Source organism: Salmo salar, chromosome ssa13 (assembly GCF_905237065.1).
Source record: "Salmo salar chromosome ssa13, Ssal_v3.1, whole genome shotgun sequence".
Lineage (NCBI taxonomy): Eukaryota > Metazoa > Chordata > Actinopteri > Salmoniformes > Salmonidae > Salmo > Salmo salar.
This window is the reverse complement of record NC_059454.1, coordinates 27980425-28041372: the sequence shown is the minus strand read 5'-3', so window position 1 is coordinate 28041372 and position 60948 is coordinate 27980425. Positions and strand designations below refer to the sequence as shown.

Here is a 60948-nt window from a genome sequence, read left to right as displayed (position 1 = left end):
ATCCATTATATTGACCAGGTACTCAATTGGGCGCTCTAACAATAAAAAATAAATGTATTCAAAGAAATATGGAAGACAGTTGGGAGGAGGCGATAACAGGTGGGACCATTATTGCCAATGAGGGCAGATACGAGTGCGTTATCAGGCAACTCCTATATTTTTCTCAAAGTTGCTGGGATGTCACGTGTCCTACTTATATCAGTACACTCGTAACAACCTAAATATGCATTACGAAACGTATATTTGATCAAATAAACCACACGTAGCAAATAATCCATGACATCTTTCGATAACTAAATTCGACACTCTCGTTGGACCCAGTTATCCATCTCTGCCCATATCCACCAGTGAGCTCCAGCATGCGTCTAGACTTTGCGTCTTGACTTTACGTCTAGACTTTACGTCGTGGCGTTGTTTGACTTGAGAACAAACGCACGCAGTTGCATTTAAAGAAATCACCCCGCCGGCAGATTTCTTGAATGAGCTGAGAGCAGTAAACATTGACGTCTGTTGAATTAATATATTGGCAACACCTACGCCAAAACAGGGTAAGTCATCTATACAGCAATATTTACAATTGAAAACGTGTAATTTAACGAGCTAGCATTTAGTTAGGCAATGGCATGGATGGGGCGCAGAGGCCGGGGTGAGATTGAATGTACAGCGCTATGCCCATGGAATATGGGGGTTTAGTTAGCTAGCATGACTGAGTTGGGCGGGGGGAAATGTTACCAGACCAGCTAGTTAGCCACCCAGTATAAGCCTGCTACAGATAGTTTGCGCACTATTAATATGTAACGTATTTATCTAACATTACTTTGTCTTTACTAGCGCGATAAACTAGCTGTTAGGTTGAAAATGACAACCTAGTTAACGTTAGCTAGATAACTTTCATTACAAGCAGACTTCATGATATAGCCAACGTTAGCTAACGTTGGCACATTTATTTGATAGTAATTTCAGGGCCATTCTAGCTACCTAACTTGGGTAGCTACCGCCGTTCGCTTACACATCTGCAAGACAATGCTTACTTCCATCCTCGTAATTTCCACTCACCAATACGTCTAAATTAACTACCCAACGTTGCGAAAGCTAGTCCAACTGAACTAAACTACCAAGTTATCTGATATAGTTAGCTAGCTAGCCAGTGTTCAGAAGTGATTCAGTCTGGTTAGCAGAACTGGCTGCAGCTTTCTTCAACTCATCTTCCCCTGACCATGATCATTTCCCTTCGTTTCAGGAATGGTCCCCCCCCCAACCTGTTGTATCTCTGACATGATTATATGGCATAGAAATGTCCTAATAAAAAATAATCACCTGTGTGCTTTTTCTAACGTGACATGAAGTTGAAATCAACATTTCTCCTTTGTGCTTCAACAGAAAATGGCTGTGAACGTTTACTCAACCTCAGTGTGCAGTGACAACTTGAGTCGTCATGACATGCTTGCATGGATCAACGAATCGTTACAGATCAACCTTACTAAGATAGAGCTGTTATGTTCAGGTAATTGGCAGGTTATGGATGGCACAACTGCATTTGTTCTTGCATTACTTCATAAGGTGGAGATTGCTTATATGGTTAGGGAAAATGAAATTAAATCCTTTAATTGATGTAGCCTGAAGGTTAAGCATACTTTCCTTTAGTGTCAGTATGTGATCAAAGAGGAATAGTTAATTACCATTTGTGTTGACCCCTTCTCAAGGTGCGGCCTACTGCCAGTTTATGGACATGCTCTTCCCCGGCTGTGTGCCTTTGAAGAAAGTCAAATTTGCTGCAAAACTAGAGCACGAATTCATTCACAACTTTAAGATCTTGCAAGCTGGCTTCAAAAGAATGGATGTTGACAAAGTAAGTAGGCAATTCCATTTTCCCTCTCAGCATGTCCTAGGTTCTAGTCTACATCCATAGCTCTATTTGCAAGGCTGATTATATTTTTGAGCTAGTTGCTTTTGAAGCATATTCATCTATTGATCCTTTTGCTTCCTGTTTTTACCATGTGTTGGCTTGTAACACGATAACAATTCAACAACGGCATGTTCTCTAATCCTAATCTTTGCCTTCTCATTTGGATTTACACATCTGAGTTGCCCGTAGTGTGGGTTTGTCTGTGTGTGTACCAATGATGTCAGCTGCTGTATACTTCTCTGCCACTGCTTGCTAATTGTGTTTACTGCTGAGCTAGCATGACCTCTACAGTGGCTCACTGATATTGACTTTCCTGTGCCCGCAGAGACAGGACTGTTGGCATCCTATACAGTCTCTACTCTGTTAGTCATTGGTTCTCATCCAGTAGTTAGATGGCGTATTTCTTGGATTCGGCTACTGCACAGTGAAGAGCTGTCCTGTCTGTGAGAGACAGAGAGCAAAACACTTCAGAGCGAGAGTTTTGATTTTCTCCAATCCAGTGTCATGACGAAGTCCCTTAGAAATGGGCAGTCCTAGTCTCTGTGTGTTATATCCACATCCCGACAGCGTTTGTAACGGTAGTCACTACCTCTGCGACGCATGTTTAGTCTAAATCAACTGTGTATGATGTGCACATCCACTAGTGTTTATTTAACCCTTTTTTGTGGTGTTGAATCCACTTACCTGGTGCTTTGTTCTTCCCAAGATCATCCCTGTTGACAAGTTGATAAAAAGCAAGTTCCAGGACAACTTTGAGTTTGTGCAGTGGTTCAAGAAGTTCTTTGATGCCAACTATGATGGGAAAGAATACGACCCTGTGGAGGCTCGCCAGGGCCAAGACTCCATGTCCAACCCCGCCATGTCGGCCCTCAACAAGCCCAAGAAAATCCTCAACACTGGTGAGAATAGTGGCTGAGCCTGTGCAATGGTTTTATATATATTTTCACTGTAGTATTATTTTTAGGAGTGGTTCCCCTACAGAAGGTTCTAGGTGGGGCACAAAGGCCCCAAAATCAACATCTTGAGACCTGTTGAACTAAAATTGTCAATTGAAAGCAACAAAATCAAAATTGTTTTAGTTTGGAGGGGAGAATGGAAACACTGTAGGAGAAATACTGACTAGCAGCAAGAAATGGCTTCTGTAAGCAGTCTAGAGGTGATTTGTCTTTCCATACTTAAATCTACTGAGCTTGTCAATAACAACCTCTCCCCATCTCTTTTCTGACTGGTTGCTTGTTCCCCTCAGCACCCCAGCGGTCAGCAGTTGCCAAGGTAGCACCCAAAATGGCGCGGAGACCAGGGGCTGGTGGAGGTGACGAGGAGCGGGCAGAACTCATCCAGGAGGTACTGTCATCCATCCTTCCATTCATGAATTCATGTGCCATGTCTTGTGAGAAATAATAACAATTGGTTTGACTGAAGTTCTAGCCAAAGTTCAGTGATATACAGGTTGTATCATCTGTTGCCCACCTCCCTCCTCCCAGGTGAATATACTGAAGTCCACCATCCAGGACATGGAGAAGGAGAGGGACTTTTATTTTGGCAAACTGAGGAACATTGAGCTCATCTGCCAAGAGAAGGAAGGAGAGGGTGATCCCACACTGCAGAGGATCGTGGATATACTCTACGCCACAGATGTGAGTTTAGTCAACGTTACACAGATCCTCGACGGGTCACTTCAGCTTTTTTAGGTTTGAGCCCATGTGTTTTGGTTCAAACAACTGCTGATGCCTTCTTAAAATTCAGTTTGTGGAATGGCCTGTATGTAGCTCAAACGGAATGCTAAAGTATGCTCATACAGCTTGTGCAGTTTCCTTCAAACAGGCGACGCATGATTGGTTCATTCTGTCCGAAATTCATGCGTGCTTAGATCAGACCTGCGTCGAATAAATGTCAACACTAGTGTGATTGATTTAGCGTACTTTGCACTTTTGGGACTATTCCATTGGTGCCTTCTATACCAGGTAAACCAAATCAAACGCCACTCAAGTGTTTGAAAAGTACACTACATTGCCAAAAGTATCAAAAATCATGGACATTAATATGGAGTCTGTCCCCCCCTTTTTTTTTTGCTTCTATAAGAGCCTCCACTCTTCTGGGAAGGTTTTCCTCTAGATGTTGGAATATTGCTGTGGGGACTTGCTTCCATTCAGCCGCAAGCATTAGTGAGGTCGGGCACTGATTTTGGGTGATTAGGTATGGGTCGCAGTTCCAATTCATCCCAAATGTGTTCGATGGGGTTGAGGTCATGTCTCTCTGCAGGCCAGTCAAGTTCTTCCACACTGATCTCGGCAAACCATTTCTGTATGGACCTTGCTTTGTGCACAGGGGCATTGTCATGCTGAAACAGGAAAGGGCCTTCCCCAAACTGTTGCCATAAAGTTGGAAGCACAGAATCATCTAGCATGTTATTGACTGGTGTAGCGTTAGGATTTTCCTTTACATGGAACCCCATTTAATGAAGCTCCCGACAAACAGTTCTTGTGCTGACATTGCTTCCAGAGGCAGTTTGGAACTCTGTAGTGAGGATAGGTGACTTAAAAAAAAAACGCGCTTCAGCACTTGGCGGTCCCGTTCTGTGAGCTTGTGTGGCCTACCACTTCGCGGCTGAGCCGATGTTGAATCTAGTCGTTTCCAGTTCACAAAAACAGCACTTACAGTTGACCAGCGCAGCTCTAGCAGGGCAGAAATTTGATGAACTGACTTGTTGGAAAGGTGGCATCCTATGATGGTGCCATGTTGAAAGTCACTGAGCTCTTCAGTACGGGCCATTCTACTGTTTGTCTATGATGGTTGCATGGCTGTGTGCGTGTCAGCAACGGGTGTGGCTGGAATAGCCAAATCCACTAATTTGAAGGGATGTCCACATACTTTTGGACGTGTAGTGTATTATTTGACCCAGACTTCGATCTCAATTTGAGTGTCTTTCCGCTACGTAGAGTCCTATAACCTAATATCTAACCGGATATCTTCTAGAGGTCGACCGATTATGATTTTTCAACGCCGATACCGATAATTGGAGGACCAAAAAAGCAATTTTTTTTTTGTATTTTTTGTAATGACAATTACAACAATACTGAATGAACACTTATTTTAACTTAATATAATACATCAATAAAATCAATTTAGCCTCAAATAAATAATGAAACATGTTCAATTTGGTTTAAATAATGCAAAAACAAAGTGTTGGAGAAGAAGGTGTAAGTGCAATATGTGCCATGTAAGAAAGCTAATGTTTAAGTGGCTTGCTCAGAACATGGGAACATATGAAAGCTAGTGGTTCCTTTTAACATGAGTCTTCAATATTCCCAGGTAAGAAGTTTTAGGTTGTAGTTATTATAGGACTACTTCTCTCTATACGATTTGTATTTCATATACCTTTGACTATTGGATGTTCTTATAAGCACTTTACTATTGCCAGTGTAACAGTATAGCTTCCGTCCCTCTCCTCGCTCAAACCAGGAACACATCGACAACAGCCACCCTCGAAGCAGCGTTACCCATGCAGAGGAAGGGAAACAACTACTCCAAGTCTCAGAGCGAGTGACGTTTGAAACGCTATTAGCGTGCACCCGGCTAACTAGCTAGCCATTTCACATCGGTTACACCAGCCTAATCTTGGGAGTTGATAGGCTTGAAGGGGTGGGTATAATTTGTGGAACGTTCCAACAGGAATCTGTTCCAAAAAACGTAAAGTAAAAGGTTGCCAACCAACAACGCATACAAAGTAGCAACGCATACAAACCTAGCTAACTAGCTGCCGAATAGGCTTCAACTCACCACGTAGCTTAATCTTAATGTTTGTCCATAGGCAAACAGACATTTTTCGGAATAAACGTGATGAGTGAAGAACGCAATGAAATAGACCACTCCCTACCCGGTATCTTATTCTGCCGCTATACAACTTTGTATGCGTTGTTTTTTGGAAACCTTGTTATTTACGAAGTTTTTGGAATAGATTCCTGTTGGAACGTTCCACAAATTATACCTACCCAGGTTGAAGTCATAAACAGCGCAATGCTTGAAGCACAGTGAAGGGCTGTTTGAATGAATGCTTACAAGCCTGCTGCTGCCTACCACTGCTCAGTCAGACAGCTCTATCAAATCATAGACTTAATTATAATATAATAAACACACACAAATACGAGCCTTTGGTCATTAATATGGTCGAATTCGGAAACTATCATCTCGAAAACAAAAGTTTTTTTCTTTCAGTGACATACAGAACCGTTCCGTATTTTATCTAATGGGTGGCTAAGTCTAAATATTCCTGTTAGGCATTGATGTTTATGGTTAGGTACATTGGTGCAACGACAGTACTTTTTTTGCAAATGCGCTTGTTAGATCAACACCCGTTTGTCGAAGTAGGCTGTGATTCAATGAAAATTAACAGGCACTGCATCGATTATATGCAACGCGGGACACGTTAGATAAACTAGTAATATCATCAACCATGTGTAGTTAACTAGTGATTTATGTTAAGATTGATAGTTTTTTATAAGTCTAATGCTAGCTAGCAACTTACCTTTGCTTCTTGCTGCCCTCGCGTAACAGGTAGTCAGCCTGTTAATCCTTGTGGAGTGCAATGTAAGGCAGGTGGTTAGAGCGTTGGACTGGTAACCGAAGGTTGCAAAAACGAATCCCCCTGAACAAGCAGTTAACCCCCGTTTCTAGGCCGTCATTGTAAATAAGAATGTGTTCTTAATCTGACTTGCCTAGTTAAATAAAGGTGTAAAAAAAAAAGAGAAATCGGTGCCCAAAATACCGATTGTTATGAAAACTTGAAATCGGCCCTAATTAATCAGCCATTCTGATGAATCGGTCGACCTCTAATATCTTCCTCTTCATCCGTCTCTGTGATCTCAGGAGGGCTTTGTCATACCGGACGCTGAGTCAGAGGACCAGGAGGAGTTCTAACGTTCAAGACTGGATCATGCAGCTTTTAATACAACCCCTCAACCCACCAAACCCCTTCAATCAGCTACATCTCCATCCTCACCCTACGTACAAGGACCCCCCCCCCCCCCCCAGAAATGTATCATGTTATGTGGTCTGAGTGGACTGTATATTAAAAAACATTTTTCTGTAAAATCAAGTTGAAATAAGAGGTGCGGGTGTGAAGAACCTCTTCTGAAAGCCCTTCTCTGGGTCATCCCATTGGCCCGTATCAGCTTCATGCTGGTAGAAGGCAGCCATTTTGGCTCTATTTGGGTCCAGAAGAGTGAACTGTCCATCTGTAAGATATCACTTATTTTATTTTTTTCCCCCTCAATTTCTGTGTCTGTTCCGGGAATTGGAGTTACAAGTTCATTTGAACCTGCACTCACTTTTGTACATAGTATTTTTCTTATTTTACCTGTTTCCTAAATTATCACTCTTTGCCATGTGTAGCAATTGTTTTCTGGGTCAGAGCTAAATCACTGAGTTTCTACTTGGTTAATGTAGTGATCGTGGGACATTTATTTGCTTTACTAACCAACTGTTCATATCCCTCGAACCTAATTGTGTTCACTACTTTCATTTAGTCTCCTCCTGTTTGGAGATTAACCTTTTCTTTAAATGGTGCAATCCTTTTTATTCCAGGAAAGTGGCATTTTTTTTCTCTCAAAGATTCAGGTCAACGTCTCTTAGTGTGGCTGCAATTCTCGGGACGGCTCATAACAACCTGACAATATTTATAAAGTAACATGTTAGAAACTACAAGCTTATGGTGGAATACTTTGTGATTTATCTGTTTTTTTGTCTCTTGGATGTTGGAAGGCATGTGCACTGTGGATGCCACGAACTCTCTGGTCCCAAGCTTATCCCAAATTACCCACTTTGTTTTTAAAATTGTTCACTTGGCAGGGGATGAAGTTAACTTGATTTAGCAGCTCTAGTGTCTAATGCATCTTCTTAAGGAATGCAAAATGTGACTTTTTCTATTTTCTACCTTCATTTTTTTTTTTTTTTTTTACTCCTGTCTTGCATTTGAATCTGTTTTGATTATGTAGCCACTGCACCATTGACAGGTTCTAGGCCCAAAACGCTGATACGTAAATAGAACTGCTAGCCTCTGCACTGGAATATCAGAGATTTTCAAAGTTTATGAATTGCCTTATTCTTAAATACCTTTCATAACCTACATATGTGACTTTGTACTCTCTTTTTGGCAAATGTTTGTAATTTGATTTAAAGAATTGTCATTTCAGATCTTATCGTTTTTTTTGTTGTTTTTCTGCTGCTCTGAATGGAAGTCTAGAGAATCTGGCAAATAGATTCTCAGTCTTCCAGTTAATACAATGCTCTGACAAAGGCCAATTTACATTTGTATATCATTGATGGTTCATTTGAAGTGTTCTGAACTTATTGGTGTACTTAATCTAACTGGTGCCACCCATCTGTTTGCTGAAATGACCTGTCTGATTAATTAGAAGTACATAACTGACAAGTCCAAAGTCTTGCCTCCTTGCAGGGCCTGTTAAATAATGTGTATAATAAATTGAACAATAATGCCACAATGTTATCTATAGCATACTTTGGTTGTGCTGATAGCTGGGCATTAGCTTTGCATGTAGTTTTTTATGAAGGGGATTTTCTGGTGCTGAATATGTAATGAATTGGCTTGAAGTCCACGTGGGAGCTGCACATAGATTTAACCATTGTAGTGTACTTCAGTTTTCTGGCACTAAAACGGGACCTTTCTAGGCAATGAAGGAAGTTTGAATGACGTGCAAAAACCTTCCGAAATGCATTAGGATGCCTGGCTGTAATATTATTTCTTTTTTTCAATTACGTTTTGGTCCTCGTTGTGTTCTTCAGGACCACAACCCTAATTTAATTTGTCTACTTTTTGAGATTGCCACATCCAACAGTTTTTCAAAATGTATTGGGATATGAATGTGTATGTTTGACACAGAGATGATCATTGTGACTGTTGACCTTGAGTCCAGAAACATTGTTTTGAGTGATAGTTTAAAAACATAATTGTCCTTTTATTAGATTATTTTTTTTGGCTTGTTTGATGACTAAACTATCCTGGTGGCCGATTTTTATTTTATTTTTTGTATATTTTTTTTTAGTTATTTTTAATTTGTTTTGTATTCTTTATGTATATATGTATGTGTGGGTATTTGGGTCTTAAACATGGGTCATGTTCCAGCAGTCTACAATCAATGGTTGTGTGCATCGTCATCGACTGCGCAGTCTATCAGTTTGCTATATCATGTGGTTTGCAGATATTAAACACTTACCCAGAAGTTGAGATCTGGCAGACATCTACAATGTAGTCAGTCTGGAACGTGGAAATTGTTTTGGTAAAGTGCATTTTATATGCAAGGCAGAACCCCCGCAATGGCCTGTTTCAATCTAACCTTGTGACAATCTTGACCTTTAACCATCGAACAACTCCCTGTTAGCTATTGGTTCCTGATTGTATTATTTTCTAGATATTTTGAATGATTAGTGTGGTTATTGGAAGGAGCCCTTGAAGCTCTTGTGTTTTTGGGGTGTGAAAGATCAGTGGTGCTCATCAGATCTCCCCTGTGACGACATACTCAATCTGTGCTGACATTCTGGTACACTGTGGGCCTTGTGCCACCTTCTGCTCTCTTTTTTTTGTCTATTTATTTTTTATTTTTTTAGATTAAAAAAAAGAATTGTATTTCAGCGGGAAATGTATCTTATGTTTTCTGATTTACTTAAATCATGTTTGCCGAATTAAGTTTCTTATAAACAGTATTTCAAGATTTATTTTTTTCCCACTTCTGTTGGCTGTTCATTTTTTTTCTTCTCTAACATAAAGGTGATAAATGGCAGAAAAGGTCTGTTTTATTAAGTTGACAAAACAAGCAGTCCTAGTTCAGAATTTGAAATTCACATGACCATTTCCAGGTCAACTTGCCAGATTGGAATTCCATTGCTGTGACATCATAAAGAGTGTGCATTATTCTGGAATGTCAATTATTTAGTGAAACTCAATTGTTGAAAACCCTTGAGACGACAACAACAAACCAGCCATATGGCCTAATGTTAGTCATGGGAAGTACTTCGGCCCAGGGCAGAAATACCAACATGATGGAGAAAGGATCTTCAGAGGCCTGGTATGTGCATTGAGTGATAAGATGTCTGTCTAGCCATTTACACTGAGGATCATCATTTTGTAAATGTTTATCACAATTGTCTGCATAAGTAACTTTGCTTCCAGCTCCCCTACTGATGGAGACAAGCACAAACAAAATGGACCACAGGTATTGTGTAAAGACCGCTTGTACATTACAGACCCTTCTACTGTATTTTTCTTGGTCTTATTGTCTGGTTGTAAAAGATGTCGTACTGTTATTCCTTCTATCCCGTCCCTTGTGTTGTGTAGCCGACTGCTGGCAGCGGGTGCACCAAGAGTGGCTCCCCAGAGGAGGGCGAGAAGAGGAACCAGGGACGTGTGGAGGACCAGATCAACGAGGAGCACCTTCAACGGATTGAGGCCATGTTCCATGAAGCAGACACCGACGGGGGGGGAGGTACATAGATTTCGTGCCTCTCATCTCCCGTTGATCCAGTTCTGATAGAAGTCAAGCTAGTGGATTTCTCTATCTATATGCGGTAGAAATTAACCTGGAGACAAGGTTACCGTTCTGATGTCTCACTCCTCATGAAAGCCTCCTGACTATAGCAGTGCCATCGCTGTACTCGTTTTCAACACCGTCTGAAGATGCGTTGTGGCATGATCAGAAATACAACCATGGTTCAACACTATTATCCTTTCTCCTCTCTCTTTCTCTCCCTCGCTGAAAGGATTGGATATGGAAGAGTTTCGTGAGGCAATCAAGAAGATCATGGGTGACATTGATGATGAAGATGTGGACATTATCTTCATGAAGGTGGACACCAACTGTGACGGCGGTGTGGACTGGGTGGGTGTCTGGCCAAGCTGGTAGTTTTGAGGATCGTAAAAAAACAAAGGCCTTTTATATTTCTCTGTGTATGGGTTAATGGGTACATAGTGGGGCGTAATTGGGACTAGGGGGATAAAGAGTCAAATTACGTCCTCAGGCTTTTTACATGCTCCAGTGGGTGTGTCCCAAAGAGCGCCACTCGTCTCTCAGTGAGCCCCCTCTGACTCAAACCCCCTGCTGCCACCCCGAACCATTATTTATGATGATCCCTCTGTTACTAGACAGAGGGCCAGTCTGTGTGCTGAGACACGGGGTGACTGTGGTGGGAATCTCTTATCTAAATGCCTGAAGACTGAATACCCCCCCCCCCACACCCACACACACACTGATCCAGGCCAGACTCCTACTAGACAAGACTGGAATGCAACATCCACAGGGGGCAGACCACTCCAGAGGGAGAAAGGACTTATTTGAATAACACATTATCTCATTGTTTTAGTTTCAAATGGAGTTGTGTATGATTCTAAATTCCTCACCGATGGTTTTACAACATTTACTCCCTATATGAATACATCCACAGGCAGCTTGCTCATGAAACCCATGGATCATTAGACTTTTTGGCAAACCTCTATGCTCACAAGCAGTGAGCAATATTTTTAAAACTCCACCTTTCTCCATACTTGATGGCTGCATCCAATGAAGGCACAGAAATGCTTAGAAAAGGTGCTGGCTAGCAGAGTAGAACACTTTAAAAAGAAAAGCAGAGCTGCACATTCAATGTAGAGTTTGATCTGAAGCTATTGTGTTTTTGCTATCATTATAAATGTTTGTAGGCTTATGTAGTCAAATTGTATTTATGATCACATGTTATCCATTCATGACTTATGTCTATTTACATCTGTGAATCAACCAATGAAATCAACCCACAGCTAGCTTTGATTATGGACGTGTGTGTGTGTGTGTGTGTGTGTGTGCTTTCAAACTATATTAACTAGTGATCTGCAGTGTTGATCATTATACTCTGATGAAGACAGCTTGGCTGTCGGAACATTGGTTATAAAATGATTCCGTCTGAGCTCCTAGAGTGCAATTTTCTTTTTCATGCATTCAAAATGACACACTATTCCCTACTCTAGCACACGTGGGGAGTAGGGTACCATTTCTTATTCGTCATTGGACATACAGTAGCTCATGATGTGTGCCTGTCTGCCTGTAGGATGAGTATCTAAACTACATGCTGCTGGAGTACAGGGAGAAGGACTCCCTACAGAAGCAGAACCGTCCCCTCTACTTCCCCAAACCTCTAAAGATCGTCCCTGTGTAAGTGCTCTCTCACTTGGATCCTATTCATTACGGCACCACGTAGCAAAACGTTTTGCAATGGAAAACAAAAACAAGCGTTTTATTGGAAAAGTCCAAGCAGTCCCTCTCTGTTTCAGTCCGTTAATTCGACCCTGGGTTAGGTGTGTTGTCATGGTACGGTGCCATGCCTGGGAGACCGGAGAAGGATGGGATGCTACTGCTGTATGTGAGACACGTGGTTGCTCTCCGATAGACATGGATGGTTCCCATTATCGTTGGCTAGGACAACTACTCCCCAGTTGTATGTGTGTGGAGAGGGTGAAAGAGATTATTTGCATATAACAGCGCCTTTTGTAGTTTCAAATGTGAATTATTCAAAGGGTCCAAGGATTTTGGCCATGAATCTCCCAAGTACTTTCTAACCCCCACTCTTTACACCCACGCCCTTTGCATTCTTCTGTTCTCTCAAGTGTATGCTTTCTTTCCTATTCTCTGTCTACGGGGTTGTGTGTGTCTAGTGTGGCCATGCATGCATCCCCCCTGTCTGTGTCAGTGACTCATGTCCGTAGATGACACAGCGCTGCTACTCTCCTTACTCACGGTGTGTCTATCTGAGATCACAGGCATCCAGTCCCCCTGGGGTCTATTTTCTGACTGTAGGAGACATGGAGAAAGGCAGTCTATAAATATCACCAGAGAATGGCTAAGATAATGTCATTTAATGGTATCGTTGGAGAACAGGTCTTTAGAAATATTGCAGCTTGCCACTTTTTTTCTCGTGTATATTTGACAAACAAAATACTCTGAATCCTAAATGTCCAATAATCCAGACACAGGTTTTGTTCTTTTGACTGATGTCTTGGTGGTTTGTGAGGTCTGTGTGGTTTCTTTCTGGTTCTCTGCAGTGCCCACTGTGAGCCCATCGTTCGGCTGCAGTTCTACCCCTTCCAGACCCCCCAGGCAGAGAAGAACGGGGGGCAGGGCAGGGCCGTGCCCAAAACCCGCGCCCAGCTGGGACGCTACCTGTCTGTCAGCAGAGACGGCATCCTCAACTACTGGAGCGAGAGGTTCAAACTGACACGCACTGTCAACGTGAGTGTGTCTGTGTGTGCACGCCACTGTGTGTGTACAAGTGCATCTTTGTGTGTGTGCGCACTTAAAACACCAGAGTACTTCCCTTCAGAGGTTAGACTGAGGAGAGAGGTATTCAGTGCATTGCATGGTAGGATGAAATTGAGTTGAAATTGAGTTGATGCTGCTCTTCCATAGAGAAGGATGGATGTCCTGTCACCACCATGTCTATTTTAAAATTGGCCACAATGACTCATCCATGGATATAAAGTAGACACCTGCCATGGAAATAAATCAGACCGGCATAGTTCAGCTCTACGGGGACAGGTGGTGCCACACATCACCCGTCTGATTGGGCGGGCCACTGAGGACACCGTAGGCGGATTGCCTCGTCTCTCCATGGGCTCTGTTAAAACCACTGCTTCTGTAAAGGCTGACCAAGATTACCAACATCTCAGTATATCTAAACCTTCTGAATCTTGCATGGGATGCTATCTCTGTAATGTGATCCAGAAGACCAATGCACCAAGCAGGTGTCTTACTTAAACCTTATTACATGGGATTAGTGGTCTATACACAAAATATTAAGAACAGCTGCTCTTTCCATGATAGACTGACCAGGTGAAAGCTATGATCCCTTATTGATGTCACCTGTTAAATCCACTTCAGTCAGTGTAGAGGAAGGGGAGTAGATGGGTTAAAGAAGGATTTTTATGCCTTGAGACAATTGAGACATGGATTGTGTATGTGTGCCATTCAGAGAGTGAATGGGCAAGACTTCTATTTAAGTGCCTTTGAACAGGGTATGGTAGTAGGTGCCAGGTTTGTGTCAACAGCTGCAACGCTACTGCTTTTTTCACGCTCCACAGTTTCCTGTGTGTATCAAGAATTGGTCCACCACCCAAAAGACATCTAGCCAACTTGACACAACTGTGGGAGTCAACATGGGCCATCATCCCTGTGGAATGCTTTCGACACCTTAGAGTCCATGCCCCAGCGAATTGAGGCTGTTCTGAGGTCAAAATAGGGAGGGGGGGGTGCAACTCAATATTAGGAAAGTGTTCCTAATGTTTTGTATACTCCGTGTATATCACATAATGCTTTAAGTTGAAACCTCAACATTATCGCTTTTTTATATACAGTGGGGAGAACAAGTATTTGATACACTGCCGATTTTGCAGGTTTTCCTACTTACAAAGCATGTAGAGGTCTGTAATTTTTATCATAGGTACACTTCAACTGTGAGAGACGGAATCTAAAACAAAAATCCAGAAAATCACATTGTATGATTTTTTTAAAGTAATTCATTTGCATTTTATTGCATGACATAAGTATTTGATCACCTACCAACCAGTAAGAATTCCGGCTCTCACAGACCTGTTAGTTTTTCTTTAAGAAGCCCTCCTGTTCTCCACTCATTACCTGTATTAACTGCACCTGTTTGAACTCGTTACCTGTATAAAAGACACCTGTCCACACACTCAATCAAACAGACTCCAACCTCTCCACAATGGCCAAGACCAGAGAGCTGTGTAAGGACATCAGGGATAAAATTGTAGACCTGCACAAGGCTGGGATGGGCTACAGGACAATAGGCAAGCAGCTTGGTGAGAAGGCAACAACTGTTGGCGCAATTATTAGAAAATGGAAGAAGTTCAAGATGACTGTCAATCACCCTCGGTCTGGGGCTCCATGCAAGATCTCACCTCGTGGGGCATCAATGATCATGAGAAAGGTGAGGGATAAGCCCAGAACTACACAGCAGGACCTGGTCAATGACCTGAAAAGAGCTGGGACCACAGTCTCAAAGAAAACCATTAGTAACACACTACGCCGTCATGGATTAAAATCCTGCAGCGCACGCAAGGTCCCCCTGCTCAAGCCAGCGCATGTCCAGGCCCGTCTGAAGTTTGCCAATGACCATCTGGATGATCCAGAGGAGGAATGGGAGAAGGTCATGTGGTCTGATGAGACAAAAATAGAGCTTTTTGGTCTAAACTCCACTCGCCGTGTTGAGGAAGACGAAGAATGAGTACAACCCCAAGAACACCATCCCAACCGTGAAGCATGGGGGTGGCAGCATCATGTTGTGTGGGTGCTTTGCTTCAGGAGGGACTGGTGCACTTCACAAAATAGATGGCATCATGAGGGAAAAATTATGTGGATATATTGAAACAACATCTCAAGACATCAGTTAAAGCTTGGTCGCAAATGGGTCTTCCAAATGGACAATGACCCCAAGCATACTTCCATGGTTGTGGCAAAATGGCTTCAGGACAACAAAGTCAAGGTATTGGAGTGGCCATCACAAAGTCCTGACCTCAATCCTATAGAAAATTTGTGGGCAGAACTGAAAAAGCGTGTGCGAGCAAGGAGGCCTACAAACCTGACTCAGTTACACCAGCTCTGTCAGGAGGAATGGGCCAAAATTCACCCAACTTATTGTGGGATGCTTGTGGAAGGCTACCTGAAATGTTTGACCCAAGTTAAACAATTTAAAGGCTATGCTACCAAATACTAATTGTGTGTATGCAGACTTCTGACCTACTGGGAATGTGATGAAAGAAATAAAAGCTGAAATCATTCTCTCTACTATTATTCTGACATTTCACATTCTTAAAATAAAGTGGTGATCCTAACTGACCTAAGACAGTGAATTTTAACTAGGATTACATGTCAGGATTTGTGAAAAAACGGAGTTTAAATGTATTTGGCTAAGGTGTATGTAAACTTCCGACTTCAACTAAATATATATGTGTGTATGTACACTACCGTTCAAAAGTTTGGGGTCACTTAGAAATGTCCTTATTTTTTAAAGAAAATCACTTTTTGTTATATATATTACTTTTTCTCCATATAAAATAACATTAAATTGATCAGAAATACAGACATAGACATTGTTAATGTTGTAAATGACTATTGTAGCTGGAAACTGCCCATTATCAGCAACCATCACTCCTGTGTTCCAATGGCATGTTGTGTTAGCTAAGTTTATTATTTTAAAAGGCTAATTAAACATTAGAAAACCCTTTTGCAATTATGTTAGCACAGCTGAAAATGGTTGTGCTGATTTAAAGAAGCAATAGAACTGGCCTTTAAACTAGTTGAGTGTCTGGAACATCTGCATTTTTTAAAAGTTTGATTACAGGCTAAAAACTCTGAAACTCTTCAGTCTATTCTTGTTCTGAGAAATGAAGACTATTCCATGCGAGAAACTGCCAAGAAACTGAAGATCTCGTACAACGCTGTGTACTCCCTTCACAGAACAGCGCAAACTGGCACTAACCAGAATAGAAAGAGTGGGAGGCCCCGGTGCACAACTGAGCAAGAGGACAAGTACATTAGTGTCTAGTATGAGAAACAGATGCCTCACAAGTCCTTAACTGGCAGCTTCATTAAATAGTTCCCGCAAAACACCAGTCTCAACGTCAACCGTGAGGAGACTCCTGGATGCTGGCCTTCTAGGCAGAGTTGCAAAGAAAAAGGCATATCTCAGACTGGCTCATTTTCACAAAAGTACTAAATGTTTAGGAATACAATTTGTTTCCCAAAGTGACTGTGTTCTTTCTCCATCATAGCAACTCATTCTTTCAGCTGAGGAAGGGAATCCTCTGCTTTGACTACTCTCCCGAGTTTAACATTCTGGGTAAGAGATTGATGAATCCTCTTTCACTAAAGTGAGGCAATTAGAAATGTGGGTTATGTTTGTGCAAAAATATCAGCAGTCTTTTTTCACCACCTACATTTGTTTCTCACTTTTACTGTCAAATCTTTACTATGTGTAGATAAATGAATTACAAAGTTAAAAGAAGGGTTGTGTTTCCAATGTGAATCCCTAAAATAAATTAAGATGGGCAAAATAACAGACACTGGACAGAGGACGAATCTAAGTTTGAGGTGTTTGGATCATAAAGAAGAACATTCGTGAGACACTGAAAAGATGCTGGAGGAGTGCTTGACGCCATCTGTCAAGCATGGTGGAGGCAATGTGATGGTCTGGGGGTGCTTTGGTGGTGGTAAAGTGGGAGATTTGTACAGGGTAATGGGGATCTTGAAGAAGGAAGGCTATCACTCCATTTTGCATCGACATACCCTGTGGACGGCGCTTAATTGGAGCCAATTTCCTCCATAAGGACAATGACCCAAAGCATAGCTCCAAACTATGCACGAATTGTTTAAGGAAGAAGCAGTTAGCTGGTATTCTGTCAATAATGGAGTGCCCAGCACAGTCACAGGATCTCAACCCTATTGAGCTGTTGTGGGAGCAGCTTGACCGTATGGTACGTAAGAAGTGCCCATCAAGCCAATCCAACTTGTGGGAGGTGCTTCATGAAGCATGGGGTGAAATCTCTTCAGATTACCTCAACAAATTGACAACTAGAATGCCAAAGGTCTGCAAGGCTGTAATTGCTGCAAATGGAGGATTCTTTGACAAAAGCGAAGTTTGAAGGACACATATTTCAATAAAAAATCCTTATTTATAATCTTGTCAACGTCTTGACTATATTTCCTATTCATTTTGCAACTCATTTCATGTATGTTTTCATGGAAAACAAGGACATATCTAAGTGATCCCAAACTTTTGAACGGTAGTGTATGTGTGGTTCTAGTGGTCTACTGACTTGACCTTCCTCCTCTGTCTGTCCTCTATCAGTTGGACCAGCTGAAACGAGCCCCCCCCTCCACCTCCATCCAACAGATCTGGGTAACCGACATGATCTGCTTGAGCAACCTTAACCTCCTGGCCATCGCCTCCACCGGACGAGACGTTGGTGTGTATGCATGTGTGGAGCCTGCAGCAAGTGCATGTGAGGGTGTGTGTGTCTAAGAATTGTAATTAACCCTGAACCAAATCAGACCAGATTCGGTAGTAGCAATTTAACATCCCTTGCTTTCAGTTTGTATAGCTTTAGACATTATTTAATGTGTTTCTCTGTGTAATATGCCTGTCTGTGTGTTAGAGTTTTATGACATCAGCGCCAGCAAGTGTGACATTGTATTCTCTCTGACTGGACTGGAGGGCTACGTGGTTGTCATGGATTACTGGTAGGGCATTGGCAAGTGCATTGGCTTTCCGGGCACTAGCTAGTCTAGTAACTTATATTACTGATAGGGCAATGGCTATGTTTTTAGATTACTGTTAGGCAGTGGTGGAAAAAGTACCTGATTTGTCATACTTGAGTAAAAGTAAAGATGCCTTAATAAAAAATTACTCAAGTGAAAGTCACCCAGTAAAATACTACTTGAGTAAAAGTCCTAAAAGTATTTGGTTTTAAATATACTTAAGTATCAAGTGAATAATTGCTAAAATATACTTAAGTATCAAAAGTAAAAGTGTAAATAATTTCAGATTCCTTATATTAAGCAAATCAGATGGCACGATGTTCTTGTTTTTAAATTTACTGATAGCCAGGGGCACACACTCAGACATAATTTAAAATGAAGCATTTGTGTTTAGGGAGTCTGCCAGATAAAAGATGGTAGGGATGACCATGGATGTTCTCTTGATGTGTATGATTTGGACCATTTTCCTGTCCTGCTAAGCATTCGAAATGTAACGAGTACTGTTGGGTGTCAAGGAAAATGTATGGAGTAAAAAGTACAGATACCCCAAAAAAACGACTTAAGTAGTACTTGTAAGTATTTTTACATAAGTACTTTACACCACTGCTGATAGGACATTGTCTAGGACTTTCAATTACTGGTATGACACTGGCTACAGGGCATCACACATTTAGATAAAACATCAGGTCAGTCGAAGGGATGATCTGTTAACGATGCATTTTTGTTGTGTAAGGCTAATTTCCCACACTGTCTGGCTGTCTATATGTCTGTCCAGGTCAGATGGAACCAAAGCAGTGTTTTCGATAGGGGACATTGAGGGTTATGTGTCTGTCTTCATCTCCAGTGATGTGCTCCAGTATGGACTGTTCAACAGCGGGGCCTTTAAGTCTGGTACTAACCCTCCCTGTCCTGTTCCAACACTCCCTTCACTGTACATAATTAAACCCTTTCTCTTCACCTTATGATGGTTCTCAGCTAGTTGGGTGGATGGTTACCCTCCCTCTCTCTGTCTCAGGGGGGAATTGCCGCATCCCTGTTCCAGCTCTGTTGAAGAACACCTCCAAGTATTTCCTGTGTTTCAAAGTGGTACGTTGCTCTACAAAGGCAATTATTCTGGTCAGTCTAAGAGCAGAAATCTGTGCATGGGTTTTGTTATAGCCCAGCAGTAACACTTGATTCAAATATTTAACTAATTAAGGTCTTCACTTACAATTATGCTGAATTAGGGTCTGTTACTGTAGGCTTTTGAATGAATGTCTACCCAACAGTAGATCTTTAGGACTGGAATGAAGATTTGGGTGGACGGTAACCCTCTCTCCTGCTCCAGAGTTTTGCAGAGATGTAAAGGATTTGATGCAAATAACGTTAATGATAAGGTCTCTATTTTTATAATAGTCAACACAGTTTTACATCTGTTGGAGAGGAAGGAAAAAGAAAGGGATGACAGCATTGTGAGAGATGGAGAAGGGGATGGGGTTATGGAGAGAGTGTCTACCTCTGTGATGGATCAGTCTGTCACAATGGGACTGTCCCATTACCCATCTGTGACCCTATCACTGACTAATACATACTAATCAGGTCGAAGATGATAGCCTGCTTGTCAGGAGGGAGCCTGGGGCCGGAAGATGGACTGATCGACTTCAGTAGACCACATACTTCCATTAGACCACATGTGCCTTCATTTCCCTCTCAGCAGCCTTTATTACACTACTCTATTGCCTATTTATTACATTGGTCTCTTATTTTATCAGTATCCTACCTTTTTCACACCATTACTGTATCTCTTATTTTCATGCTTCTGTGCCACACACCCCCCCCCCCCCAGGCCCTGCACAATAACTGGTGCCATCAGATCCGCTTTCTACCGGAGTTAAACGCTGTCGCCACCTGCTGTGCATCTGACCAAACTTCCATGGTTCTCACCACTGTGCCCCACTCTCAGAAGGCTAAAATCCAGTACGTTCCCCCTGCCCTGCACACAGTGCATGCTCCTTCATAGTGGTCCAGGAACTCTCTCTTCTACCTTATTCCACTCACACATATCTGTATCTCTGTCGACTGTACAGAGGAACAGGGCCCATATTCACAAAGCGTTTTTGAGTGCTGATCTAGGATCAGCTGCCCTTTAAAAGTCCTAATTTTAAGACACTGAATAAGAGCCCTGATTGTTACAGTAGCATTTTGCTCATTTTCACAAAAGTACTAAATGTTTAGGAATACAATTTGTTTCCAAAAGTGACTGTTCTTTCTCCATCATAGCAACTCATTCTTTCAGCTGAGAAAGGGAATCCTCTGCTTTGACTACTCTCCCGAGTTTAACATTCTGGGTAAGAGATTGATTAGGATGAATCCTCCTTCACTAAAGTCTAATAATAAGGCAATTAGTAATTTGGGTTATGTTTGTGCAAAAATATCAGCAGTCTTTTTTTCACCACCTACATTTTTGTTTCTTACATTTTTTTTTTTACTGTCAAGGGTTGTGTTTTCAATGTGAATCCCTGTCATAGTGACTGGAGGCTTTGACCGCATTGTGAGGATATGGAACCCGTACGTGAACAACTGTGCCACCTCTCAGATGAAGGGCCACTCCACAGCCATCACACACATCGTGGTCAACAGCAGCGACAACAAGATCATCAGCATCTCCAAGGACAAGGTCTGTCTGGGGACAAACCTGATCTACGGTCTCTGGTTACTCGGTGATCAGGATTACTTGAAGTCATGTTATGAGAAATGTGATGAGCAAGAATTGCCATGAATGTAAGAGAAGCACTGCTTGATTTCACGCACATGATCACACTGTTTTCTTTCCTATTCTCTGTCTGTGTCTCTATTGGTCTCAGAATGTGCGTGTGTGGGACCTGCAGGACTGTGCCTGTCTCCAGAACATCCACTCCAGGAATGTGACCATGAGTCGCTTCCCTATCTCCAGTGTCCACTACAACAGAGACACCAACACCCTGGTGCTGGCCACCTTCCTGGTAGGCTCCCCACCTTGTTCATTCACATACTGTAGGACACATAAAAGGGTAATCAAGGCCCTAGGAAGATTAGCGGTGGATTAGTGGTCCGCTAATGGGCATCGAGGAAGCCATGCAAATGCGATTTATTGTCTCACACAAATATGTTACAGCTACTCTAGCATCAACAGCGATGCTTTTTTTTTTGCCTATTATAACGACAATCTTTGTGCAGATAGGGGTTCTACATGGAGTGGTGGATGATGTGGATACTGTTCACAAGCTACAGACATCCCATGAGCAGCCCCTGTGTACAGCTCTCTATAACACCAACTTCAAACAGGTGAGTTGTTGGGTATACTCTAAAACACCAGGATGCTGGATGAATGAACAAATAACTCATTCATTAAGAGATGAATGAAAGAATAACGTTCTGTCCCATTTGAACCCCAATGTGCCTGCCTTCTCTCTGTTCCAGGTAGTGAGTGGCTGTCATAACGGCGTGGTGAGTGTGTGGGAAATCCTGACTGGGGAGAAGATCATGCAATTCCAGACATCCCCGGAGAAGGCGGTGGAGGTGACGGCCATGACGTTTGACGGGCCCAAGCGCCGCCTCATCACGGGCTCCAAGGATGGTAGCCTGCGCCTGTGGAACTTCAACAACGGAGCGCTACTAGCTACACTCCCCATACTGAATGATAACGAGGTAGAAGTTACGCCTAACTACAGATCAGGGATCAGTAGCTAGCCTACCTTCCTTCAGCCGTATCCAATAGGGGGATAAGAAAATCTGACCCTGCTCTTTTTCCAGGTGACGGGGGTCATTTACATCAACCAAAGGATATATGTGTCCGGCTGGAGCAAAAGGGTCATGTGGTACTTGTGAGTACACCTCCCATCGATACCATGTGTCAGTAAAGTCTGCAGGGTTAAATGTATACTGAGTAATGTGACGACATCATACACTTCGGAACAACTTCATGCTGGATGATGTTGTATTGCTGAGTGTACCTTTTTAAGTCTCCTCTGATGGACTGTGGTTGTTGCTGTGGTTGCCAGGGATGTGAAGGAGGATATGGAGATGGAGTACAGTATCTGGAACCAGTACCATGCCGAGGATATCTACTCCATGCATGCCCACGGCAACAAGATGCTTGTGACCGCCTCCTACAGTGGTGACATCATCGTATGGAACATTGACTCGGGGCGGGCCTTCTGCCGCTTCAACGCCTGCGAAAGTTCGCGACCACTGCTGCCCAATCGGGTGAGGGGATAGTGATCATACTTCCTTTTTGACCAATCCCCTAGAACAAGGGGTTTCAAACTGGGGTCCATGGCCCCTAGGGTACGCAGAGGTACTGCAGTGGGTCAGCGTAATTTAAAAAAATATTATTTGTATTATTTGGACAAAGTATTATTTTATGAATATTTCTAGCTACAACAGAATGCCATTTTTATGTCTGCGTCCAGTTTGAAGGAAGTTATATGTAGTTTCACGAGCCAATGCTAACAATGCTAAAATCGGCATCACACCACAATCTCAAATTATCCGTTTAATATGGAGGAAATTGGTCACTAATTCTTAGGCGGCCAGTTTAAATGGTAATTTTCAGTGTTAACTTAAACGACCAAACCGGATAGAAAGCATCCAGAAAAGATATTGAACTATATATTGTTTTTTATAATACCATTTTTGAGAACTAACAATGCATAGAATTGTAGGAAATTGACTTTAAAACTGCAAAATTGTCTCTCAGCTCTATGCCAAACTGTGTAGAATTGCTAGATGTGAGCTAAATATTTTCTCAGCTGCCAAGATACCTTTCTAGCTAATAGGTTATGTTAAAGTTTACACTTCCTCTTCCAATTAAGTGTGTGGAGGTCAAAATAATGAAACTGTTGTACCAAGTCTACTCATTTTAAAATGTTGAGTACTTCTACTTGCCATTATCATTCACCTGATAATCAATCAATCAAATGTATTTATAAAGCCCTTTTTACATCAGCCGAAGTAACAAAGTGCTGTACAGAAACCCAGCCTAAAACCCCAAACAGCAAGCAATGCAGATGTAGAAGCATGGTGGCTAGGAAAAACTCCCTAGAAAGGCAGGAACCTAGGAAGAAACCTAGAGAGGAACCAGGCTCTGAGGGGTGGCCAGTCCTCTTCTGGCTGCGCCGGGTTGAGATTTATAACAGTACATGGCCAAGATGTTCAAACATTCATAGATGACCAGCTGGGTCAAATCATAATCATCATCAACACAGTGGTTGTAGAGGGTGCAACAGGTCAGCACAGGAGTAAATGTCAGTTGGCTTCTTATAGCCGAGCATTTAGTGTGAGAGACAGCAGGTGCGGTAGAGAGAGAGAGAGTCGAAAACAGCAGGTCAGGGACAAGGTAGCACATCCGGTGAACAGGTCAGGGTTCCATAGCCGCAGGCTACAAGACGCAAGTTTATTTATTTTTTGCTAACATATGATGGGGGTCCCTGGGATGCTAGTTTGCCTGGGCAGGGGGTCCCTGGGCAAGTAAAGTTTGAAAACCACTATGCTAGAAGGCTAAATTATCATGTTTTTGTTGCCCAATCCTGCCTTCCAGGTGATTGACAGGTCAGCTTTTGACAGATTTGAGGCGTCAGAGTCTAAGGGCTCGTTTGATGAGAGCGAATGGACAGATTCATCAGAGGACAGAGGGGAGCCCACAGTCTCCCCGTCCAGCCAGGGGGTCTCAGTGGGGCCCGGTGCACCCCAACCTCATCCCCGCTCTCCTCAAGAGGACAAGGACGGCTCTTGCAGCAGCACCCCTGAGATGATCCAGGTGAGACATTCTGACCCATAACTGCTGACCAGGGTTAAGGTCCATTCATAAAGTGAATTGAAAAAATAAATCGCTGTGTGTTTTCAATGAGGATGTATTATTTGCCTGAATTGAAAACTGAATTGACCCCAAACCTGCTTCTAAACCTCCCATTGGCTTCTCTCTTAGTTGATATTTGACCTTGTTTGACCCCTCCAGGAGGAGGAGTCAGGCGCTGAGAAAGAAAATGAGAAAACTCATCAGAAGAAGTCGCCAAAGCAGCGGTGCAAGAGCGGCAAACCTCAGCCGATCAGTGCAAAAGAGTTAGAGAAACCCAGACTGGCTGTGGAGAAGGTATGGGCTAATGGACCAGTCAGTGAGAATCTGTGGATGCAGTATTGTACACCCTCAGACACTGAGCAATATTCCCACGACAGCAGATCAGGTCACAATGATGTAACAAGTACCAACAAAGTTGTTGAACACACACAAATCCCCTCCTTCACTCCTTCAGGCTCTTTTCCTGGGAACCAGGGAGCGGAGCCCTAACACAGCCATCCTGCTGACCAGTGCAGCTGACGGCTACGTGTACGCCTGGTCCATCCACCACCTTGGGGGGCTGCTGGGCAAGTTCCGGGCGGTCCACTCCGAGGGCACGGCCATCAGCACCATGTCCACTGATCTGCAAGACCAGATGCTGCTAACTGGGGACAGCACCGGCTACATCATGGTTGGTCGGAAGAATCATAGAGGATTAGTAGTGCAGACGTTCCCATATCAGAATGTTACGATATATGAGAATATGGTTGTTTAGCTGCTAGCAAACGCTTATCCGAAGCAACTTACAGTTAACACTTTGTATCCTCCTCTCCAGCTGTGGGACATAGAGAGGTACTGCTTCTGTATGCAAGGGGAGCGGGAGGGGATGGCCCCTCTGGAAAAGGCCATTCATCTGCCCAGCCTCATCCCCAGGTACTGTAAGGTGACTGGGCCTCGCAGGATGAAGGTGGAGAAGAGAACCGAGGTGCAGCATAGAGAGAGAACATACTAGAGTAACACGTTATAAACCTTTCTAGTATTCTAATTTGGTGGGTGAGAGTAGGAGGAGATGGATGGTTACAAAATCAGTTATGTTCTGTATGGCACACTGTAGTGAAATGTTTTGCAACAGAAGACTGATACCAGTGTTATGCAAGTTTCTGTAGCACATCCTCCATTTTAAAACGTTTTCTCTGCTTTGTGCCTACCGCACACAACCCTGTTCAGACAAATATTACATGTTGATTTCAGTGGCTTTCTGGGAAATAAGTATTGAAAATACATGGCAACAAATCCATTGTTGCTTTCTCACTGACTAATTAATAGAGTGTACAAAACATTAAGAACACCTTCCTAATATTGAGTTGCACCCTCTTTCGCCCTTAGAACAGCCTTAATTTGTCAGGGCATGGACTCTACAAGGTGTCAAAAGCGTTCCACAGGGATGCTGGCCCATGTTTACTCCAAGGCTTCCCACAGTTGTGTCAAGTTGGCTGGATGTCCTTTGGGTGATGGACCATTCTTGATACACATGGGAAACTGTTGAGCATGAAAAACCCAGCAACGTTGCAGTTCTTGACACAAACCACTGCGCATGGCCCCTCCTACAATAAAGGCACTTGAATATTTTGTCTTGCCCATTCACCCTCTGAATGGCACACATACACAATCCAATATTTCAATTGTCTCAAGGTTTAAAAATCCTTCTTTAACCGGTCTCCTCTCCTTCATCTACACTGTCATGGAAAGAGCATTTGTTCATATTTTATACACTCAGTGTACATGGATATTATTTTCACCACATTATCCATTTAATTCCAATCAAAGAGGATTGTAGAGTTTATAACCCTGTCTCATTTATTAATTCATTCTTCACGGTTTCCACTTGTCCAGGTGGTGGATGGCTGGAGCATCTCCCTTACCCCTCCGCCCCTCCTCAGCTCCTGGCGGGGTCACCTGAAGGGCATCGTTAGTCTGGAGTACGTGGAACGTTTCCGCCTCATTGTCACCGCCAGCCTGGACTGTAATGTGCGACTGTGGACAATCGCTGGCAGCTACATAGGTATGGTGCTCTCATGTGGGCCTGTTGCATTCTCTGTTTTACATTTTACCAGACGCTCTTATCCAGAGCGACTTCAGGAGTAAATAGGGTTAAGTGCCTTGCTCAAGGGGACATCAAAGGTTTTTCACTTAGTCGGCTCTGGGATTTGACTCTGCAATCTTTCGGTTAGTGGCCCAACGCTCTTAACCGCTAGTGTACCTGCTGCCCTGTGTGCTCTTGTTTCAAAAGCACCTAGATGGAAATTGTATCATTTCAAGTTTTATTCGACACATGCTCCGTAACAGTGAAATGCTTTTAGGACATTGGGGGGGTGGGGGCTCTATCAGTGGGGGTCTTGCTATTAGTCTTTTTAAAAATATTTTTTTATTGAATCACATCTGTACAGTGAAATATAATCACAATACATTGTTTGAGCTATCAGTCATAATAGAGGATAGATGCACATGGCTGGTTGGAGGCTAGGGTAGAGGTAATGTCACGCTAACTAGAAGTGTTTCCTTCAGGCACGTTTGGCCAGGCCCAGTGGCGTGTGGGAGACCCCCATGCCTTCCCCTGGGAACTGCCAGTGGACCTGAGGAGGGTTGGCTCCTGCCAGACCCTCAAAGTGCTCAACCAGGGAACACAACCCCACTGGAAGTGAGTCTCAAACCCCAAAGGGCAAAGTGCAACGTGGGAGTTTTTGGTCTCACTGTGACTCCTCTATTGTGAGTGCATTGCTGAGCCATTGGTTTTTGATGTAAACATGTCCTACTATACAGTAAGCCTACATGCTTTTCCTATTTCTTGTATTGTGTGTTGTGGCTCTAAGGTTTTACATTTCAAATGCTGCACACATTGCCCACCTGTGACGATAAAGATATACTGAACTGAGCCCAAAAAACTAAACAGCTGTGCCAAGCGTATCCTGGAGACACTGACCCAGCAGAAGCTCCGGCATACAGCCATGGCCAGCACTGCCTCTGACCTGCAGGAGCTGGTGCCAGCCGACCCACGCATCGCCCAGTACAGCAACGACCAGATCGAGGAGACCTGGCAGCACTGGCAAGAGAAGGGCAAACAGGTGAGTGGCAGGAGGATGACAACAGGGTACTGGATAGTGGGGATACATAGGTGCTCCATATATACGGCCAGCTATATCACATTGAATTGTTAGTTCCACAATCTTACTTTCAAATCAATCAAATTTGATTTGAACATTATATAGCACTCTAAGGTGTGGTTGGGTTTAGGTGTGAGAGAGCATTACTTACTGATCTATATGTTGTATTTCCCCTGTAGACGAGTTCCATCCTGGGGCTTGCCTACAAGCAGAAACTGAGGCACCACCTTCCCTCCTGTCCCCCAGACCTCCAGGTGTCCTTTAGCAGCCGAGAGCAGGTGGGAGCTTCCCATTTTTACCATGACCATTTCCTTGTTCCTCCGCATGAGACTATTAGGATTGGGGTAAATTCCACAAATTCAATTCTTATTCAATTACCTCCCAGCTGTCGCATAACGTTCTAAGAACCATATGTTTCTTAGAGCTTGGTGAGCGTGTGGTTATCCTATGGTTATTTTACATACAACCTTCCTACAGCATTCTGGGAATAGTGCAGGATACCCAGCTAGCACATAATGTTCTGAGAACCATATGTTTCTTAGGTGGGAATTTTGGTACTTCAAAACAAATAATTTTATTTGTTACGTCGAATACAACAGGTGTAGACTTTACTGTGAAATGCTTACTTATGAGCCCTTTCCCAACAATGTAGAGTTAAAAAATAGTAACACAATAAAATAACAACGAGACTATATTCAAGGAGTACCGGTACCGAGTCAATATGCGGGGATAAGAGGTAGAGGTAATACAGTAAATGCAATGTTATCAGCACATGGAAACCATGTATTTGATACCGTTCCGCTACAGCCATTACCTCGAGCCTGTCCTCCCCAATTAAGATGCCACCAACCTCTTGTGATATGTAGGTAGGGGTAGGCAATCAGGTTTGATAATAAACAGAGTAGCAGCAGCATATGTGAAAGAGTGTGCGTGCATGTGGCGTCAATATTTGTGCGTGGGTGGGTGTGTGTTGGAGTGTCAGTGTAGTATGTGTGGGTAGAGTCCAGTGAGTGTGCATAGAGCCGGTGCAAGAGAGTCAGTGCAAATAAAAAGCGGGTCAATGCAAATAGTCCGGGAAGCCATTTGATTAACTGTTGAGTAGCCTTATGGCTTGGGGGTAGAAGCTATTCAGGAGCCTTTTGGTCCCAGACTAGGTGCTCCAGTACCGCTTGCTTCAGCATAACGTTTCCTCGTGGTTCTATTTTAAAGTAATGTTCTCATTGTTCTGAGAACATTTAAGAAACAAAGTTTTTCTGTGGGAATTTCAGTACTTCAGCATAACGTTTTCTGCAGGTTTCCTCGTGGTTCTATTTAAAGTCATGTTGTCAGAACATTAAGCACTTTCCATAAAAAGAACATTCTAAGAAGGTGATTTAAAAACATGCATTCCATTCTCAGCATCAACAAAACACTCTATCCTCCATCTTAAGCGTGTTCAGGTGTGTTTGCTGCGCCCACTAATTTGCCGCGCCTACTAATTTGCCGCGCCTGATCTTAGAGTGCTTATTTCCTTTGAAATGGGGTCTGTTTTGAGTAGATTAAAATGAACAGCTTTGTATGACTTTTAAGAACACCATCCTGGTGGAACAGTGGACTAATTCCAGGTATATAGAAGAGATCATAGGTTTGAATCTCACTGACACGTGCCACAATAAAAAATGTGTTTGCATGATTAATGCATAAGTAAATTCATTTCTGTGTCATACCTGTGCTTGAAGTTCAAAACAGTTGAACCCAAACAACGTTAGCAGTGTCTTATTGAAACATTCAGTGAAAGTTAAGTTATTCAATAACCTTCAAATAACTTATAATTTCCGTTCTCAGAACGTTAAAACTTCCCAGGAAAACATTCTGGGAACCATAGTAAAATGTTCTGACTTCCCTGCAACCTACAAATGAATGTTCCCAGAACAGGCAAAACATGTTTTATTTCCATTCTCAGAACGTTTAAAAAAAACGTTCAGTTTCACTGGTTAGGAAACCTATGGCTTCGCTCCCTGAACCAATGGGAATCCAAAAATGTGCGTTCCCACAACTTTCAAGGAACCAAGTGTGCTAGCTGGGCTCTCCCTGTAAATTCCATTTAATTACTTAAAATTCCAGGTCAGTCTTTGAATTCAGAGAGAATGAATTTCCTCTCAATTCCAATGTTGGGTCAATTCCAATAATTAAATTCCCAATTCAATATCCCCGACAATTCCACAAATCCCAATTTGAATTAAATTCCCTCAGGCTGATCATGTCACTGTTCAGACTGCCTAGCTGGAAATATATAAAAACATGTTGAAATTATTTAACACCTGCAGTGATTTTTTTTATACTAAGGTCATTCATTTCAATTACTGGGAAATGTACACATATTCAATTCCAAAGATTAAATGATTTTCCCAATTCAGGGAGTCTAATGTAAATTCCATAACTTGAAGATTGTTAATTTGAATTTAATTCAATGTGAATTCTCCACTTCATTAGTGACTTCAACAATTTAATTTAAAATTAAACAGGAATTGACCCCAACCCTGGAGGATTTACCTCATAATGTCACATTATATACAGCAAGACTCAATGCTTGTCAACTGTGGCTCAGTTGGTAGAGCATGGTGTTTGCAACACCAGGGTTGTGGGTTCGATTCCCACGGGGGGCCAGTACAAAAAAAAAAATGCTTGTAATTAAAATGAAATGTATGAATTGTATGCAATCACTACTGTAAGTCGCTCTGGATAAGAGCGTCTGCTAAATGACTAAAATGTAAAATGTAAAAATGTAAAGCCTCACAGGAGACAAAAATACAAATTCTGTGTGTATTCAGCTCCTACTCTAACATTCTTCATTGTCCATTGCAGCTACGGGTGTACAAGTCGATGCCCTGCACATCCCTGCTGCCCATCATCCAGCCTCCGGTGCCTGAGCTACTGAAGGAGCAGCAGCAGAAGACCCAGGACGGGGCTGACATGCTGGGCAAGCAGAAGAGGAACAACAAGCGTGGCGCTCATGTACGCTTCAGCTCTGCCAAAGGGGCGCGCAGGAAGTCTATTGCTCCCAAACAGCAGACCAGGGGAGGCAGCAGCATCGCCTAGGGAACTGAGTAGCTGCAATTGTCCATTGGTTTTACCTGTTATTTCTCCCTGTTTCTGGATGAACTGTTTCAATACACAATTTGGGTAATTACTGTGATGTTATTCAATTGTGTTAATTGGCACCACAGTTTCACTGTCTACCACACACAGCGGTGACAACCTTCGAGTGGACTTAGGGCTCTGTTATCTCCAGTAGCATCCTCTTTATGACCTCATTAGCACAAAACACTGACCCCTGGTGATGCATGCTTCACACACACTGCATTGTTGGGGCCAATAAGTAAGCATTTCACTTTAACTCCACCTGTTGTTTACAAAGCATGTGACAAATAAAAGTTGATTTGCACATATACCCACACACACCTGATGAGAGGGAAGTTTGTCAATAAAAATACCCTTTGAGTGTGAAAGTATCTTTCAAACGTCTAATGTAATCGTCATCGTTCTCCTCAAATATGATTGGCTGCTGCTCCGCCCATTTTAGGGCCAACCGGAGTTCAGTTTACCGTCATTCCTCCTTCGCGTTGTCTCTGCCTTCAAAATACAACATTTGGACGAAGGGCATACCACCTCCACTTCAGGGAAAACGGATACTTTTGCAGATAAACATTTCACATTGCTTAATTTGAATGGAAGAAGGCGCTATCAAGTCAAGTGGTGTCCAACCTACCACTTCAAACAAAACGGCCTCGTCTCGCTCTCAAGTCAATCGTTTGCTACTTCCTTATAGTTATAGTAGCTAGATATTTTTTAACAAGGATTTGAACTCTAGCCAGCGGTGGGTCTAAGTTAGCTAACTGAAAACGCAGTTAACCTTTTGAATAGCAAAAAAGTGGTTTATATTTTAAGCTATTTTCTAACGCGTTGAATAGCTGATGTCGCTAAAGTTAGCTAACTGCTATCTCGTTTCTTTTGGGTTCTACTGCCTGGAAATATTGCTTGGATTTGCAACCAGCTAAGTTAACGTTGGCTAGTTTGACAGTTAGCTAATGTCATTATCTCAGTTAACGTACTGTATTGCTTTCTAATGCATAAAGCGAGATAGTCGACTTCTAAAGTAGCTAGGAGGCTAAAGAAGCATCCTTAAACAAGGAAGTCAGAATTAACTATGCCAGTTGTACCATTGTTTTTGTTCAATACCGTGCAATGAGAGGGTGACTCACTGGAGGCTTTTTTTTAAATTGCACGTAGTAGTTTGAGCTGCACGTAGTAGTTTGAGCTGCAGTGGGCACGAGCAAATAGCGGAATTTATCGTCAATACCATTCTTCGCAGCTTTGCCATCTTTTGTCCCGTATTTCGATAGTTAGGATAGATACCTAGCCAGCTGACTCGAGGGCAAAATGATTCCAGACAAAGCACCGAAGGAGGACGTATTTCATGCAGGAGGAGACTTGAAGAAGGAAGCTCATGTACCCAACTTTGAGAAGTACAAAGAACTCTACCTGAAGTCTATTGAACATCCAGATGGTAGGTTTATTTACAAATACATTTAAATCAAATTGAATTAGTCACATGCACCGAGTACAAGAGGTGTAGGCCTTACAATGAAATACTTACAAGCCCCAAACCAAAAATCCAATTTAAAAAATACGAGTTAAAGGTAACAAGTAGTTAAAGAGCAGCAGTAAAAAAAAAAAAAAAGAGATTATATACAGTGGGTACCGCTTAGTCGAGGTAATGAGTACTTGTAGGTAGTGTTATTAAAGTGACTATGCATATATAATAACGTTAAAAAAAAGTGGGGGGGGGGCAATGCAAATAGTCTGGGGAGCCATTTGATTAGATATTCATGATTCTTATGGCTTGTCGGTAGAAGCTGTTTAGAAGCCTCTTGGACCTAGACTTGGAACTCCGGTACCGCTTGCCGTGTGGTAGCAGAGCGAACAGTCTATGGCTGGGGTGGCTTATCAAAGCCTTGTGGGAGCTTGTGGAAATAAAAGTATTGCATGAACAAAAACCTTTGACTTATACCAGCAGTAGGTCTTGTTTTACTTCAGACCCAAGTGTATAGATTTTGCCAGCATATCTTTCACATGTCTATGCTAGTGTGCATGTAACTCTACTCCTCTTGCTTCATGTTTGCATTTTTTCTGTAACATGGTTTAGACATTTGGAAAAATCTTACTCTGAAGTTTTCCAACAACTGTGAGCATGTTGAGGAAATGTGACACAAGAAATTAATCTGACATTTCTGTGTTTTCTGGTGGTGGAGGATGATTGTCCCTATCAGCCACCTGTCATGGGTCATCATAATGGCCCTTCATTATGTTTCCTTATTCCAGAGTTCTGGGGTGACATTGCAAAAGACTTCTACTGGAAGTCGAAGCACACGGGCCAGTTCATGGACTACAACTTTGATGTGACAAAGGGGGAGATCTACATCAAGTGCATGGAGGGGGCCACCACCAACATCTGCTACAACGTCCTGGACTGTAACGTTCATGAGAGGAGGCTAGGGGACAAAGTGGCATTCTACTGGTGTGTCAAATCACATTTTATGGGTCACATACACACATTAGCAGATGTTATTGCAAGTGTTGCGAAATGCTCGTGCTTCTAGTTCCGACAGTGCAGCAATATCTAACAAGTAATCTAACAATTCCACATCTATCTAATACACACAAATCTAAGTAAAGGAATGGAATAAGAATATATAAATATATGGATGAGCAGTGACTGAGCGGCTTAGGCAAGATGCAATAGATAGTATAGAATACAGTTTATACATATGAGATGAGTAATGCAAGATATGTAAACATTATTAAAGTGACTAGTAATCCATTTATTGAAGTGGCCAATGACTTCAAGTCTGCATGTAGGCAGCAGCCCAACAGTCTGATGTCCTGTGTATGTGTGTTGAAAGGGGTTACGGAGGCTGTCAAAGCACTCTCTCCTTGGACATTGTATGGCTCACTGCTTGTGGAGAGTGCCCCTCTGGAACAATTTGATGGAATGCTAGGACAGGAGGCTGAATGCTTCTACAATGATCCTCGGTCCTTTGTCTCTGGTCTTGTCTGAAGTGACTAGTGCTCAAGACCCCCGCCCCCCTCTTTTGTAAAGCCAGCCCCAGGTCAGAGATGTCCTCATGAATGAATAGTGAATCTATGAGGACAGATGGGCTTCTAGTACTGGGTGGGTTATTTTGGGATGTGGTAGCTTTTTGTGTTTTGTTGGTATGAGTGAATAGGAGAGCTTTGAAGTTGAGACACAATACACACATGCTCTTTGCTCACCCCATTAACCACACCAGACTAGGACATTTAGACCACAGGGAATTGACATCGATGTATGCTGCAGTTTTGATATGCTCTAGTCTTAAGTGTATGTCTTGTTTTGCAAATTGTTGTGCATTTACCAGTTGATGTCTGATGATGAACAGCGTTGGGTCTACACTTGACTTTGACTGCGTAGGGTTACTCGGAGGTCTCAACTTAACTGATTTTAGAAAACTGACTTCTCACTAGTAGAATTTTGAAGTGTATTCCTTGCCGACAGGCTAGTCATTACAGTTATTAAAGTTGGGAGAGATTTTGCATAACTTAGACATTTCTTTGTCCCATGTTGCTGTAGTGTAAAAGGCAATGCTCTGCAGTCTCTTCCAGTGCTCATGACTCCTCAAGTGTGAATGTCTGTCCTATCAGTTCCAATGTACTGTCAGCCTGTTCATACCATTAGATTTGCCCTGCTACTTCTCAGCTTATTCAATACAAGGATATGTCCTTTTCTTTATGAAGTTACTTTTTAGTCTCGCAATGTTGTAATAGGCAAGCTTTTTGTCTGGGGATAGCCTACTTTAGCTGTTTTGTCCCTAAATGATCTAATTTGTATTATAAACTGGGTAGTTCGAGCCCTGAATGCTGATAATCATGGGTTTGACTAAATGTATTTTTACTGCTCTAATTACATTGGTAACCAGTTTATAATAGAAATAAGGCACCTCGGGGGTTTGAGATATATGGCCAATATACCATGGCTAAGGGCTGTGACCTAGCACTCCGTGTTGTCGTGCATAAGAACAGCCCTTAGCTTTGGTATATTGGCCATATATCTATAACTATAGTTTGTTTATTCAGTGCATGTGTAGGTAATAGGCAAGCCTATGTTTTTGTCTATACTCTGCAACCTCCACAACAGAGTTGGCGTCTTTGTCATCTGTACTTTGACATCTTGAACGTGAGTGGAAAGTTTGTTTTTTTGTTGCTGCTGACTATTTATAGGAGTGTGTGTGTGTTTCGCCACACTCTGTCACCACCATAGAGAGGGAAACTGTTTGGATGACCTTGACCTACCAGCAATGGTGTAGTTTTCTGCCAATGAGCAGAATGTAGCTCACAAACATAAATCTAAAAGGGAGCGGTGGGCAGTCTAGTGAGAGATCCATGTTGTGTGAAAGCAGAGCTTTGCATGGGTATTTTCCTACTCGCACTCTTGCACATTAACCGTTGTGAGATAACAGTGTCTACAGTATCTGGGAGGCTTATTGTGTTGCACAATAGGAAAGACCAAACTCGACCTTTCCTTTAGATTTCCTATTAGACACGGCTGTGTTTTGTTTATATTAAGCAATGTGTGTCCTGGACTGGAGAGGAGAACTTGTGTTAATCCAAATGCTATTAAGTTTATCATAAGTCTATGTGCTGTTTGCTCAAATGCATTTGCTACCTCAAATGAGAAATCCATTATCTTCTCTCCTACACTGATTTCTGGCAGTTACATTGTTCATTTGAGTGTGAAAGTATGGCAGAGCAACAACACAATTAGTGATTCTTATCCTTGGGCGGAATGTGGGCTGATTGGGTGAACTTGGTTACAGTGAGTTTTGCTCTAATTTCTCAGCAGTCTCTAGGGGCTCTTCTTATGGGCCAGTGGGATAAGAGGGCCAACTGTGTAAGAAGGGATATATATATATAAAATAACAAAAAAAGATTTGATAAAATTTGAATTTGACCTTTACTACTATAGCCCATAGAAACGCATTGCTTAACACATTCATAAATGGCAAGAAAGACAGTCAAAAAATAAATGAGGAATTGGGTGTTTGTCCTATACCTTCCTAGGAGATATAAGAAAGCTCAGAAAATAATCGGTTTTTTTGTACACATTTAACCCCTTATTTTTGTTGGCACAAATCTACCTCCATCCTTCCATTCGTTTGTATGGGTTCCCTTCAGACGGGTCCTGTGACTCTTGTGGGGGTGTAGAGCAAAACGGAGAGCAACATCATGTTTGTGAGTCTCCCCTTTCCATAGAGTGGCTATAATAGTACTGTAAGCCAAACCGTTTGGACGTTACAGCCGTTTTTGTGAGAAGACTGATTTTCGGGATGTCTTGTGGTCTAACGAACACCGCTGTAGCGCGGCCATAAGCGGATGCGTTGGACTGAGACGTAGCCCATGCAATATCTCTCAAGCTGACATCTCTAGCTTAAACTGACTGTTTCTGAAGCAGATTTTTGTATTTTGATACTTAGATTGAAGCACTGGAGTCGATAGACTCTTAAGGATTAACAGAGGAACAATCATGTCCAGTAACCACACCATCCCAAATTCTACCGTTCGTGTTCACACTGCCATTTTAAGAGCTTGTCCTTAGTTTGCCAGTCATGCATTTCTCGTTTTTAAAGGCGATTCCAAGAGACAAACGATTCCACAGCTCAGGCACATTGCTGAGTAAAGCAGAGAGCCACAATGTCACAGTTTATCACTTTAACTGTAGGCACATGAGGTACTTAGCTAGAATTGATCCACCTTGAATATTAGCTTTGTGAGCATGTTGGTGTGCTTGAATGTTTTGAGTTTGAGTATAAAGCAGGGGTTTAGTATTACTCATCTTCAGAATTTCTTGGGGGGGATAACATCTACAGTGCCTTCAGAAAATATTCATACACCTTGACTTCCATATTTTTGTTGTTACACCCTGAATTCAAAATGGATGAAATATATTTTTTCTTCACACATTTACACAATAACCCATAATGACAGTGAAAACTTGTTTTAGACATGTTTGCAAATGTATTTCAAATGTAAATATCTTATTACGCAAGTATTCACACCCCAAAGTTAATACTTTTGTAGAAGCACCTTTTGGCAGCGATTACAACTGTGAATCTTAAGAGCTTTCCAACCCTGGATTATACAACATTTGCCCATTTTATTCTTATTTAAAATGATTCAAGCGCTGTCAAGTTGATCATTGTTAGACGGCCATTGTCAAGTCTTGACATAGATTTTCAAAACAGTAACTAGGCTACTCAGGAACATTCAATGTCGTCTTGGTAAGCAACTCCAGTGTATATTTGGCCTTGTGTTTAAGGTTATTGTCCTGCTGAAAGGTCAATTTGTCTCCCAGTGTCTGTTGGAAAGCAGACTGAACCAGGTTTTCCTCTAGGATTTTGCCTGTGCTTAGCTGTATACCCATAACATGATGCAGCCACCACCATGCTTGAGTTAGGAAGGACACCTGTTAATTATTAACTTCACCATGCTCAAAGGGATATTCAGCATCTGCTTTTTTTCATTATTACACATCTACCAATCGGTGCCCTTTGCGAGGCTTTGAAAAACCTTCCTGGTCTTTGTGGTTACATCTCTGCTTGAAATTCACTACTCGATTGAGAGACCATAAAGATAATTGTATGTGTGGGTTACAGTGATGGGGTAGTTATTCAAAAATCACGTTACCCTCTATTAATGAACATAGAATGAGTCCATGCAACTTATTGAATTGTTAGGCACAGTTTTACTCCTGAACTTATGTAGGCTTGACAACGAAGGGGTTGACTACTTATTGACTGAACAACGTTTTACATTATTAATATTATATATATTTTTTTTAATCTAAAATGTTTCAACAAAATTCCACTTTGACATTAAGAGGATTGTGTGTAGATCAGTAACACAAAATCCACATTTTTATAAATGTTAAATTGGACCTTTTCCCCAGTCTGAGGTCCTGAGTGCTCTGGAGCAGGTTTTCATCAAGGATCTCTCTGTACTTTGCTCTGTTAATCTTTCCTTCAACCCTGACTAGTCTTCCAGTCCCTGCCACGGGAATACCCCACAGCATGATGCTGCCACTGCGATGCTTCACTGTAACGATGGTGCAAGGTTTCCTCCAGAAGTGATGCTTGGCATTCAGGCATAAGAGTTCAATCTTGGTTTTATCAGACCAGAGAATCTTGTTTCTCCATAGTTTGAGAGAGTGCCTTTTGGCAAAATCCAAGTGGCTGTCATGTACCTTTTACTGAGGGGTGGCTTCTGTCTGGCCACTCTACCATAAAGGCCTGATTGGTGGAGTGCTGCAGAGATGGTTGTCCTTCTGGAAGGTTCTCTGATCTCCACAGAGGAACTCTGGAGCTCTGTCAGAGTGACCATTGAGTTCTTGGTTACCTCCCAGACCAAGGCCCTTCTCCCCCGATTGCTCAGTTTGGCCGGGCAGCCAGCTCTAGGAAGAGTCTTGGTGGTTCCAAACTTCTTCCATTTTAAGAAAGCTGGAGGCCACTGTGTTGTTGGGGACCTTCAATGCTGCAGACATTTTTTGGTAGCTTTCCCCAGATTTGTGCCTCGACACAATCCTGTCTTGGAGCTCTACGGACAATTCCTTCGACCTCATGGCTTAGTTTTTGCTCTGACATGCACTGTCAGCTGTGGGACCTTATATAGACAGGTGTGTGCCTTTCCAAATCATGTCCAATCAATTTAATTTACCACAGGTGGACTCCAATCAAGTTGTAGAGACATCTCAAGGATGATCAATGGAAACAGGATGCACCTGAGCTCAATTTTAAATCTCATAGCAAAGGGTCTGAATACTTATGTAAATAAGGTATTTCTATTTTACATTTCTAAAACCTGTTTTTTTGCTTTGTCATTATGGGGTATTGTGTGTAGATTGAGGATTTTTATTTATTTAATCCATTTTAGAATAAGGCTGTAACGTAACAGTGTAAAAAGAGAAGGAGTCTAAATACTTTCAGAATGCTCTGTATCTCTGTATGATATCTATGTTGTTGGTCCCCTTACAGGGAAGGGAACGAGCCTGGTGACGAGATGACGGTGACATACAGAGAGCTGCTCCAGCAGGTTTGCCAGTTTGCCAATGTGCTCAAGTCCCAGGGGGTGAAGAAGGGAGACCGCGTGTCCATCTACATGCCAATGGTGGTGGAGCTGGTGGTGGCCATGCTGGCCTGTGTCCGCATCGGGGCTGTGCACTCAATCGTGGTGAGTAACCGACACCTAAACTGTCTGGATTAGGCCTGTTTTGTCAAGATACTAGTATCTTGATACGATAGCAGATTTTCCGTGGCAAAAAAGAAAACACGAAGCAGACTTTATGATCCTTTAAAATCCTACTTTATGTAAAATATTGTGTGCTATAGCTTGCGAAATAACAAGTGTGACTCTGGGTGACAACATGAGGCTGTGTTTTCCAACATTAGGACTGTTTTTGCTCAAATTAAGTCTGCTTCATGTTTTAGTTTCCTTTTCTTCCTGACGTCATACTGGTATCATTGACAACCCTAAAACCTATAGGCACATCATACCAGTCTGATTTATACTGTCATTAAAGTGCACTTCAGCGACCTTGAATTAGTAGGTAAAGTGGCTGTAATACCCATTTTGCCAGCTTTTTCCTCATACAAGGCAAACAGAATAGGCAAACACTTTAGTGCATTTGCACACAGTGCACAGTGTATTTGATGTGTGTATTTCTGTGTGTACACTATCCAGTTTGCAGGCTTTTCGGCAGAGTCGCTGTGCGAGAGGATCCTGGACTCCCAGTGCTCGTTGCTGATCACGGCCGGTGAGACTGCAAACTCAACTGCAGTAATAAAGAGACTCTTATTCGATTGGATTACAGTGCCACAGATTATCCCCTGACCCCCTAATCCACAGTGTTAATTAGCGTGGCTTTGTACTCATCATAGTGAGCCCAGCCCACTGTACAGGCCTACTGCATCACTGTACAGCTTTGGATTTGGAGTGACGCTAATCGGATAACCGACATAACCTCTTTAGATGGTGACCCTTTGTGAGTGACTGGGTGTGGTCCTGGGCAATTTTGGTCTGTGGCTGAAGACTGCTACCAGGGGAATTAAGTGAATTAAAAACGTTGCACATTAGCGACACCCGTTGGCTGCTGTTCAATTACACTAGAACCCAGACAATTACACTAGAACCCAGACAATTACACTAGAACCCAGACAATTACACTAGAACCCAGACATGCATTTGTTTGACATCCTAAAACATTTTGGAGCTGAGCACGCAATACTAAAATGTTTTGCACATATGAATATAATCTAGGAATCATTCATTTTTGTTGTCAGCGGATTGTAAAATATCAATATGAAGATTGTTCCCAGGTTGTGACAGGTTTATGCCAATGCAGTCAGACCGACAGTACCAGTGAAGTCCTGTCGATAGCAATCACTGCCCTGCCTTTCTCTCATTGATCGGTGTGCACCCTTTGACCTCATCCGTTCTGAACCCCCCCCCCAGATGGCTTCTACAGAGGAGATAAGCTCATCAACCTGAAGGTGATCGCTGACGACGCGCTACAGAAATGCAGGGACAGGTAAGGACACACTTTCTATCTGACTAACTAGTCACGTATACAGACTTCTACTCTCTGTTTGCTTGATATTTACAACACATCCTTACCGATAGATGATGTTTACTTGGAGAGGGTCATGCAGACTTTGTTCATGTGAATCACGACTCTGTCCTTTTACTTTGTCTCTTCCTTTACTCTTTCACACTGCCCCACTCTCTTCTCCATCTGTCAGGAGTTTCCCAGTACAGAGGTGTATCATGCTTAAACACCTGTCCAAGGAGGTGGAGGCCATTCCCCTCAGCTCTCAGTCTCCCCCAGCCAAGCGGCCCTGTCCTGACCTGCAGGTGAGACCACCAGCAAAATCTCTCTCACGCCCCATAGTCTCTCTACAGGGTTCTATTCATTAGAGCACACCATAGCAAAATGTTTTGCAACAGAAATTAAAAATGGGTGTTTGTTATTGGAAAAATGTAGTATTTTATTTTTTTACCCCCTTTTCTCCCCGATTTCGTGTTATCCAATTGGTAGTTAGTCTTGTCCCATCGCGACAACTCCCCTACGGACTCGGGAGAGGCGACGGTTGAGAGCCATGCGTCCTCCGAAACACGACCCTGCCAAGCTGCACTACTTCTTGACGTACTGCTCTCTTAACCCGGAAGCCAGCCTCACCAATGCGTCGGAGGAAACACCGTACAACTGGCGACCGAAGTCAGCGTGCAAGCGCCTGCCCGCGCGATAGGACAAGGACATCCCAGCCGGCCAAACCCTCCCCTAACACGGATGATGCTGGGCCAATTGTGCGCCGCCTCATGGGTCTCCTGGTCGCGGCTGGCTGCGAGACAGCCTGGGATCGAAACCGGGTCTGTAGTGACGCCTCTAGCGCTGCGATGCAGTGCCTTAGACCGCTGTCACCCTGTTAGTTTTTTTTTTCTCGGTTGGTGCCTAATGAATACGACCCCTGTGTTCATAGGGCAGGTCTCTCACCTTTAACATTTGCTACTGGGGCTACTGTTTAATTAATAAATACCTTATCATCACTTTAATGTTAACTCCCTACTATGTTTGTTTTTCTCCAGAAACAGTCAACACGTTTGGCTTTTTCTCCTTGGTTTTGTGTACAATGAAAAGTGTAGATAGTCCTTTGGCAAAGCCTGTACGGCTTTGTCTCGATGTCATGGTTCAAATGACATGAAGCCACCCCTTTTTATGTTTGTTCAAATAGGTCTAACCGTTTCCATTAACCCCTTCTAGCAGGAGAAACAGAAAGACAGAGTAAAGAAAATCCGTCCCGTCCCTCAGGTATTTCAGATTTCCCTGAGCTTGAATTCTCTCCATTTCTTGTCCTTTTCTTCTTAACACCTGTCTTATCTACTTGTCAGCGGTAGGCTAACCTTGGGGGTGGATCCTGTTACACATGTAGTAACACCTCTCTGTCTGAGTGTCTGCCTGTGGTCTGTCAGCTCACACCTGTCACCGGTCAGGGGTCCCTTACCTGATCTCTGCCTGGCTTTAGGCTGTACTTAAAGCTTCAATATTTAACTTTTTGGGCTACCTGACCAAATCCACATAGAAATGTGTGTTATAGCTTTGTCACTAATTGAGAGCAAGTCTAAGAAGCGGTAGATGTGAGCTATTTTATGGCGGCAGGTAGCCTAGTGGTTAGAGCGTTGGGCCAATAACCGAAAGGTTGCTGGATCGAATCCACGAGCTGACAAGGTAAAGATCTGTCGGTCTGCCCCTGAACAAGGCAGTTAACCCACCGTTCCCCGGTAGGCCGTCATTGTAAATAAGAATTTGTCCTTAACTGACTTGCCTAGTTAAATAAAGGTTAAATAAAAAAATATTTCTATCCTCCCGTTCTTATGTATCGCTTTTGCGTCTTTTACTTTCAAACAGCTGAAAATACTATATTTTTGGTTATGGAAATTATATTTCACTGCAGTTTAGATGGTGCAATGATTTTTTTTTAATGTGATACTTGCATGTTTTGTCACAAACTGAAATTAGGCAAACTATTAGAATTTTACCGACCAGGAATTGTCTGACCAATTTGCATAGTGCATCTTTAAGATGGTGATAAATACTATTATGTTTGACCTGAAAGAAACACTGGATAAGTTTACATGCACACTAATAATTCGACCTTAAACTGATTATGGCAGTAGGCAAATTATGCAATAGTCATGTAAACGCCTTACTCTGCTATCTTAATCGGGGTAAGGTCAAAATCAAAGTAAACATACGCCAATTAAAACAACAGATTTTCGGAGAAATCTTACGGATTATTAAGACCTGTAAACACCGTAATCGGCGTTCCAGCGGTGTAGTTGATCGTTGCATGTGGTAGCACCAGCCGGGCGAGCCACCCGCTTTAGTGTGAGTGAAGTGAGTTCGGAACAACTGAATGTATGGGTCTTAGAAGTAGTTTTCACATGTCCGAACTCCGAGTCAAATATGCTTCCCAAAAATAACATGTTTGCTGTGGTAGAATGTTTATTTTGATTGCGTATTTTCTGCATTTATCAGAGTGCCATCAAGTAGCCTGATTTTAGATGTGTCCATACAAACAGGATTGTTAAGGAAATCATTCTTCTTGCAAAGCATGTAAACTTTTATTCCAACTATTATATTAATCTGACTGTCCACAATAATTGCATTATTGTGTGCATGTAACCACACTCACTGAAGGATAAACAATGACTAAGGTTTCAGATAAGAGGTAATTGACCCCTGACTCTCCATGTAGATGTAATCGATCTCTCATACTGTAAGTGGGGTCTTTCATTTCATGCTTCAGATAATGTCTGTTTTAAAAAAAAAAAGTCTTACTGAGATTGTGCACTACTGTCAATATACACTCAGTTTATTAGGTACACCCATCTAGTACTGGGTCGGATCCGCCTTTGCCTCCAGAACAACTTGAATTCTTCGGGGCGTGGAAATGTTGTTCAATTGGTATCAAGGGACTTAACGTGTGCCAGAAAAACATTTCCGACACCATTACACCACTAGCCTGTACTGGTGACAACAGGCAGGATGGGGCCATGGACTCATACTGCTTATGCCAAATCCTGTTTCTGCCATCAGCATGACACAACAGGAACCAGGATTCGTCGGACCAGGCAGCGTTTTTCCTCTCCTCAATTGTCCACTGTTGGTGCTGGAGCCGCTTCTTCTTGTTTTTAGCTGCTGGGGGTGGAACCTGGTGTGGTCGTCTGCTGCCATAGCCCATGAGTGACAAGGACCGACTAGTTGTGCGTTCCGAGATGCCGTTCTGCACACCACTAATGTACTACGCCGTTAATTGCCTGTTTGTGGCCCGCCTGTTAGCTTGCGCAATTCTTGCCATTCTCCTTCAACCTCTCTTCAACGAGCTGTTTTCGCCCACAGGACCACCTTGACTGGATGTTTTTTGTTTGTCGCACCATTCTCGGTAAACCCTAGACACTGTCGTGCTTGAAAAGCCCAGGAGACTGGTCAATTCTCATACTGGAACAGGTGCGCCTGGCACCGACGATCAGTTACTTAGGTCACTCGTTTGACCCATTCTATAACATTCAATCGAATAGTAAGCAAATGCTCCGATGTCTGCCTGCTTTATATAGCAAGCCACGACCACTTGACTTATTGTATGTAGGAGTGAACCATTTTTGTGAATGGGTTGGTGTACATAATAAACTGGCCACTGAGTGTATCAATACATGTGCAACACTATCAATGTTATGTACATTTGGCATATTTCAGAAAAATATGTTGGCAAGAAATGCAGGGCCCTACCCATATTTTTAGAACATCTGTTTAGTGTATTTCATTAGCCAAACCCATATAGTGACCTTTAACCCCCGAGAGCAGCATTTTAGGAGAGTAATTTGATTGAACTCTAGGAGTTAACAATGTTTTAACTTCTCTCACCATTGTTTCACAGACTGTTCAAGTGTATACAACGCTGACTCACTTTTTATAGCTCTTATTTTTGTCTTATCTGAGCATGTTTGCTTTGAGCTAACGTTCTCATTCCTGATTTAGTGATTAGAAGCATTTATACTTTTCTTTTTTTTGTGCCTATGATCGTTATCAGGATGTCTTGATGTGGTCTCGAGCTGTAAAAATTCAGGGATCCATGTCATTGTGTGGTTTTTACTAGAGTGTGTGTGTGTGGTTCCGCCAGGTGCCGTGGAACCCTGAGGTGGATCAGTGCTGGCTCAGCCTGCTGAGTGGTGTGTCTGAGGAATGTGAACCAGAGTGGTGTGACTCTGAGGATCCCCTCTTCATCCTCTACACTAGTGGCTCCACCGGGAAACCCAAGGTACACATGCTATGCAGCAGTGGCACTCCGTTTATAACTCCCGTTCTCTCTTCTCTCAGTTTGATATAGATTTTTGCACTCTGTCTTTACATACGTGTAAATGCTCCTGTGGTGATCATGTGTCTTCTAATCAGGGTGTGCTACACACGATCGGTGGCTATATGCTCTACGTGGCCACCACCTTCAAACTGGTGTTTGACTACCATCCTGACGATGTGTACTGGTGCACGGCCGACATCGGCTGGATCACGGGTCACTCCTACATCACCTACGGGCCCCTGGCTAACGGGGCCACCAGTGTCCTGGTGAGTGGACGGCCACAGGCTTAATACTGTCATTTAGAGGAGGAAGAGGGCCGTCTGAAATGGAACCTTATTCCGTTTGGAATCTGGTCTAAAGTAGTGCACTATGAATAGGGCCCTTGTCTAAAGTAGTGCACTATATACAGTTGAAGTTGGAAGTTTACATACACTTAGGTTGGAGTCATTAAAACTTGTTTTTCAACCACTCTACAAATTTATTTTTAAGAAACTATAGTTTTGGCAAGTCGGTTAGGACATCTACTTTGTGCATGACACAAGTAATTTTTCCAACAATTGTTTACAGACAGATTATTTCACTTATAATTCACTGTATTGCAATTTCAGTGGGTCAGAAGTTTACATACACTAAATTGACTGTGCCTTTAAACAGCTTGAATGATGCCATGGCGTTAGAAGCTTCTGATAGGCTAATTGACATAATTTGTGTCAATTGGAAGAGTACCTGTGGATGTATTTCAAGGCCTACCTTCGAACTCGGTGCCTCTTTGCTTGACATCATTGGAAAATGAAATGAAATCAGCCAAGACCTCAGAAAAGAAATTGTAGACCTTCACAAGTCTGGTTCATCCTTGGGATTCATTTCCAAACGCCTGAAGGTACCACGTTCATCTGTACAAACAATAGTACGCAAGTATAAACACCATGGGACCACACAGCCGTCATACCGCTCAGGAAGGAGACGCGTTCTGTCTCCTAGAGATGAACGTACGTTGGTGCGAAAAGTGCAAATCAATCCCAGAACAACAGCAAAGGACCTTGTGAAGATGCTGGAGGAAACGGGTACAAAAGTATCTATATCCACAGTAAAATGAGTCCAATATCGACATGACCTGAAAGCCCGCTCAGCAAGGAAGAAGCCACTGCTCCAAAACCGCCATATAAGAGCCAGACTACGGTTTGCAACTGCACATGGGGACAAAGATCGTACTTTTTGGAGAAATATCCTCTGGTCTGATGAAACAAAAATAGAACTGTTTGGCCATAATGACCATCGTTATGTTTGGAGAAAAAAGGGGGAGCCTTGCAAGCCGAAGAACACCATCCCAACCGTGAAGCACGGGGGTGGCAGCATCATGCTGTGGGGGTGTTTTGCTTCAGGAGGATCTAGTGCACTTCACAAAATAGATGGCATCATGAGGTGGGAAAATTATGTGGATAAATTGAAGCAACATCTCAAGACATCAGTCAGGAAGTTAAAGCTTCGTCGCAAATGGGTCTCCCAAATGGAAAATGACCCCAAGCATACTTCCATAGTTGTGGCAAAATGGCTTAAGGACAACAAAGTCAAGGTATGGGAGTGGACATCACAAAGCCCTGACCTCAATCCTATAGAAAATTTGTGGGCAGATCTGAAAATGCGTGTGTGAGCAAGGAGGCCTACAAACCTGACTCAGTTACACCAGCTCTGTCAGGAGGAATGGGCCAAAATTCACCCAACTTATTGTGGGAAGCTTGGGGAAGGCTACCTGACACGTTTGACCCAAGTTAAACAATTTAAAGTCAATGCTTCCAAGTACTAATTGAGTGTATGTAAATGTCTGACCCACTGGGAATGTGATGAAAGAAATTAAAAGCTGAAATAAATCATTCTCTCTACTATTATTCTGACATTTCACATTCTTAAAATAAAGTGGTGATCCTAACTGACCTAAGATAGTAAAAAGTCCCTAGGATTAAATGTCAGGAATTGTGTAACTGAGTTTAAATGTATTTGGCTAAGGTGTATGTATACTTCTGACTTCAACTGTATATAGGGAATAGGGTCTAATAAATAAATAAATAAATAAATAAATAAATATGGTGCTCTTTTGGAGACACCCAGAGTATTTTTATGATTAAATGTGATAAGTTTGTCATTGTTATATTGAAAGAAGGCTTTACAATGTTGTGCAACAGGACTTCATAATGTTGTATGACCTTATGTGTCTAAAACATCCATAGTCCATTTTGACAAACGTTAGAGATATTTGTTTTATAACCAAGTCATGGTTTTATTGACTAATCTCATAAAGCAACTCATAAAAATGTATTCTCATAATGTGTGTATATACAGGAGAGGAAGATGGAAGGGGATGTTATTTACTACCTCTACTTCCTCCTGTAGTTCAGACAGCTAATGATGACTTAGTTAGGTTATGATCATGAGGTTGTGTTTACACCATCTGGCTCGGTTTTGATGTGAATTTGATATGTGTTCAGTTCGAGGGTCTGCCCACCTATCCGGACGTCAGCCGCATGTGGGAGATAGTGGACAAGTACCAAGTCACCAAGTTTTACACGGCGCCCACAGCCATCCGCCTCCTCATGAAGTATGGGTGCGAGCCCGTCCAGAAGTGAGTCTCCACACTCTTGGCTCATTCAGCCTGTTTCTCACCAGGATTGTGTTCATTAGGGCACACTAACAAAACTCTGTTCAAATTGGACAGTACCTCCTTGTTTGACCCTGTTTTTAAAAATAATTTATATCTTATTGAACATGACCTAGGCCTGAGTATGATAGGGCTTCATAGTACAGAAGAAGCATTCCTGTATCTACAGATTGACTTCTCCATCTGTTTATGTTACCATTTAATCTGCTACAGTCTTAGCTGGGGTGGTGGGGGTTCTACTAAACTATATGGAATTGGTTTAATCTGCTACAGTCTTAGCTGGGGTGGTGGGGGTTCTACTAAACTATATGGAATTGGTTTAATCTGCTACAGTCTAAGCTGGGGTGGTGGGGGTTCTACTAAACTACATGGAATTGGTTTAATCTGCTACAGTCTAAGCTGGGGTGGTGGGGGTTCTACTAAACTATATGGAATTGGTTTAATCTGCTACAGTCTAAACTGGGGTGGTGGGGGTTCTACTAAACTACATGGAATTGGTTTAATCTGCTACAGTTTTAGCTGGGGTGGTGGGGGTTCTACTAAACTACATGGAATTGGTTTAATCTGCTACAGTCTAAGCTGGGGTGGTGGGGGTTCTACTAAACTATATGGAATTGGTTTAAGATGGTCATACCAAGGATCATTTAGCTATTTGAGTTTAAGGACCTCTTAAGGCTGTGGTCACCAACCGCCTATTGACTGGTCCATCTACAAGGCATTTCATATGTCTGAAGTTACGAACTCTGCCTTTCCCGGGGGGAGCCAATCAAGTGCACTATAGGCCTACCGCTGGCCAATCAGATGGCTCAGATTATGGTGTCTGCAGTAACGTAGCAGGCATAACGTAAAGCTATAGCAAAGTTGATACTGTGAGATTTCTAATCGTTTAAAACCAGACTAGAGAGAGACTGTCAACGAATACAGCAAAGAGCTGCTGTTTTTGAGTTTAAGGTTTTTACTCAGCACTGTCAGCTTCATACATGGATAAACAGACAGTCCCAAACAAAATCTAAAGGAAGTTTGTTCTGAAGTGTCTGTCCTACATCTGAGAGATATAAGAAAGTTTAGTTAACCTCTCCAGGGGAGGTGGGACGAAATCGTCCCACACTATTCAACAGCCAGTGACAAATCAGAGCGCCAAATTTAAAACCACAAAATGTCATAATTCAAAGTTCTCAAACATAGGACTATTTTACACCATTTTATAGATACACTTCTCCTGAATCGAACCACGTTGTCCGATTTCCAAAAGGCTTTACAGCGAAAGCAAAACATTAGATTATGTTAGGAGAGTACATAGACACAAAAAACCACACAGCCATTTCCAAGCAACTAGCATGCATCACAAATACCCAAAACACAGCTAAATGCAGCACTAACCTTTGATCTTCATCAGATGACACTCCTAGGACATTGTTATATAATACATGCATGTTTTGTTCAATCAAGTTCATATTTATATCAAAAAACAGCTTTTTACATTAGCATGTGATGTTCAGAACTAGCATACCCACCGCAAACTTCCGGTGAATTTACTAAATTACTCATGATTAATGTTCACAAAATACATCATTATTTTAAGAATTATAGATACAGAACTCCTTTATGCAATCGCGGTGTCTGATTTTAAAATAGCTTTTCGGCGAAAGCACATTTTGCAATATTCTGAGTACATAGCCCGGCCATCACGGCTAGCTATTTTGACACCCACCAAGTTTGGGACAACCTAAACTCAGAATTACTATTAGAAAAATTGGATTACCTTTGCTGTTCTTTGTCAGAATGCACTCCCAGGACTTCTACTTCAACAACAAATGCTGTTTTGGTTCCAAATAATCCATAGTTATATTCAAATAGCTCCGTTTTGTTAGTGCGTTCAGGTCACTATCCGAAGGGTGACGCGCGAGCGCATTTCATAACAAAAAAATTCAAAATATTCCATTACCGTACTTCGAAGCATGTCAAACGCTGTTTAAAATCCATTTTTATGCTATTTTTCTCGTAAAATAGCGATAATATTCCAACCGGGCGACGGTGTATTTTAAAAGGCTGAAAGAAAAAAATGGAGAAGTGTCGTGAATGCGCCTCTCAGTCTCACTGTCCCCAGGCTGACCACTCACAAATTCTGCTGCTGTTCTTCGCCTAGATACAGCAGACACCCCATTCCACTTTCTGGCGGCTTTAGAGATCCAATGGAAGCCTTAGAAAATGTCACTTTACAGCACAGATGCTGTATTTTCGATAGAGATGCAACAGAAGGACAACAAATTGTCAGACAGGGCACTTCCTGTATGGAATCTTCTCAGGTTTTGGCCTGCCATATGAGTTCTGTTATACTCACAGACACCATTCAAACAGTTTTAGAAACTTTAGAGTGTTTTCTATCCAAATCTACTATCCAAATCTACTATTATATGCATATTCTAGTTTGTGGGCAGGAGTAGTAACCAGATTAAATCGGGTACGTTTTTTATCCGGCCGTGAAAATACTGCCCCCGATCCCAAACAGGTTAAATACTTCTGATCTCCATATTTACTTCCATTCATTTTTTTTCAACTGGTACTGAGGGACCTTCAGACGAGGCTTGTGGGTGTCCTAGAGCAAAACAACCGACGTACGTGTTCCTGAGAGATTCACCTTTCCACAAAGGGGTGATATTAGTGTGTAGCCCAAACTGTTCAGATGCTAGAGACAGAAGTTGGCAGATCGGATATACCGACTTCAGACAAGTCCTATAACTCTTGTGGGGGTCATAGAGCAAAACAGAGTACACCATCTTTCCACAGAGACATTCTGATTTTCGGGCTGTCTTGTTGCCTGAAAAACACCGCTCTAGCTTTGCCACCTTTCACGGCAGATGTGTAAGGCTGACATCGGCGGATGCAGGGGATTGAGATGCAGCCCATGTTAAAACACATCTTTAGCTTAAACTGACAGATTTTGATGGGGATTTTTGTAGTATGCTCATTAGATTTCCACAGAGCCATGTTAGCATGACGTAACGCGAAATACCTGGTTACAGCCCTTAGCCGTGGTATATTGGCAATATACCCGAAAACCTCCGAGGTGACTTATTGTTATTATAAACTGGTTACCAGTGTAATTAGAGGGGTAAAAATACATGTTTTCAAGGCTCAAACCACCCAGTTTATAAACTGTTGTGTGTGTGTGTGTGTGTGTGTGTGTGTGTGTGTGTGTGTCAGGTACAAGCGGGATTCTCTGAAGGTGCTGGGGACGGTGGGGGAGCCCATCAACCCGGAGGCGTGGCAGTGGTACTACAGCGTGGTGGGGGAGAAGAGGTGCCCCGTGGTCGACACCTTCTGGCAGACTGAGACCGTCAGCAGTTTATTCTTTTTAAGGAATTTTAGATTAACACACATCAAAATGTAATGTTACTGAATAGATTTTATTGAACGGAGTGGCTGCATTGCCGAATTCTCTTGACTCTCTACTTCACGCACATTTTTTTGTCTCCTGTGGCGATGATCAGTCTTTTTCTGGCGTAGCCTCCAAACTTCGACGTGTACCAAAGACATGATCGATTGTACAACAAACGTCATTGTCTGTTGTAACAGTAGGCTGTTACAAACATAAGCACGACACAGATAGGCAGTCTGTGTGCTACTGCAATGTTCTTAGCTACAACAGACAGAAATAGCCTACATCCTAATATATTTTTGGAGTGTTGGTTCAAATCACTGTGGGCTTTTTATTTCAGCTGTTCATAAATAAGACAGACGTAGGTTACATTTATCATGTCGATCAAAAAATCTCAATGTAATTTGGTTCTTTAGCTCTGGGTAAAATGCTTCTGGTGGGGGCGGAATGGGGCGTTTACCTTCGGTCACGCAGTCTGTCTTGATTCAATACGTTAAAGACATGGATGAGTTTATTAAATGGACATCTTTCTGTAACTGTAATCTCTGTTCTGACTGAATCTCTTCCCATTGGCTTCTGTCTCAGGGTGGCCACGTGTTGACTCCTCTACCTGCTGCCACGCCCATGAAGCCTGGCTCTGCTGTAGGTATTGTTCTATTGACCATATCAACTTCTCTGTTCCTGCTCACTGAGATGCTCCCTCCCTGTCATCATGTGGGATAAGTTGGTCTAAATTGCCTTCCGGTCTTTTCCCATTTCTCCACCAGACGTTTCCTTTCTTTGGAGTTGTCCCTGCCATTTTGAATGAGTCTGGGGAGGAGCTTGAGGGACCAAGCGAGGGTTACCTGGTAAGACAACGGGAGCAATTAGTTATCCAGAAGTTTATGTAGAGATCTAAACATTAGATTAATTCTCACTCCAATACGCAATATTCTCACTGCAGTATGCTGTCGGCTGTCTACATTTGATGAATTGGATCTTCACTGCTTGTTTGACTTTGGACATCCTTGCTTCTTCTCCCCCTCCTCAGGTGTTCAAACAGCCTTGGCCAGGAGTCATGAGGACTGTGTATGGGAACCACCAGAGGTTTGAGACCACCTACTTTGAGCAATTCCCAGGATACTACGTCACTGGTGACGGTAAGATGAGTCTAACATGGCTAATACAGTCCTGAGCACCGTTAATGACTGATGTTTTGTAGAATAACTCACACATTTACCATATGTATTCTTTGAGTCTCATTGTGTCATGGACAGTGCGTTTTTGTGTATACTAAATAAAGACCCTCTGTTGGCATGGAAACTGCATTAATGTATTGCTGTTTTCCTCCCAGGTTGCCGTAGAGATAAGGACGGGTATTACTGGATCACAGGGAGGATAGATGACATGTTGAATGTCTCAGGTGAGCACTTCTATTGGCTGGAGCTCTGTGAAATGTGATGTACAGTGTGTTGGAGTCGTCTGTACTGTCAGGTCTCTTGTCCTGTCATCTGCACTACTGCTAGTATAGTGCTCTAACAGGTGTTCATTTATCTTGAGCTGGGGAAGGTATAGGACTACCACTACTAGGGCGTTGTCTGCTGTTGTGAAATATTAAAGGTTGTCTTCTAGTCATGGTGCATGTAAGATAACGTTCTCTAACTTGTGATTTACAGTAGAGATCAGTGGACTGTTGTACTATATGATAATCCTGTGGCTTGTGTGTACATCAGGTCACCTGCTGAGCACAGCAGAGGTGGAGTCAGCCCTGGTGGAGCACGAGGCGGTGGTCGAGGCAGCGGTAGTTAGCAGGCCGCACCCTGTCAAAGGGGAGAGTCTCTACTGCTTCGTCACGCTTACCGACGGAGTCAGCTTCAGCCGCACCCTGGAGGCCCAGTTAAAGAAACAAGGTACGTTTTGGTTTTATGTGTGTGTAAAGCCAACTACAGTACTGTCACTGAACATGATAAAGGGGATTGTCCTACACTGTCTGCATGCATCCCACACCGACAATAGGTTTCTGTATTGGAGCTGATGACTAATGCTGTTGATCTGCTTTGACAGTGAGAGAGAAGATTGGTGCCATTGCCACTCCAGACTTTATACAGAATGCTCCAGGCCTTCCCAAGACCAGATCAGGTGAGAGTGTACCTTGGTTATGATTGTTGGTTATGATTCTATTCTGTACGAACATGGTTTTGTATGTGAACATGTAACATTTTCCACTATGGCTTGATTTGAAAGGTGTTTTGAATGAGAGCTGGTAACTTCATTAGTGACTGACATGCCTTTACTTCCCCCTCTGTGTACACAGGTAAGATCATGCGGCGTGTGCTACGTAAGATTGCCCGTAACGAGCGAGACCTGGGCGACGTGTCCACGCTAGCCGACTCCTCGGTCATCGAACTGCTCTTCCAGAACCGCTGCTGTGGCGCAGTGTGAGCTCACAACTACAGAGGAGGCCAGAGAGCCCTGACTTACCGAGGGCTAAACGAGGAGCAGAAGGAGATGTATAAATGTAACTGTAGAGCCTTCACTGTGGGACTCAAGCCAACACTGGGGTTAAAGAAACACAACAAAATCCCTCTAGTTTGTCAGAAGTTCAGTTCTCCCCTCTTATGAAGTACACTTGATGTACTATTAGATTCAAAAATTCATTTTTTTTTCTCTCCATTTGAACTATGTAGACTTTTGTCATTTTGTCCTTTTTATTTCATTGCCGTTTGACAAAGATCGCTATGCATGTTTGTCTGCACGCTTGAAATGTTTTAAGTTGTTGAGATGCATTTTCCACTCCATCGTTGTCTTCTGGAGGCGGAGGGGGCTTGTTAGTGTGTACTAGCAGAACTGCGCTGAACACTCCCCTTTCCTCTGTTTTGACTGGGTTGATTGTATTAGAAATAAATCCAAGGTCCCCCTTTGAAGAAATAAATGAAGGATAACTGAAGCCTTCATAAACCCTTTTATATGGCCTATGTCATTCACCAGCAACTGTCATGCTATTTAAGAGGGTCTGACGGGTTATACCACACTTGGCAGATTCAAGGACCTGTTCTATTACCCTTTATATATGGCTTTGCTTATACACAGTGTACTAAACGTTAAGAACACCTTAATATTGAGTTGCACCCCCCCCCCCTTGCCCTCAGAACAGCCTCAATTCGTCGGGGCATAAACTCTACAAGGTGTCGCAAGCTTTCCACGGCTTTCACCTGGTCAGTCTGTCATGGAAAGAGCAGGTGTTTCTAATGTTTTGTAACTCAGTGTATATGATTTGTGAAGAACTTATTTAGTCCTTATGAAGTCTTGAAATCCTTTACAAGTTGTTTAAAGTGGGACCAAACATACAATGCAAGACCTGTTTAAATTTATTCTAGTATTTTAAATATATATTTCATAAGCCATCATTGTGTTCATGTGCCAACATTGTAAAAAAGAAAAAAAAAGACTAAGCTATATGTTTTGAAAGCATTTGTCTGTATTATGTCACATGTTTTTATGTTTTGAAAGCATTTGTCTGTATTATGTCACATGTTTTTATGTTTTGAAAGCATTTGTCTGTATTATGTCACATGTTTTTATGTTTTGAAAGCATTTGTCTGTATTATGTCACATGTTTTTGTTTTGAAAGCATTTGTCTGTATTATGTCACATGTTTTTATGTTTTGAAAGCATTTGTCTGTATTATGTCACATGTTTTTATGTTTTGCAGTTTTATCTTTTTGTTGCCCCTTTGTATCAAAGCGACATGCAATAACAGTAAACGGACTGACTGCTTCCTGCGATCTGTTTTTATTATTTTGGGATATAAACCTGGGTTCGAGGCACCAAATGGTAGAAAACAAACCAACAGGGAGAGACTACTTGGACTTTACATTTCTTTTCATTTTCTGTTGTAAAACTTTAAAAAATGTTTTCCATTGCATGTCCTAATGAGTACAACTCTGTGCTGGGCATGTTGGAGCGCTGTAATCGTTCTATTCATTCAGCTGCGTCTCTCTCATCTCACACCTTTGCAGTGCTTCTTGACCTTTCCTATGTTTCCAGTAGATGGTGCTATTATTATACAAGACCTACAGTATACTGTGTTCAGTTATTAGCTAGACTCCTTAGTTGCTACATCCGTTTTTACTCATAAATGAATAATGTATATATCCATTGTTTCTTGAAAAAGGTATCTTAAATGCCTCATGGGCTTAGTTTAACTGGCGTACACCATCAGAACCCTATAAGCTTGTTTTACTCCAAACACGGTTAAACTGTAATTTTAATATCAAGGATGGTCAGACATTGCAGCCATAGCTCTATCTATGAATCTGTGTGGTTCCATTTCTCCAGGCCCATCCCTCAACTTTTACAGAAACAAAGGCTATTGACTGCTTTGTTATTGTTTCAATTAAGGACTCTAGTTTTAAAGAACAGGATCTTTGGGTATCCGACATAAAGAATGATAGAGTCCTGTAGTGGCCAGAAGGCCCTATTAGCATGGGCAGTGCCGTTGAATGCTTTCCACCATTTTAGAATAGTCATTGGGTGGGACTTCCAACTTCATTGGCTGATCCCTCCTGGTGACCATGTTGGGTCATGGCCAACCGTGTCATCAGGAGGGATCAGCCAAACGTGAAGAAGCAAATTGACTACTTCGAAATGGAGATGGCCTCTATGGCACTGCCCGTGCTGTCACAAACGCTATAATGGCACAGATACAAAGACGAGTCCTCTATATAGTATCTGACTGGACATGACATGAGTCGATGTAATGATGATTTATTTAGTTCCTGAATCAGAATACTCTAGGTAGGAGACGGGAATACTCCTGACACCATACTTCCCTAAATCAGCCTTACTGCTTTATGCTACGCTGACTGTTAAAACAACTAGGGGCTTCTTCATCTTGTCGATAATTGACATTTGTCTGCAATAATTGCCTTTTTTAGTATTTTTTTTCAAGGTCACGTGGATACATTATTATAAGATGAGTAAACAAGTCCTTAATCTATCCCTGTTTTTTTGTGTCGCATCCATTTTTCTGGTCATTTGATTGAATCATAAAATAGTCTAATATTGGAAAGTGTGAATGTATTAAAGAATATGCTACTGCTGTAAATTTAAGTAATTATGTGTGTACTGTCTGGCTTGCTTATATAATTGAGTTGTAGCTGACCCATTATTATTTTGTATTGTTTGTTCATGCTCTGCTTCATCAACTGCCTATTTAACTGGAAGCCACCAGCCAGTATCCTGTAGAATCGAAGATGAATAAATATATTAATGATCCACTCCCTCTTCATTGTGTTGTACTCACCACTGATTGATTTCTTCTCAGGTTTCTCCTAGAATGGAACCTGGCTTCTGTTTAAGTGGAACCAGCACCACCCTCGAGATGGCAGTGATGGAGCACAGATAAGACTAGTAACTATAGTAGTATCCTTTGTCATTGTGTGTAGACTGGAGAGAGGGTATACTCCACAGGAGGTTGGTGGCAACATAATTAGTGAGGACAGGCTTGTGGTATTGTCTGGAGTGCAATAAGAATGGTGGTTTCCATGTGTTTGATACCATTCCATTTGCTCCATTCCAGCTGTTATTATGAGCCTTTCTCTCAGCAGCCTCCACTGAACTCTAGCTATGAATATATAGATTTTTCAAATTCTATTGAGTCTTTATAATGAAGTACATGCTTATCTAGTATAGGAAATTGATGCCCACTTGTGTGATGTTGATCGGTAACATGAACCATTTTCTGCCCATGGGGATGGCTGGGACTGAATAATTGAAGTTGTTATTGGTTTTGGGGTAGAGGCTGGTGATGCTGACCTGTATGTATTCATTTTATTCATGTCCAGCAGCATGTGCTCATTATATAGATCTGGATCCCTTCTTCCAGCTCAGTTTTGCTCAGGGACATGAACAGCCCTAACGACGCTGTGGTCGTTCATCAATGAGACAGGTGAAGCAAAGGGGTTTGTCCTCATGTTTTGGTGAGGTGTGTGTGTGTGAGAGAGAGAGAGAGAGAGAGTGGCTGGGAGACCACATGATGTGTCAGGTTACTGTACGTCCAGGTCACCATAATCCATACATAGCTAGTTCACAGTATGGGACCTACGGTATGTGCCTCTATGCTTTGTCCTCTTTTTAGCATTTCCTCCACACATAAAACCTGAGCACCCCCAAGCTGCATCTGAAATGGCACACTATTCCCTATATAGTGCACTATTTTTGACCAGGGCCGATGTGGCTCTAGTCAAAAGTAGTGCACTATATAGGGAATAGGGTGCAATTTTGGACATAGACTCAGATTGATCCATTCATCCGTAGGTTCATCTTCTCAACCCTCCTCTGGTGATAGATCCAGTCTATTCAAGTCAGTAATGGTAGACCCTGGCCAGCCAGTCAAACGGCCTACTTGCAGTTTCTTTAATGGGAGGGGGCTGGTCTTGTCTGTGCTGTAGTCTGGGTAGGAAGGGCAGCTCCACTGAGACAGGATTTAAATCATAGGACACTCAGTCTCACAGTATGTGTGTGTGTGTGGGCATTCGTGTCTCTGTGTGTGTGTGTGTTCCTGTACGTGTTTGTGTACTTGCATGTGTGTATTGCCCATACATGTGTAATTTTAAGACTGGAGCAGGGTGTGTCAGTCCCCCACCATGGCCTGTTGATGGGGTCCGTCTGGGGGTGGCAGGCAGGCAGGATGAAGGGACAGCCCTGGGAGTCCCCTGGGTGCACTGGTTGGGCGTGTTGGCCCAGCTGTCCAGCCACTTGACTCTTGTGAGCATAATGTGCAGTGGAGAGGCAGGCCGTTGTTGTTTATGCATGCAGTGGGCTGACCGTGACAACAGGAGACTGGACAGGAGGAAGAGAGGGTTCTAGAGGCAGGGAGGGGGAAGGGAGAGAGAAGGTGACAGAGGAGGGGAGAGAAGGTGACAGAGGAGGGGAGAGAGAAGGTGACAGAGGAGGGGAGAGAGAAGGTGACAGAGGAGGGGAGAGAAGGTGACAGGAGGGGAGAGAGAAGGTGACAGAGGAAGGGAGAGAGAAGGTGACAGAGGAAGGGAGAGAGAAGGTGACAGAGGAAGGGAGAGAGAATGTGACAGAGGAGGGGAGAGAAGGTGACAGAGGAGGGGAGAGAGAAGGTGACAGAGGAAGGGAGAGAGAAGGTGACAGAGGAGGGGAGAGAGAAGGTGACAGAGGAAGGGAGAGAGAAGGTGACAGAGGAGGGGAGAGAGAAGGTGACAGAGGAGGGGAGAGAAGGTGACAGGAGGGGAGAGAGAAGGTGACAGAGGAAGGGAGAGAGAAGGTGACAGAGGAGGGGAGAGAGAAGGTGACAGAGGAAGGGAGAGAGAAGGTGACAGAGGAGGGGAGAGAGAAGGTGACAGAGGAAGGGAGAGAGAAGGTGACAGAGGAGGGGAGAGAGAAGGTGACAGAGGAGGGGAGAGAGAAGGTGACAGAGGAGGGGAGAGAGAAGGTGACAGAGGAGGGGAGAGAAGGTGACAGAGGAGGGGAGAGAGAAGGTGACAGGAGGGGAGAGAGAAGGTGACAGAGGAGTGTAAGACAGGAGGATATGAGGATGTATGGTGGATGAAGACAGGCAGTGGAAGGGAAGGAGTAACTAGAAAGAGGAAGAAAGAGAGAAACAAAGGGTAGGCAATAAATAAGAGATGGAGAAAGAGACATGCTTGTCTCTGCCTTTATCCTGGCCTGGTCAATCTACTCTAGCACCTTATTGGATTTCCCCCTCTAAGTCCCCTTCCATGTGACACAGTCCATTCAGGTTGGGGATTCCAGCCCCTGAGGCTTGAGGAAGGAGGGGAGACAGAGAAAGTGAAAGGGAGAACTAGCCAGTAACCGTCCCCACTCCCTAAGTCCCTCTTCTCCTCCATCACTCCTCCCTGGGCTGTGTGCTCTGGTCCAGGGGGATTTGACTCTCTGTTTCTACTTCTGTTTCTACCTCTTCTACTTTTCCCCACTCACTCCATCTACCTAGCTATGCTGTCAGTCTGTCTCTCCCTCTGTCTAGCTGAGGTATTATATTTCCATCTACAGTCTGAGTGCGGGTTCATACTGAGTAAATCCGTGTTATCAGTGTTATTAGAGACCTGTGCAAGCCCAAGTGAGTAAATCCATGTCATTACAGATCGGATAGAGGGACTAATGGAGGAATTTAAAGCCTCGTCTCCACACAATAACCCCTCTGTCTCTGTCATCACAATGATGCGCTCTTGTTGTTTTCTCTCTCTCCCTCAAATGATTTAGTTCTCTCTATTTTGTCTCACTCACTCTTTCTCTCTCTCTCTCTCTCTCTCCACCTCTCTCTGTCCCTGGCCATCTTTCTAACCTACTTCAGAAATAACCAGAACAAATCAGCACTTTGGAAGGAGCCTGTTGTGACAGAGTCTGGGCCTTGCTTTGTGTGGACAGATTGTCCAGTGGACTGAGGTGACTGGCTGGCTGGAGTGACCTGCCATTTCAGCCAGTGTAGACCCCCATTTAAAGCTGACCTGCACCCAGACCTGCTTAGACTAAGAAGTTTGAGATGTCAGCCAGGACTCACTGTACGCTGTATGTGTCATTGTGTCATTGCCAGTGGGGGAAAAAACTGTGTTTTTCTAGAATAGACCGAGTGTTTTTAGATGCAAATGTACTGCATCAGGCACAGCACATGGATAATAAGTTCATATCATAGCATTACCTCTGCAAAAAAATGGTAGCAAGGCATAAAGGTCATGTGTAGTTCAGTAGTACAAGGCTCCTAGAGATAAAAAGTAGGAGCTCATTCGCTAAGCTGGTGACACAGCAACATCAACCAACCACCTAATTAGTGCCTGCGTGTGTGAGAGTGTGTTTGAGAGTGTGTGTGTGAGAGTGTGTGAGTGAGAGTGCGTGTGTGAGAGTGCGTGTTTGAGAGTGTGAGTGCGTGTTTGTGAGTGTGTGAGAGTGCGTGTTTGAGAGTGTGAGTGCGTGTTTGAGAGTGTGAGAGTGCGTGTTTGAGCGTGTGAGAGTGCGTGCGTGTTTGAGAGAGTGTGAGAGTGCGTGCGTGTTTGAGAGAGTGTGAGAGTGCGTGTTAGAGAGAGTGCGTGTGTGTTTGAGAGAGTGTGAGAGTGCGTGCGTGTTTGAGTGTGAGAGTGCGTGTTAGAGAGAGTGCGTGTGTGTTTGAGAGAGTGTGAGAGTGCGTGCGTGTTTGAGAGACTGTGAGAGTGCGTGTTAGAGAGAGTGCGTGTGTGTTTGAGAGAGTGTGAGAGTGCGTGCGTGTTTGAGAGAGTGTGAGAGTGCGTGTTAGAGAGAGTGCGTGCGTGTTTGAGTGTGAGAGTGCGTGCGTGTTTGAGAGAGTGTGAGAGTGCGTGTTAGAGAGAGTGCGTGTGTGTTTGAGAGAGTGTGAGAGTGCGTGCGTGTTTGAGTGTGAGAGTGCGTGTTAGAGAGAGTGTGTGTGAATGCGTGCGTATGTTGGGAATTGCGCTAGTTCATGCTAGTATTTACTCATAAGTAAAACCCAGATTGTATCCACACTGGAATGAAATCAGGAAAAACCAGGCGTTGTTGAAGTTGAGCTCGCCCTTCCCCCTGCGCCCTGATGCATGAAGGGTGGATATGTGTGTATGGGGTTAAAGTTAAACTATTCCCCTGTGGTGTGGATGGGTGTTCCTCAGGGGACAAATGCAATTAAAAAGTCATTACTGGGCCACCTCAGTGTCCCCTTTGTCTGCCCCAGGACCTTACATCCCTTTTAATCATCTGAAGAGGTTCACTCACTTCTCGTCTGTGTCCCAAATGGCACCCTATTCCATTTAGTGCAGTACTCGACCAAGACACATAGGGCTCTAGTCAAAATGAGTGCATTACATAGGGAACATGGTGGCATTTTGGACGCAGCCCTCAGCTATATTTATTATATATGTTTCTTGGGAAACAGTGGTGTGAAGATAAGCGGTGGGAGTCAGGTGTTAGAGTAGTTGTAGATATACTGCATGAATAATGGATGCTGGTGGAGGAACAAATGCTGATGCTGCTGGAATTATAACCACCAGAGAAGAGCCACACCAAGTTCTATTTATTTATTGTCCCTAGTAAGAGAATACTGTGTACACAATACCTTTTTTCATAGAAATATTGTTCCAATAATCTTACTTGCTCAATATTGAGTGAGCGACCTCGCTTAATTAGTTTCCCTTTGACACACACACGTAGGTACGCATGTACAAACACACACACATTTTAAATACTTCATTTGAATCCAGAAATTCCATTTCATCATAAGGATTCAAACATTTCAAAGGCTGTTGATGCAAGGACACTAAAGGAAACAAAAAAGCCTTTTCCTCCACACAGCTAGGCTGCCCATAACAGCTGAAACAGAGCAGTACCTTTTCCTCCACACAGCTAGGCTGCCCATAACAGCTGAAACAGAGCAGTACCTTCTCCTCCACACAGCTAGGCTGCCCATAACAGCTGAAACAGAGCAGTACCTTTTCCTCCACACAGCTAGGCTGCCCATAACAGCTGAAACAGAGCAGTACCTTTTCCTCCACACAGCTAGGCTGCCCATAACAGCTGAAACAGAGCAGTACCTTTTCCTCCACACAGCTAGGCTGCCCATAACAGCTGAAACAGAGCAGTACCTTTTCCTCCACACAGCTAGGCTGCCCATAACAGCTGAAACAGAGCAGTACCTTCTCCTCCACACAGCTAGGCTGCCCATAACAGCTGAAACAGAGCAGTACCTTTTCCTCCACACAGCTAGGCTGCCCATAACAGCTGAAACAGAGCAGTACCTTTTCCTCCACACAGCTAGGCTG

At 42.9% G+C, this 60948-nt stretch overlaps 3 protein-coding genes across 8 annotated transcripts; all 3 read left to right on the top strand.

Annotated features, from left to right (window-relative positions):
• Window positions 1-221: 221 nt before the first annotated feature.
• Window positions 222-9637, top strand: LOC106566800 (microtubule-associated protein RP/EB family member 1). The gene is made up of 7 exons (XM_014135209.2): window positions 222-548; window positions 1381-1504; window positions 1704-1849; window positions 2613-2805; window positions 3153-3250; window positions 3391-3543; window positions 6773-9637. The coding sequence occupies exons 2-7, from the start codon at window positions 1384-1386 to the stop codon at window positions 6821-6823; spliced, it is 762 nt and encodes a 253-aa protein (XP_013990684.1). The 5' UTR covers window positions 222-548; window positions 1381-1383; the 3' UTR covers window positions 6824-9637.
• A 212-nt stretch (window positions 9638-9849) lies between these two features.
• Window positions 9850-30341, top strand: LOC106566798 (WD repeat-containing protein on Y chromosome). Of its 5 annotated transcripts, XM_045693097.1 has the most exons (24): window positions 9850-10134; window positions 10257-10404; window positions 10679-10797; window positions 11996-12099; window positions 12987-13173; window positions 17807-17924; window positions 19232-19302; window positions 20042-20172; window positions 20476-20543; window positions 20724-20872; window positions 21060-21197; window positions 21412-21519; window positions 21655-21882; window positions 21988-22058; window positions 22236-22440; window positions 23774-23992; window positions 24191-24325; window positions 24486-24701; window positions 24846-24995; window positions 25904-26072; window positions 26576-26708; window positions 26961-27132; window positions 27351-27449; window positions 30016-30341. In XM_045693097.1, the coding sequence occupies exons 1-24, from the start codon at window positions 10051-10053 to the stop codon at window positions 30247-30249; spliced, it is 3456 nt and encodes a 1151-aa protein (XP_045549053.1). In that variant the 5' UTR covers window positions 9850-10050; the 3' UTR covers window positions 30250-30341. The 5 variants fall into 5 exon arrangements, 4 of the variants coding, with proteins under 4 accessions (XP_045549053.1, XP_045549054.1, XP_045549056.1 ...); XR_006758542.1 differs by lacking the exons at window positions 27351-27449; window positions 30016-30341 and having other exon boundaries at window positions 26576-26776; window positions 26961-27099; XM_045693098.1 differs by lacking the exons at window positions 27351-27449; window positions 30016-30341 and having other exon boundaries at window positions 26881-27123.
• Window positions 30342-30736: 395 nt separating this feature from the next.
• On the top strand, window positions 30737-55440 carry LOC106566799 (acetyl-coenzyme A synthetase, cytoplasmic). 2 transcript variants are annotated; one of them, XM_014135207.2, is made up of 18 exons: window positions 30737-31717; window positions 32533-32728; window positions 38274-38469; window positions 38980-39052; window positions 39751-39826; window positions 40038-40149; window positions 41057-41104; window positions 43974-44111; window positions 44246-44416; window positions 46634-46767; window positions 50008-50140; window positions 50768-50824; window positions 50950-51030; window positions 51213-51321; window positions 51516-51584; window positions 51895-52071; window positions 52226-52300; window positions 52476-55440. In XM_014135207.2, the coding sequence occupies exons 1-18, from the start codon at window positions 31591-31593 to the stop codon at window positions 52601-52603; spliced, it is 2100 nt and encodes a 699-aa protein (XP_013990682.1). In that variant the 5' UTR covers window positions 30737-31590; the 3' UTR covers window positions 52604-55440. The 2 variants fall into 2 exon arrangements, with proteins under 2 accessions (XP_013990682.1, XP_013990683.1); XM_014135208.2 differs by lacking the exon at window positions 41057-41104.
• Window positions 55441-60948: the final 5508 nt, after the last annotated feature.

What these genes read in the sequence shown, in the direction of transcription:
- LOC106566800 (XM_014135209.2), top strand. Translation starts at nt 1,384, where the DNA reads ATGGCTGTGAACGTTTACTCAACCTCAGTGTGCAGTGACAACTTGAGT. An exon ending in GGGCAGAACTCATCCAGGAG is followed by an intron (nt 3,251 to 3,390) that starts GTACTGTCATCC and finishes CCCTCCTCCCAG; the next exon opens with GTGAATATACTGAAGTCCAC. An exon ending in ATATACTCTACGCCACAGAT is followed by an intron (nt 3,544 to 6,772) that starts GTGAGTTTAGTC and finishes CTGTGATCTCAG; the next exon opens with GAGGGCTTTGTCATACCGGA.
- LOC106566798 (XM_045693097.1), top strand. Translation starts at nt 10,051, where the DNA reads ATGTTTATCACAATTGTCTGCATAAGTAACTTTGCTTCCAGCTCCCCT. An exon ending in AGACACCGACGGGGGGGGAG is followed by an intron (nt 10,405 to 10,678) that starts GTACATAGATTT and finishes CCTCGCTGAAAG; the next exon opens with GATTGGATATGGAAGAGTTT. An exon ending in ACAGCACCGGCTACATCATG is followed by an intron (nt 24,702 to 24,845) that starts GTTGGTCGGAAG and finishes CCTCCTCTCCAG; the next exon opens with CTGTGGGACATAGAGAGGTA.
- LOC106566799 (XM_014135207.2), top strand. Translation starts at nt 31,591, where the DNA reads ATGATTCCAGACAAAGCACCGAAGGAGGACGTATTTCATGCAGGAGGA. An exon ending in CCATGAAGCCTGGCTCTGCT is followed by an intron (nt 50,825 to 50,949) that starts GTAGGTATTGTT and finishes TTTCTCCACCAG; the next exon opens with ACGTTTCCTTTCTTTGGAGT. An exon ending in TGACATGTTGAATGTCTCAG is followed by an intron (nt 51,585 to 51,894) that starts GTGAGCACTTCT and finishes TGTGTACATCAG; the next exon opens with GTCACCTGCTGAGCACAGCA.